Raw genomic sequence first — 72,089 nt, 5'->3', positions numbered from 1 at the left:
TCGCCACTTTTGGGGTATGTGCCAAACATGTTGTGGAGTTTACGCAACCTTCTAGTTTTAATCCCTAACAAAAGAAAACAAAATACCCATGTAAATACTATATTTGTTAAGTTGATTATGCCTCTGAGCTAAAAATTAAACCTAGTTGAAACAGCTAGAAAGTTAGGTCATCCATGAAAGAGAACATTTATACTATACAATTCAAACAGTTTCTAAAAAGGAATTGTATATATAATTATATATGTTAGTGCAAAGTGCAAACCTATTCCACATTTCAATGTGAGACAAATGCTACTTCTAAACCTTCCCAACTCTAATTTTCAATTCAAATAGGTCTACTTTGAGAATGAATTTCTCATTCATCCATTATTTGTTTTGAGCATATTGACGATACAATATGTCAATTTCTTATTCTCACTACAAAGAACTTGAATCTACTTGGATCTGACGCAAATTAGAAGTGAACCCACATATATTTATACTACAAAATAGCTACTTAAAATGTCATTTTTACTAAAAAAATTACCAACAAATTATATGCGGCCTAGCTATGGCATTGTAAACGTTACCTCCAAGTGTTTAGCAATTTGGTAGTAATGTTGGTCAACAGGTACCCAGAAAATGTGTTCCCTCTCCTCTGGGTTCCCAGTAACAGGGAAGACTTCTTCAGGCTGGTACCAAACATTGTTGAGGAGATTGTCATGTTTCTTGCAGCTAGACACCTTTGTGGAATACTCTGAAAATTTAAGATAACCAATTTTTCTAGTGTAGTCTCCATTCACTTCGAGTGACAGTTCATTTTCTGGACCATCTCCAAACCTCTGCACAACAAAAGGCACACATGTTGTATCAACAAGTTCTCGTGATTTACATTATCTCACAAATTCTATCGCGTCCGGGTGTGGACATTAAAAATTTTACATTTTGAGAGAAGTAAAAATAAACTTTTTTGAGTTGTGTTTATTTCAATTTTCCAACATTACATTTTTATTTCCAATTTAAAGAAATATATAAGGGTCTTTAAATTTATTTTTCTAAATTTTCATTTCTCAAAAATAAATAAATTAAGAATTTGTAACTTAATAAATGCATCCTAAGTCACTCCATGTTTCCATGGTTCCTCTTAAACTACAGACCAGAAGATGAGTATATTTGGCAGATTATATTTTACCTAATAAAGATGGCAAGCTTTTTTTTTTTTTTTTTTTTTTTTTTGTAAGATGGCAATTTATTTATATCTGCAGTTATAATGATAAATGACTTCATTAATTAATACAATCCATCGTAACTAATATCTTAATAAAAAAATCTATAAAATATTTATCCTTATTTCCTTTTTGAGTACTATCGACTCTATTACAATTTAGCATCTGTTTAATATACTTCTCTATCAATTATAGTCCAAAGAGTCAATACCCACCACTCAGTCGTTATATTGTGGACCATGATCCACAATGCATTGTGGACCATGGGTCATGGCTGATACTGCAGTTGTTTTGAACTGATACTATAGTTGTGTTGAAAGGGAATTGCAGTTGCGCGGAACAGAGACCATTTCATCCGTCTGAAACTGCAGTTGTGTTGAACTGATACTGCAGTTGTGTTCAACTGATACTGCAGTTGTGTTGAATGGATGAACAGCCTCTGTTCCGCGCAACTGCAGTTTCTTTTCAACACAACTACAGTATTTTTTTCAACATAACTATAATATGCCATGGTCCACAATATAATTTGCGCCCACCACTAGGTTCCATCTATATAAATATAGGCATGAGAAATACTTCTGACATGCTAATATTTCTAACATATTTATCTAATTGCCCCTAGCCGACCATAGTAATTAAGCCAAAAACTGTTATGCCAAATGAGGACAAATTAAATATATAGAATAAAAAACGTGTTGTGTTCTAACTATATCATTAATTTTTTTAATTAACAATAAAAATTACGAGTAATAAAATTACTCGCATTGATGAATTTATAACTTTGTTGTTATCAAATCAATGACTAACTTGAGTATGGATATCTCCATATCATTAACTTTTTAATTAGTAAGAAACCATCAATCATTTAATCAACATCAAAGCAAACTAAAAGCTTTGGATTTGAATCTCCATACTACCCAACAATAAAAATATTTCTACATTTTAATTTGACGAACGAAAAATTTTCATCCCATACACATAAGAAAGTGTAACGTCCTAAATGAATACAAAATAATAAATGTGTCGGCTTATATTATCGGTCTATTGCTACAAAAGCTAAACTGAAAGGAGAGAAATGAATATAAATGCTACTGTATTTTAAAAAATAAAAAATAAATAAATAAATGCTACTGTATAAAACATTTCAATGGTGACCTAGTTCAATAAAAGAAATGCCACTTTTTTCTCCCATCTTAGAACAATGACTGCACATTTGTGATTTTTTGAGGGGTTTCAAAGGAAAAAAAAAATTAAAGATGAGTTTTTTAAAATAAATGGGGAAGGTGGTTTTTTTTTTTGAAGTTTTTATTACTGTAAAATCATGTTTATTTGTGGGTTACATCTATCCTTGTACAACCTAATGGGCAAAGCACACGTTTGAGGCACTGTTGCGCCCAACACGGCGCTTGCAGTGCACACGCCATTTTAGCCTCATAAGCGGACCTATTTTTTTTTTTTTTAATTTTTGTTAGAATTACTTTTTTTCTCCCATTTTCTCTTTCTCTCCTCTCTCCTCTCTCCTCTCTCCTCTCTCCTAATTGGCATGACAAATTAAAGATCCAGAGGTTGCTCTTACTAGCTTTACCAACAATTTTTTGTTTTTAAAAAAACTAAAACAACATAAAGTACAATAATATATACCATTGAATTATAGAGTAATTAATAAATTAAACAAGAGTTTATTCAAGAAAAGAAGTAAAATAAAATAAACCTGCCAATTCCAAAGAGCGGTATGTGACCAATACTGGGGAATAGCAACATCTCCAATATTAAGAGATGGGTTAGCATTTCCAGCTATTCCATAATGCACAACCCCATTCACATTGAACAAGCTCAACAGTAGCTGTGTGGTTATGCCTGCATTTAGCTGAGTGGGAAATATAATCACACACCAAAAATAATCATCTCTTCTTGTTTAATTTTTCTTGAAAAGATGAAAAATAATCATTTTACCACTTTGATTCTCGACTTCCAAACTTGCTCAATTTCATCCTTAAATATGCAATTTTTCCTTAAAATAGTTCTTTGTCCAAATCAAAATTAGGACCATTTTAATTAACAATTGCATAATTGGGAATGAAATTGAGCAAGTTTACAAGTCGAAGACTAAAGTGGTAAAATCTTAATAGTCAAGGACTAAATCGGATTTTCTCTGAAAAAATATATATTTAAGTTCCAAGATTTAAATACCATGGCCAGTCCAGTCATAACCAAGATCACAGGCTTCTTCTCGATGGTTCCAAACCGGAATCTCCTCCCTTAATCACCCAAATAAAAAGATGAATACATGAAATGTTATGGGGTGTTTGGTTCAAATATTGGAATCATAATTATAATTAGAATCAAATACTTGATATTGATAATAGGTTTAAGTAGGAGTCATTTTGTTTGGTAGTAAATAGAAATAAGAATCAAATAAATAAATAATTAATTAAAATAAAAATAAATAAATATATAATTATGTGTGAATATTAAAATTCCATGTTTTTTTTGAATACAACTGACCCTATTACATTGTAGTATCTGCTCATCTATACTTTTCTCAACCTGTTGAAGCACAAAGAGGCACAAAGAGTCACTGAGACTCGAACTCATGACCTTTCATTTGAGGGAGGCCACTACATGCCATTTGAGCACAAGGTGCTTGGCTAAAAAAAATTCCATGTTTAATACACGGACAATGGCCTTTTATTTTTTTTCTCCCTTATTTTTAATTCCAATGTTAAAAAGAAGAGGAGTAAAAAAGTAATAGATTTTGTAATTACTAAAAGTTTTGAATACAATAGTAGGATAACAACAAACATGGTAATGTGTATATAAACCTATTGTGGAGAGCAAAAGTCTCTAACTGAACACCACCCTAATTTGAGCCACCTAGCATCCATGCTTATTACCCATTTTATAAACCATAAAAACAGTTTAGTCATAGTAGGCAATCCCTTGTGCATATTGGCATTTGGCCCTGACTATTGAGCTACTGAGTTACCATGATTTACCTCCTTCCACATACTCTGTTGGGTCGAGGTGTGGAGAGCTTTTAGGGTTCGGGATTCAACCTTTTTGGGAGAAAGAAGAAAAAGAGTTTGTATTCAAAAAAAAAGAAAAAGAAAAAGAGTTTAGTTATAAATATGTTTTTAATGATAATAGTAATAAGAACAGTTATACCAGCATAGTCAATGGTAAGATTTGAAGGAACAAAACTTGGGTGTTGGAGAAGAGGGTTCATCTCAAATAGGTTCGGAATGACCAACCCAATGTAAGGGCCTTTCTTGTTAGCCATGTTGATCAACTTTCTTGTTTTTCCATGCACTTCTCCATTTGCTTCTTCTACGGACGTTGCAAGAATCACAAGACCTAAAATCACAAGGGCTTTGAAAATGGCCATTTTCTTCCACTTTCTTTTGGAAAATTAAACAAAGCTAAGATGGGGTTCGAAGTCTAAGAGGGGAGTGTGAAGATTGAGGCTAGCTATATGGGGAGAAAAAATACATAGAAAATAAGCCAATTGCCACGTGATGAATTTTTTTTTAATTTTTTTATTTTAAATAGAATCATGAAGGGAGACAAGAAAATCCATTAAAGAAAATTTGAAGAATATAAAATCAAGGTAGGTGTATAGGGTGAGGTGGAGGTTAATAATTACGGATTAACAAATTCATGCTACGTACATGTGTAGTGTGGGAGGTTATTGGGTTCCGATAAAAGAAGAATTAATATAACAAACAACAATTATTAAAATCTGAATGTATTTATTAATTATTTAAACTTTAATAATTTTACCAATAAATTATTATGATTCATAATGGCGTAGTTCAGAATTTTTTTGGTGGGGTCAATTTGTTGCGTGCTACACTACTATAATATAATTTCAGAATTGAACATTCTTGTGGAAATAATTTGGTTTGAATAATTTGTTTCAAATTAAGAAATAACTTGACAGAAAAAAAAAAGGCGTGAAAATGATGAGTAGATACGATGAGAACTATTGTGTTGTATTCAATTACTCAATTCAATATATATTGTACAGGTTACATGTATATATACATATAAGAGAGATACAACACAGTAGAACTAAAACTCATAATGTGACTCAACTATGTATAGTCCTAATACTCCCCCTCAAGCGGAGGGTATGTCAATAGCCTGCAGCTTGTCTCGCAAGAAAGAACATCTAGGACCTGCCAGGGGTTTAGTGAAGATGTCTGCAATCTAATCTTTTGTAGAAATAAAGTTCACTTGGATGTCTCCTGCAGCAACTCTGTCCCTTACAAAGTAATAATCAATTTCCACATGCTTTGTACGGGCATGGAAGATCGGATTAGCACACATATACGTGGCACCAAGGTTGTCACACCAAAGCTTAGGCAGCGGAATGGTAGGAGCTCCTATCTCATGTAGCAGAGAGATTATCCATAGCACCTCAGCATAGACATCAGCTAGAGCCTTGTATTCAGCCTCACTGGAAGATCTAGCAACTGTCTTTTGCTTCTTGCACACCCAGGACACTAGATTTGTCCCAAGAAAGACAGCATAACCACTGGTGGACTTTCTGTCTTCAGGACATCCAGCCCAGTCAGAATAAGAAAACACATGCAACCTACATGAATTGGACTTCCTCAGACGCAGGCCCTTCCTCAGATGCAGGCCCATAGAGAGAGTGCCCTTAACATACCTCAGCACCCGCTTTAGGTGCTCCCAATGTGTAGTGGTAGGAACATGCATGTGTTGGCAAAGAAGGTTAACTGCAAAGGATAAGTCAAGCCTCGTGACAGTCAAGTACTGCAACGCACCTACTAATAAGTTTATGTACTTCGTGGGATCATCAAATAGATCTGTACTGATAGAGGCAGGCCTCGAGGCAGAAATGGGGGTAGTAAGAGGCTTGCAATCTGTCATAGACTCATACCAGCACGTTTAAGTATGTCTGTCATATATCTATGCTGTGAGAGAATAATACCATCTGCACATTTGATTGTTTCGATCCCAAGGAAAAAACCAAGCTCTCCAAGATCTCTAATTTTGAACGTATTAGATAGCTTAGAGAGTAAAGTATCCAGCCTGATCATTGCCCATAACTAAAATATCATCCACATAAACTAGTAAGTAAACAGTAGCAGAGCCTTGAGAAAAATAAAACAATGAGACATCAGTTTTGGAGGCTTTAAAACCAATAGTTAATAGAAAGGTGTGCAGACGAGTGAACCAAGCCCTTGGGGCTTGCTTTAAACCATATAGAAACCTCTTTAGCAAACAGACATTATGAGGGAATTGAGGATCAATATAACCTGGAGGTTGGCGCATATAAACACTTTCACTCAAGGTGCCATTTAAGAAAGCATTATGAACATCCAGTTGCCACACAAACTAGCCATTAGAGAGAGCAAGAGATAAGAGTAACCTGACCGTAGTGGGTTTAACCACTGGACTGAACGTATCAAAGAAGTCCTGTCCAAGAACCTGATTAAAGCCCTTAGTTACTAACCTGGCATTGTGCCTTTCAATAGAGTCATCAGTTTTCCTCTTGGTGTGGAAAACTCATTTACAACCAATGACATTCATAGCAGCCTCGGGAGGAACCATACACCATGTTTGATTGTGCAAGAGGACATTGAACTCCTAATCCATTGCTTCTTTCCATTCAGGGTGCTTAACTGCCTGTGTATAACATGTGGGATTAGAAGAGGAAACCTGCGCAGTTAAGCCTGTAGCGGGGGCAACAGAACGGCTCCTAGTGGCCATAGCATGAGACCGCTCCGTAGGACGCATGGAGCGACCATGAGGGTGGCCACGTGGTCATTTTTTAGCAGCTACGGCAGGGTTAAAGGGAGCCACCACAGGCGGACCAACAGAGGGCAAAGCAGGGTGCAAAACAGTCTCGGCCTAAGGAAGTGAGACATGATTCGAAGGAGCCTACAAAACAGTCTTAGCAGCCAAGGGAAAAATTTCCTCATCAAAACGAACATGACGACACACAAATATCTTATTAGTGTGCAAGTCCATGCACCTATAGCCCCGAAAAGATTGAGAATATCCTAGGAAAACACATGGAGAGGACCTATAAGACAACTTATGACGATTATAAGGATGCAGATGGGAGTAACACAAACAGCCAAACACATGAAGAAAAGAATAAGATGGAGGGGACTTGTGCAACAGAAAATGAGGACTAGAATTCTGAAGAGTAGAGGAAGGCATTTTGTTAATAAGAAAAACAGCAGATTCAAAAGCAAAATGCCTGAAACGAGATGGCACAGAAGCCCATGACATGAGGGCAAGACCAGTTTCAACTACGTGCCTGTGTTTTCTTCCCACACGACTATTCTGTTCGTGCGTGTAAGCACAAGATTGCTCGTGGTTAATACCAAGTTGCACAAAAACAGAGTGTAGTTTCTTATACTCAGCACCTAAATCAGATTGAACAACCTTAATCTTATGATTGAAAGAACGCTCAACTAAGCAACAAAATCGATCAAAGATAGAGTATATATCAAACTTCAACTTCATAGGATAATACCAAGTAAAACGAGAATAGACATCCACAAACAATACAAAATAACGATAACCATCAAAGGAAAGCATAGGAGCTGGGCCCCAAATGTCAGTATAGACTAAATCAAGTACATTCGAACTAACAGACTCAACACGTGGCAATGGAAACGCGCAGATTTACCCATTTGACACGCAGAACACAAACTAGAAATATTCTTATTTGACTCACTAACCGAATAGGACTTTAAAACACGACTGAGAACACGCTGGTGTGGATGACCCCAAACGATCGTGCCACGTAGAGACCAAAACACGCGCAGACAGAAACGCTAAAGGAGAGACATCAGGAACCGGTAAGGTATAGAGCCCACCAGAACTATTGTCCCGCAGAAGGATTTCCCTAGTCTTAATATCCTTCACAACAAAAAACGAGGGGTGAAACTCAAAAAAGACGTTATTATCTGACGCAAAACGCTGAACAGATAATAATGAAGCAAACAATTTAGGAACATGTAAAATATTAGATAAAGAAAGAGACTGAGAGGGGGAAGATAGAGTATCATACCCAACATTACTAATAGATAAATGCGTACCATCACCGACACGGAGAGTGTTAGTACCAAGTACCAACATATTCCTCTGAACTAGAAAGAGTCGTTATAGCTAGTGTTGCGTGATGAGTCGCACCCGTGTTAGGAAACCAAGTATGGGAATTGACATTAGGCAATGAAGAATCCCCATGAGAAATAAAATTGGCTTACGGATTAAACCCATAAGGAAGGCGATAACAAGAGAGAGAAGAATGTCCATAATTCCCACAAATCTGACACTTAATCTGCCTTGATTAGAGCCTCTACCATGTGCCCTGCCTCCCCCACACTACTGCCTGCCAGAACCACCACGCCAAGAACCGCCACCGTGTTGCTATTGCTGTCCAGAACCAGAGCGACCAGTACTTGAGCTGCCGAGCACGTGACTGCTGCCACGACCACGCTGATGACCTCACTGAGCACAAAACGTCGCGGCCGGTGAGTGACCAACCTCCACAAAAGAAACCCAAGCAACTGATACCAGATGAGAACTATTATGCTGTATTCAATTACTCAATTCAATATTGTACAGGTTACAGGTATATATACATATAAGAGAGTTACAAACACAGTAGAACTAAGACTCATAATGTGACTCAACTATGTAGAGTCCTAATAGATACTTTAAAATGGTTTGAGAGAAATGAATCTTATAACTACAACATTGACAAATGGGATAAAGTACAAATAAGCCACTGAACTATTTGGAAAACAACAATTAAGCCAACGAACTCAAATGATCCAAACATAAGTCATTAAACTCAAAAAAAAAAAGAGTAATTAACATTTTTAACAAGTTAACTCCAGATTTTTGTTAACTGGATTGCAAAATGTTTACGTTTTATTATTATTATTACTATTATTATTATTACTATTATTATTATTATTATTATTATTATCATTATTATTATCATTATCATTATCATTATCATTATCATTATCATTATCATTATCATCATCCACTTGGATAGTATTATATTTTAAACTAATTATAATCAAAATAGTTTTGTCTTGTCAATATTTGATTTATTTATTTATGACTATTATTCACTAGATCTTCTATTTAAAAAATAATAATAAAAAAATAAATTAGATTTAGACAATACAAAACTATTTACTTTATCCCTTGATAAATTGATGGTGTAATTACGTTCTGATGTCCCAAATACCCACGAACTATGGGTCGGGTCGTATTCAAGTTCTGTTAAAGTTTGTTTGTTGGTTTAAGTCTCAAGCTCGAGTTAAGACATGAGGTTAGAGGGTCTAGAGCTATATCGTAGTAGGTAAAAAATCCCAAAAGTCCCCCTTCTAGCATTAAATGCAGTATTTATAGCAGAGAAAAGGAGACACATGTCTGGCTCTTGACATGACTGACACGTGTCATACATGCAGCTGGTGGGTGATACACATGATTTTATACCTTTATTTGCCCCACGATTCAGGAGTTTTGTTGCTTATTTCCTTTACAATGATACATTTAAGGCTCGTTTGTGTGTTATATTTGATCAATCTTAGTTTATTAACAAATGAGGAACAAATGAAAGATTTTCGGTCATCTTGGACTAGTTTTCGAGACATAAGGAATCTACCCCGGGACGGAAAGGACCTACGGAGCACGAAAGGAGTCAGAAGAGGACTAGGATGCCGCCCCACGGCCGTGATGGCGGCCGTGACCTCCACCACGGACAGCAATGGGCCACGCCACATCACGGCCCCGATCCCGGCCGTGATGGTGGCCGTGACCCGACTGCTGTCCAGTATTTATTTTGCGTTTTTCTGATATTTGGGACATTTCGAGCCCTAGTTTAGTTTAGTGCAATTTTTCCTTCTTTAGAGTTTTCCATAGCATAGAATAGAGGAGATTTACAGCATTGAATTCGGTTACAAGCTTGGAATCATTGTTTGGATTGGAATTGCTCTCAAGAATTGTTAGTAAAGTTTTCCCTTTTATTCCTTAAATTTGCAGCTATGATTTCAGTCTTTAATTCTTGCTTTGCTTTGTTTACTTCAATCATGCGTGAGTAATTCGCTTATGGGTTTGGATTAGGGTGTTATTGTTAATCTTGATGTTCAATTTGTGATTATTGCATAAAGGGATTGAATCTTTTACCTAGGGTTTATGTTGATTTGGGGATTGCTTTCTACTTGTTATTGATTGATGGCCATAATTAATTGCTAGTCTAGGAGAGGGATTCATTACAACGAAAGTTGGATGGAGACCTCGAGCCTTACCAATTTCAACCTAATTTTCCTACTATTAGAATATGGGTAATTTTGGGGGCTTACAATGCTTAGGTGTTTAAGGTTATGATTGATGCATCACGACAGTGGGGCAATTATAGCCTAATTCTGTTTATTGATTACGAAAGTAGCTAAATTGAATTCTTATGTGCATTGCCCATAAATCCCTAGGTTAATTATTCTTTCCCTAATTATGAGTTTGTTAGAACATCAAGATTACAATTCCCCTAAGCTGACACATTCCCTTATCATACAGTTAATTCCTTAGTCAATTTATTCCCTTTAATTTCCATCATTCAGTTATCAGTTGCTTGGATTCTAGTTGATTCACATACTCTAGTGTCTAGTATTATTAATTAATACAATTACGTGCCATAACCCCAATCCTCAGCGGAACGACAATTCACACCAATATTTTCACTCATCATTATACCCATCACATTTTGGCGCCGTTGCCGGGGATTGGTTTATTTGGTTTTAATTGTGTGGTTATTTTCCTACTAGCATTAGAGTTAGTGAATTTTAGGAGATCAACCTTTTATTATATTCATTGTTCCAAAAACAAAAAAAAAAGTGTTATTTATTTGCACTAACCCATAACCAATTTCTCCCAAGAGTGTTTGTGGTTGTTTTTGACATTAGGTTTCCCTCCTCTTATTCAAACTAGATCGAAAGGGAGCACGAGTCTTCGTCCCTATGATCCAGATCTTGAGAGGAAGTTAAGGAGGGAGAAGAAGGTGTTACGTGATTGGCTTCGAGAGTTCCAGGACTTCGAAGTAGACATGGATACCGGGACAGTAGCAATACCGAGCAGCTAGCCCATGATGGTGTCAACACAAAGCAGCACCTGAGGCAGAGAGAGGTTGTTGGGGAAAACCATGGAGTTCGTGTCGATCCTCCAGTGCCAAATGTTCAGAATCAGGCACAGAATTTCATGGCCAATCCAAACCCGAATGTCTATGTTGGGTGAGGATTGGGAGCTCCCTTCATGCAGCAGCAGCCTGCATATCAACAGCCGCCTATGGGGTTGGGATGCAAAATCTTCTCTATCAGATGAATCCCAACCTGTTTCGGCAGTTTGCCTAGCAGTTCCCACAGGCAAATCCCATGGCAGCCCACTTAGCTCCTGAGTTTACAGAAGAAGATTGCATTGTGTATCCAGGAGTAGAGGCGAACAATTTTGAGTTGAAGACTGCTCTCATTTAGATGGTTCAGAATAATTAGTTTGGAGGAGCTCGGGTCAAGGACCCGAAAGCCGATGTTGTGCATTTTGACCGAATCTGCCAGACCATCAAGATGAATGGCATTCCTAGTGGTGCCATCAAGCTGAGGCTGTTTCCCTTTTCCCTGAGAGATCAAGCACTGAGTTGGTTGAATTCCTTTTCAGCCAACCATTTCATTACCTGGGAGCAGCTCTACAAAGCTTTCATGCAGGAGTACTGTCCTCCTTCAAAGGCTGCCAAGCTAAAGAAACAGATTCAGAATTTCAAACAGTTTGGCAATGAAGATCTTCCTGAGGCTTGGAAGCGGTTTAAGGAGTTGAGGAGGTAGTGCCCAAAGAATTTGATGACTTCAGGTGATTTTATTTCATCATTCTATGAGGGGTTGGCTAATCGGTCGAAGGTTATTCTAGATACCTCATCCTTTGGGGGTATTTTTATTGGTATGGGCCCGGAGGCTGGAGAGCAGTTGATTGAGAGGATCACCTCTAACAACACTTACTGGTACACTGAGGGGGATGATATACCCAAGAAAGGGAGGCCAGCTGTGATGTTTGAAGTTGAAGAGAAGATGGCAATGCAGGCTCAGTTGGATTCCATACAGCACATGCTAAAGCAGATAGTACAGGCTCCTACTCAGAGTGTCCAGGCTGTTGCTCAGCCTCCACTGGTTCCATAGAATTCTTATGTTCCAAATCCTTATTCTATGCCACAGGTTCCTCTTGTAGCCTGTTGTGCAATTTGTGGTGACAATCATGCCTCTCAGACATGTTATCTGTTAGACTCCGGTGGCCAAGTCCCTCAGCCTAATGTGGAGCAAGTTGATCTCATTGGTTATTCTAAACCACAGGGCCAGGGGCAAGGTTATGGGAACTATCAGCAGCAAGGGAGAAATCAGTTTGTTCCCTCTTGGAACAATCAAGGCAATCAAGTGAGGAATCATCCACCAGGTTTTCAAGGTAATCAAGGGAACAAAGGTGACAACCAAGGAACTCAGTGGAGAAATAATCATAATAATCATAATCCAAATCAAGGGCAGTTCCAGCATGGGAATCAGAATTTTAGGAACATTCAAGGTCAAGGTTTCTCTAGACCGTCTCAGGATGTTGATATGCAGACTCTCATGAACACCATGATGGCTCAGATGAGCAAGTTACATGCAACCGTAGAGTCTCAACAAGCATTGATAGAGAGTCTCAGGGCTCAACAGCAAGGAGGTGGTAATCAGTCTTCTAATCAAGCCTCATCTTCGAATGGTAGACTGCAAACAAGCATAGAAAATCCAAAGAATCAGGTGAATGCAGTGACCACAAGAAGTGGGTTAGCTTTGAAGGATCCTCCCTTTCCCTCCAATGATCCAGTGCCTGAGAAAACTGATAAGAAGGATGAGGGCATTCAGGTTGAGGATGTTCCCGATGAGAGTGAGGAGGAGCCTGTATTACAGAGAGATAGTGCTAAGATGAGAGTGCTCCGAGCAAGAAGCCTGAGAAGAAAGATAAGCAGAATGGTGGTTCAGTTGTTCCTTGCAATCTCCTGCCATTTCCACAGAGATTGTGGAGATCCAAGGAAACTGAGAGAGAGAATAAGTTCAAGATGATGCTGGATAAGCTGGAGATATCTATGCCCTTTGTTGATGCAGTGACTCAGTTCCTTCATACAAGAAATTCTTGAAGGATATCCTGAGTAACAAGAAGAAGCTAGATAAGAGTGCTGTGGTGGATCTCAGTGAGAGGGCATTGACATGTGCAGTTCTTCAACAGAAATTGCCTCCCAAGCTGAAGGATCCAGGTAGCTTTACCATTCCCTGCATCATTGGGGGATTTGTAGTGGGCAGTGCCTTATGTGATCTGGGTGCCAGTGTTAGCCTGATGCCATATTCTCTTTGTAAGAGGCTTAACCTGGGCAGCACAAAGCCTGCCACCATGACTCTCCAGATGGCTGACAGATCCATTAAGCGCTTAGTGGGAGTTATTGAGGACATCCCGGTGATGGTTGATCAGTACTTCATACCAGGAGATTTCGTGATTCTGGATATGGAAGAGGATACCAAGGTTCCCATTATCCTTGGTAGGCCTTTTCTAGCTACTGCTGGGGCTCTCATAGATGTAAAGAGGGGAAAGCTTGTGATGGAGGTGGCTGGCCACAAAATTGAATTCGATATCTTTAAGATGGCCAAACACCAACTCTCTTACATCGATGAGTGTCAAGTGATTGAAGTGTTGGAGCAGTGCAGTGCAGAGGTGGAGGAAGAGGATGATGAGGACTCCTCTGAACCAGTTGCTGAGGAGTTGGAGGATTCACTAGAAATAGTGGTTTCTCTTGCTCCATTCAAAGAGGAGCAAGCCCCGAAGGTAGAATTGAAACCTTTGCCTTCTAGTTTGAGGTATGCATTTCTTGGCTCTAATTCCACTTATCCTGTGATCATCAGTTCCTCTCTGAAGGAGGAACAAGTTGAGGAACTGTTGACTGTGCTCAGAAAGCACAAGAGGGCTATTGGGTATTCGATTGGGGATTTAGTTGGCATTGATCCTAAGTATTGCATGCACATAATTTATTTAGAGGATGATACCAAGGCCAGTGTGGAGCCCCTCAGGAGGCTAAACCCCAATCTGAAAGATGTTGTTAAGAAGGAAATTTTCAAATTTCTTGATAATGATATTATCTACCCTATTTCGGATAGCAAGAGGGTTAGTCCTATTCATGTTGTTCCGAAAAAAGGGCGGTATTACTGTTGTTAAGAATGAGAATAATGAACTGATCCCTACAAGACTTGTCACTGGACATCGTATGTGCATTGATTATAGAAGGTTGAACAAGTCTACTAGGAAAGATCACTTCCCCCTTCCCTTCATTGACCAGTTGCTGGAGAGAATGTCCTGCAACGAATATTTCTGTATTCTAGATGGTTTTTCAGCTTACTTTTAGATTTCTGTCCATCAGGATGATCAGGAGATTACTACGTTCACATGTCAATATGGCACTTATGCTTTCAAGTGTATGCCATTTGGCTTGTGTAACGCACCAGCTACATTCCAGAGATGCATGATGTCCATTATTTAAGAATAAACATTAAAATGTACTCAAATACCTGATAGGCCTTGTGACAACCCTGATGCGCTCTCTGAAATTTCTTCTCACAAACACTCTCACGGGCGTGACTCAATGCGTTATAACAGAAGCCGTGCTTTGGAGTTGATCTCACGAAACTCCTCACGTACGTGGTAGCTGAAATGGTGTTATGAAGTTGGTCTCATGTCATGCTTTACGTGTGCGACAGCTCTTGTGACGATTTCATCTGGCTTTCATCATATTTTGTCCATTTTAAGTCTAATTTGCCCTTAATTTAGCTCTTTTTGCCTTCAAACCGTGATATGTTTCAAATTTGCTCATTCCTACACAATTTATCATAGAATTTGCCAATTTAAATAATAGTAAAGCTATTTTTATCCAAAATTGACCAAAATATGCATCATAAAATATCACAATTGAACATCTATCAATGATATGCCGAGATATTCCCATATTTTCAAGCTCTTTTGATCTAAGCACCTATGTGTTATTAGGGTTAGTGGCGACTTCATCAATCACCAGAGAGGAAGAGTTGCTTACAATGATGTACCAAATACCACCTTTCATCGCAATGAAAGTAGAGACCTTTAGATCCCTGGTGGTTGTACTTGATTTAGGACAGTTGCCGCTCGAGTGGAAAGAAGACGCTATACATCCTTGCAGAGTTGTGCGGCATGCTAAAAAAGCTTAGAATGGTATACAAAATGGCTACTATCTGAACTCATTATAGCAATTACAGGGAACGAAGTTCCTGGTCACACAAAACCGCCTAAAATAGGGAAATACAGTGAGTCATTAGCCACTCCCAAATATGTAGCAGCCATAACCAGACCTCATGGAGGACATATTTGGCGTTGTAAAAAAGATCTGGCCAAATTCATAGAAATATTCAAGTCTGGTGGGTGTTAGTTTTTGATATCGATATTAGCCATTCGTCGAAGCTGACAGTGTACGTAGAGGTCGACTTCTTGGTCTTGTTGGATATTAGCCGTGTGCGTGAGTATGGATTGGAAGGCATCGTTAAATTACTCAATGTGACGTTACCCCAAAGGGCAGTCCAAATTGCAAAAAACACTGTTGTTTGAAACGTTGTCAAGTCATGTCGAGTTCTTCCAATTATAGTAGAAAATGCCACATTTGAGCTACCACATCAAGTATAAAGTTGTCGTTTTCACGTAATAATTAACCAGAGTGTTTTGGGTCTTGAAAAATTATTCACAATGATGAAGCCAACCAATTGGGTCCTCTTTGCCGTCATACAATGGGAATTCAAGTCATGTATACTTTGGAATATTTGCTTGAGAACCCGATATCGGGTTCCAGGTTAGAAGGGTGTGGCTGCTAAATGCTTCTACGCCCTCCTTACCAACCATATCGTGTTGTATCAATTCCTTATGGGTTCGATCCTTGCTTTGCACGCTAAACTACATTTGACTCGTGCACTTGAAGGAATATTATAAAATTGTCCATCACTAGGTTGATTAATTAGAATCCCTTCTAGATAAAAATCTTCCTAAGGATTGGATTAGCGATTTGTGTATTCTACTGAATGATTTGACTTGAACACAGAGGATTAATGTCACCCTACCTCTAGGGTTGCATTTCACTCCTACCAATTGTGTTAAATCTACATTAACTAAGGATGTCTCTATCGCAAAATTCATGCATCAATCAAGAATCTAATAAGCCGACAATTATTGACTCAAAAAAAGTAAAGAAACAAAATCTTGGAATGTGTAGACTTGGAAGATTAATATCTTTATAGGAAGCGATATTTTCTTGAAACAACCATGAACATTAGGCCTTCAAGGCCAATAATGGTTGTACTATATTTCATTTGATTGAATGTTAATACAATTTTCTCAATTAAAGGTTTTTTAATGAGACAATTAGTGTAACACATGAATACACAAAAATCATGTAATATGATCTTTTCATAAACTAGGATTTTCCTATGGGATTTCTCTAGTGATATTTTTAACAAGGTAGGTGTATAATATAGTAATGACCAAGGGAGAGGTGTAAATAAATAAATTAATATGGTCATTACTAGATGGTTTTTTTATTATAATAATATCTCTACATCTTATTTTATAGATTTAGAGATTTACTAGAACTCTTTATATCATGTATATATTAGATTAAAGGATGAATAGCAAGATTGATGGTTCTTTCTCTTTGTATCTCTTGTCTTCTCTCTTACTATTATATCTATTGCATTTCTGAGATGAGAACGATACAATAATTCACACAATGAACATCTTAACTTACAACAATTTTTAAATATTTATTGATGTTAGTTTCACCCTAAACCTAGAAATTAAAGTTATACCAATTGTCTTTGGTAAACTAGAAAGATTTAAAGAAATGTGGCAACTTGTTATCTGTATTGAATTAATTTATTAATGTAACTAATAAATTAATTTCTATTGGGTAAGTTTGGACTTGAAAAAATCTAGTACCTTTAGACACAAAATTAGTTGTATATAACATTTATCCATTTCTTTACTCGGTCTAAGAATTCACATAAAAGTTTTCAGATTCTGTGTATTCTCTTTTATGACTAGAAAATGAGCATTTGACTCGTTCATGGGATCATTCCTTCAAACATAAATTTAAACGGTGATCCACACCTCATCTGGTGAACTTACACCACATTCGATTCCGACTTGATGAGGGGGATTTTTGGAGTCACTTTGATAAGATCGAACCCTTCATCGTTGAATCGACGTTAGGGCACGGACTAGGGGCTACTTGATAGGAAATATTCCTCGAGTATACCTCCATCTACGTACTATATAACTGTTCAGTATTCGGTCAAGTCACCGAGAGGAATCATTTATGACCTTGACCGACCATTAGCTTGATGTTCCCGACCTAAATGCTACGACTGAGCTAAATCATGGTTGCTGTAGTACTTCATTATTATGTTGTCTTGGGACTAACCCCAACTTGTTTAGATCGGGACGGTCATCCCGAGAGGGGTTATTTAAGGATTTGAACCTAGGCTCCTAACTTTAACCCTGCCACATCCCCCAATGGGTGGTCAGGAATATCAAGACACGTGGCTATCATGGCATTGTTTCGAGCCCACTGATGGGTATAATGATTAGTGAAAATATGGGTGTGAATTGTCGTTCCGCTGAGGATTGGGGTTATGCCACGTAATTGTATGAATTAAGAATACTAGACACTAGAGTATGTGAATCAACTAGAAACCAAGCAACTGATAACTGAATGATGGAAATTAAAGGGAATAAATTGACTAAGGAATTAACTGTATGATAAGAGAATAGGTCAGATTAGGGGAATTGTAATCTTGATGTTCTAACAAACTCAGAATTAGGGAAAGAATAATTAACCTAGGGATTTATGGGTAATGCACATAAGAATTCAATTTAGCTACTTTCGTAATCAATAAACAGAATTAGGCTACAATTGCCCTACTGTCGTGATGCATCAATCATAACCTTAAACACCTAAACATTGTAAGCCCCCAAAATTACCCCTATTCTCATAGTAGGAAAATTAGGTTGAAATTGGTAAGGCTCGAGGTCTCCATCCAACTTTCGTTGTAATGAATCCCTCTCCTAGACTAGCAATTAATTGTGGCCATCAATCAATAACAAGTAGAAAGCAATCCCCAAATCAACATAAACCCTAGGTAAAAGATTCAATCCCTTTATGCAATAATCACAAATTGAACATCAAGATTAACAATAACACCCTAATCCAAACCCATAAGCGAATTACTCACGCATGATTGAAGTAAACAAAGCAAAGCAAGAATTAAAGACTGAAATCATAGCTACAAAATTAAGGAATAAAAGGGAAAACTTTACTAACAATTCTTGAGAGCAATTCCAATCCAAACAATGATTCCAAGCTTGTAACCGAATTCAATGCTGTAAATCTCCTCTATTCTATGCTATGGAAAACTCTAAAGAAGGGAAAAATTGCACTACACTAAACTAGGGCTCGGAATGTCTCAAATATCAGAAAAACGCAAAATAAATACTGGACAGCAGCCGGGTAACGGCCACCATCACGGCCGGGATCGAGGCCGTGATGTGGCGTGGCCCACTACTGTCCGCGGTGGAGGTCACAGCTGCCATCACGGCCGTGAGGCGGCCTCCTGGTCCTCTTCTGACTTCTTTCGTGCTCCGTTGCTCCTTTTCGTCCCGGGGTAGATTCCTTATGTCTCGAAAACTAGTCCGAGATGACCGAAAATCCTTCTTTTATTCCTCATTTGTGAATAAGCTAAGATTGATCAAATGTAACACACAAACGAGCCTTAAATGTATCAAGGTAAAGGAAATAAGCAACAAAACTCCTGAATCGTGGGGCAAATAAAGGTATAAAATCATGTGTATCAACTCCCCCACACTAGAACTTTTGCTTTTCCTCAAGCAATTACCTAGGATAATCCACCCTCCAGGCACTGCAACTGATCACACTTCCTTCCTGCTCAACCAATCATTCCACCAACCAACTTGTACAACCTACCCTGCTTCAAGAATCATCTCAGAATCACAAGCGAGTTCCCCTCTCAGGCCAATAATCGGGCACCTGAAATTAGGTAGATTAGAACCCTGTATGCACATGTACTCAGTTGAGATTATGCAAGACTTGGCTTAAGATGAACTCCCATAGACATGCCCTTCATACTCACATAGATCACTCTAAAACTGCATGCTAAGATCAAATAGGTCTTTATTTGGCTTGTAATGGGGCTAGGGGTAAGTGGCTAAACAAAGAAAGGGTATGGAAAAATGCACAAAAGAGAGAGAGTTTCACACCTATTCACAACTAAACCTAGAGGAGATATTGAAACTATGAACAAGAGAGCAAAACATCATTGAAAACACAAGAGTATTCTAAAATAGTGGGGGTGAAGGCAATTATTCTAGCAACCTGACTTGTACTTTTATTCATCCATCTTTTCCTTTCTCAAACCTTTTCTTCACTTTCAACCTTCTTTTTTCAAACTTTCCTTTAACAACAATTTCTCACTGTTTTTTTTATTTTCAATTTTCTTCTTTTTTTTTTCTTTTCAACCAACATCCACTTTCTTTCCTTCAATTCAAACCAACTAATCAATTCCTTCACCGCACCCCCACACTAGAACAAAGATAACAGGAATAACTCTATCAAAAATAAGCTCAAAGGGGAAATCTCCTCTAAATTAAAGAACAAATGCTACATTCTCTCTAAGGGTGAATGGAAAATATATGTCTTAGGGCTAAGGGTTAAATGATAGGGCTAAACAAGAAAAACAATATAAAGAACAGGGTTAAGTGCTTTTGCACTTATTAAACAAAAACAAGGCTCAAAGGTGACAACTAGGGAAAATAATTGTAACACAGGGTAGGTTTAAAGGCTTGGGCTAACAACAATGACCTAAATCACTTCAAAGCATGCAGATTCTAGACTTCACTATGAGAGCACTGAGACAAGCTATGACAGAACAGGTATCACCAGAATCCCACATAAGCCTTCACTAGCAATGCATAACACACAGGGGAAACATTTAGGTTAGAGGTTAACCCAATTATTGGCAAGAGACTGAATTAAACACAAGCTCAACCTTGAATCATCCTTGACAAGCTAGGCTGCACAAGTACCACCAAACAAACCACAAACCAGCAGAAAGGAAAATGGTCATAGCCACAACACAAGGAAAGCATACTACCCTAAGCTGCAAATTGAATCCTTCAAGCAAAGTTCATCAAAAATTTCATTTTTTCACCATTTTATCAGAAATAGCACCCCCCCCCCCACACTTAGTCTGGACATCGTCCCTGATGGACAACCAAAGCCCCACGAACTAAAACAAAAGAAAACGAACTAGAAAGCAGGTAAACAAACAGAAAGCAGGAAATATGATAACAGAATTCAAGTTTTAAACATCATACAATTCAAAGACGAACTAAAAGCAAAAATAACAGAAAAATAAAAGAGTAGAGTCGTAGGAAGTTCACTAAGCACATCATCCCATCGAAGATGGATCATAAGGTGGGAATGGAGGGCTCCCTTGTGGTGGGTAATGCCCACGCATCCACTCATAGTAAGCCTGGGCCTCAGCGCGGCTCTGAGCATTCACCGCCGCCATCTCATCCAGCCTGGTGTCAATATGATCAAATCTCATGTGCATGGCCGCCAACTGGGCCAGAACCTACTGTTGGAAATCACTAGAAGATGAACCCTCGCCTGCCCCAGCATGGGCAGGATCAACAGCATCAGGATTGGCCTCATAGGCCTCCTCCTCCCTCCTTGCATCAGCCACATCAGCCATCTCTACAGTACGGGCTCTCTTCGGCCCGATCTTGTCTCGCATCCTCGCCACAACCTCCGCTGTGAGAGGTTGCATGCCTGGAGCCCTAGGCTCAGCCAATATAATCCGCTGCGTAGCACGGAGGATCCGAGTGAGATAAGGGCCAAGATACAACGCCACTCCACGAAGGTAGTACTGGTTCTTCATTAAGTTCCAAATCACCACTCCCATATGTAGCCTGACACGCTTGACCATGCCATACAGACATAACAGGCCAGCGTGGTTAACAGAACTTGTGGCATCGAACCGGCCGGTGACTGAGTGGCCCAGCAGATATTGCATGAATTTGTGCTCTTTCTTGATGAATGCAGAGGAGCGGCTGTGGGAGCTCCTATAGATCGTGGTGCCATCTGTGAGCTCTTCCCAGAACCGCTGAATGTTGGGCAGATTGGCAACGCGGTCGAGTTTTTCCTCTTCTGTGAGTTGCTGGATTGGGCCGAAACCCATCAAATCACTCAGATCATCCGGGCTGAACCGGAATATCGTATGGCCTATATGGAACTGTACACACACGCTGCTAGTGAGGCCATCAAATTTGGTAAGCTTCATTATGGTCATGACCTCGACTAGCACCGCTTTATGTGTGTCCTCTTCGAACTCCATCAACAAATATCTCCACTCCGGGAGATCTACCATAGCCGCCACCTCATCCCGGATACCAAACTCATCCGCAACGTCCAAAGAGAGGACGTACGGCCGGAATATCTGCTCTTTCGGAGAAAAACTTGAAACGTTCAAAGTTCTTCGAGTCATGAAAAGGGGTGTCAAGAGGCTGTTCAGCCTGGGCTGGCCTTTGTGCCACTGATTTCTTTTTCTGACGTGGAGGCATCTGCAAATAGCTTACACCAAATATATCCATGGGGTGAGGGTTAGGCAAATTGAAAGCACAATGGATTGCAGGATTGTGGAGTAGAATGTATGACTACCTAAAATGAAATTAAGACTCTAAAATTCTGCATTCAATTTTTTTTTTTCAAAACCTAACCTAGATTGTTGCTCAAACATCGCAAATTGCTGAAGAATCATCGCCAAACTATTAACAATTACTCCACAATCCTAAAAATAGCAAGAAGTCCATCCAAAATCAACATTCAATTCAAATTGAAGTGGGTATTCAAAGTTTCACCCAAATCATCAATGTGAACACCATTAAAGCACTAAGCAAGCTCTATGAACATGGAATCATCAATACTAACCCTAAACATGCTTAAAGTAACAACATTCAACCATTGAAGCAAAGATTCAAGTAACCCCATGAACATGAACAAGAAATTCGAAAATTGCAAGGAAAATTAAAATTTTGAATCCAAACCTTGATTAGATGAAGAAGATGATGATATGGAGTAGCAAAGTGCAAGCAATCACAAGCAAGGGAGGCAAATATGGTGTAGGAAAGTTGGGGATGGAGAGAAATTGGGAGAAGAAGAGTTAGGGTTGCAAATTGGGGAAAAGGGAATGGGGAAACGCGGACTAGGTTTTAATGACCCAGTCCGCGTCACGGGCGGGATCGGGGCCGTGACCCTGAGCCCTTTTTTTTTTTTTTTTTAATTTTGAACTTTTCATATGGCTTCCCATCACGGCCTAGGTCACGGCCGGGATGCGGATCGTGACCCAGAGGCCTCTATAGTGCTCTCAGCACTGGAATTGTCTTGGAACCATCACGGCCTTGGTCACAGCCGGGATGTGGCCCGTGACCCAGAGCCTTCTATAACGCTCTCGGTACTGGAATTTGTTGAAGCACGTCACGGGCAGGGTCACGGTCGGGATACGAGCCGTGACCTAGAGCCCTCTATAAGCCTGTCAGTACTGGAATTTTCTGGGCGGGATCACGGGCTGAGTCACGGCCGGGATGTGGCCCGTGACCTAGAGCTGTCTATTGCTTTGTTCTGATGGAAAACGACGCCTAGGCGCCACGACCGTGAGCATGGCCGTGATCCTGGTCCCTCCTTTTGCAGTTCTGTTCGTTTCGCGCCCAAGCTCGGTTTCACCTGCAAGTTAGTCCAAAATATACCCCAAAACACTTCTAAGTCTTTTCAAAGCATAACCACTTCAATTCTAACTATTCCCCACTCTCTCAAAAGTAAAACAGTGCAAACTCACACAAAAAATAACCCAAGTGACACCCCGTAAACAAAGAAAAAACTCCTAACTCTACTTCGAACTAAAATAAAAAGAAAAATGCAGTAAAATAAAGTGCAAAAAGTAAAGGATAACATGGGGTGCCTCCCATGAGGCGCTGAGTTTACTGTCATCAGCTCGACTCAACCATGTGATCATCAAGTGTAGAAGGGAATAAAGAGATCCCAAACTACTTTAGCCACCTCTTCCCTAGGTTCTGGAACATTGAAAAACTTCAACCTTTGACCATTGACCACAAATGGATCGCCAGTAGTGCCAACAATAGTAACCGCACCATATGGAGATTGCTCAACCACCTTAAACTGTCCTGACCATCTAGACTTGAGCTTCTAAGGAAACAGTTTCAAACGGGAGTTGTATAACAACACTTGATCCCCCGGTTCAAAACTTCTTCTTAGGATCCTCTTATCATGAAAGTATTTGGTTCTCTCTTTGTAAATCTTGGCATTCTCATAAGCATCCATTCTGAACTCCTCCAACTCATTCAATGACAACAACCTCTTCTCTCTAGACAAATTCTCATCCAAATTCAACTTTGAAACTGCCCAATATGCCTTGTGCTCATACTCAACTGGTAAATGGCATGATTTCCCAAAAACAAATTTGAACGGGGACACACCAATTGGGGTCTTGAGTGCAGTCCGGAGAGCCCATAAAGCATTAACAAAAAGCTTCTCCAACAACTTATAGCAAAAATGAGTCTCATTATTAGTGATAAAGGACATAGGCATACCAAACCGGGAGAAAATATTCTTATTCACAAACTTGACCACAGTCTTAGCATCATTCCTTGGAGTTGCTATTGCTTCCACCCACTTAGACACATAATCCACTGCCACCAGAATGTACTCATTACCAAAAGAAGGGGGAAACGGACCCATGAAGTCCATTCCCCAGACATCAAATAGCTCAACCTCTAAGATTCCTCTCTGTGGCATCTCATGCCTCCTACCAATAGTGCCAGTCCGCTGGCAGCTATCACACCTGCTCACAAAGTCTTTAGCAATAGCAAACAAAGTAGGCCAAAACAAACCTGACTGCAATACCTTCAAAGCAGTACGATCAGCACTCATGTGTCCCCCATAAGGTGAAGCATGACAATGATGTAGAACACTGTCAAACTCCTCCTCAGGAATGCATCTCCTCACAATACCATCTGGACATCTCTTAAAAAGCAGTGACTCATCCCAAAAATAATCTCTCACATCATGAACAAATCTCTTTTTCTTATTGTAATCAAAATCTTTCGGAATGTAACCACTCACCAGGAAATTCACTATGTCTGCAAACCATGGTACGGAGGCATTCAAAGCTAACAATGTCTCACCTTTGAAAGTATCATCAATGGGCAACTCATCCTTCTTTCAGCCCTCAAGCCTGGACAAATGATCAGCAACAACATTCTATGTGCCCTTCTTGATGAGACCGGAATGCAACAAATAAATGATCCATTAAAAGTCTCGAGTGGCCCGGTAACAAGATCTAAGTCAAGGAAGATTCAAGAGGCTTTTAACACTTTTGTGCAAACAGATTGGAGTCCAACATCTTTTTGTGAAGAAGAAGATCAATCTGGAAAAATAATTCTATTCAATTGTCTTCACATAAAAACTTTTGAAGACAATTCAGACTTCAGTATCATATCAAATTTCCCGGTATGAAATTATTTGCAAGGTGTATTTTTTTTAGGTGGGAAACTACTTTGCAAGAATTGTATTTTTTTTTTTTTTTGGTGGAAATTACTTTTGCAAAATGTTGTATTTTTAATTTTGGGTGGGAATTACTTTTACAAAGTTGTAATTTTTTATTTTGGGTGGGATTAGTGACCTAGAATATTTAATACCTTATTTTCCCCTATAAATACCCCATAAACCCAATGGTTTGAGGAACACCTTGTAAGAATTCAATTTGAGTGAAATTTCTCTCTTTTCTTTGCATGAGAAGTGCATTGAAGTTTAGGTTGTTTGTGAGAAGCATTCAATCTTGGTAGGCTAGTGAGAAGCTAGTTTATCCCCTTATCTTGTTCTTTATATTCACACACATATCCAAAAACCCAAAAAGAATACTATTACTCATATTATATAGCTAATTTTATTTTTGTATCTTAATTCTAGTGCTAGATTCCTAATACTCTAATTCTTAGCCTTGCTTAATAATCTAAGGGTTGAGAGTATTATTTGTTAGTTTGGTGAGACATTTGTAGAGTTGGGATCTCAAAATCCAAGAGTCTACAAGGTAAGATCCTCTTTTGGACACGAAAGGTTCTTGAGTGATTCCTTGAGTGTGCACTTATTGCGGGAAGCAATCCGTGTACGCATCACTTCTTGTCTCTTATCTCCAGATCAAACTCTTGTAACAAGAGGATCCATCTAATTAACTGTGGCTTAGCATCCTTTTTCTGAAATAAATATCTCAAAGCTGCATGGTCAGTATGAACAATTACCTTACTCCCCATCAAAAAGGATCTGAACTTATCAACAGCAAACACTACTGCCAAAAGTTCCTTCTCAGTTATTGCATAGTTCACCTGTGCATCATCAAGCGTATGACTAGCATAATGAATCACAGGGTAACTCTTATATTTCTTCTGGCACAACACAGCCCCCACTGCAAAAACACTAGCATCACACATCAATTCAAAGGGTAAAGACCAATCGGGGGGTTGTATAATGGGAGCATGGCAAAGAGCAGTTTTCAATTTTTCAAAAGCCACTAAACAACAATCATGAAAATCAAAGGGGACATCTTTAGCAAGCAAATGAGTGAGGGGCTTAGCAAGCCCAGAGAAATCTTTAATGAACCTTCTGTAGAACCTAGCATGACCTAAAAAAACTCCTCACTCCCTTCACAGAATTAGGGGGTGGCAACTTATCAATCACTTCAACTTTCGTTGGGTCTACCTCAATTCCCCTTGCAGACACCCTGTGCCCAAGAACAATGCCTTCTGAAGCTATAAAGTGAGACTTCTCCCAGTTGAGCACAAGATTCACTTCCTTAGAAATGGAGCAAACCGACCTGGAAAGACGGAGCAAGGAGGATTCAAGCAAACCTGGCCCCAAGGTAGAGCCCCGTGCTCAACCCGAGTGGCCTAGGGCGAGCCCATGTTTGGGTCTTGGTCCACCAGGCCGCAAGCCTTGGCTGGGGTGCCGAGGGGGTGCTCAACTAGGGTGTCGAGGGGTGCTCAACTAGGGTGTCGAGGGGTGCTCGTCCGGGCGCGGTCCAAGTTTGTTGCAACCAACTCCCCCTTTTTAGGGGGGCAGTTAGGAGGTTTGATAGTATAAAAATTAGGATGATTTTCCCATTAAGACATCATATCCTATCTTGTCTAGATCATGTAACTATTGTTAGAGCATTACAACACATTAATACAAGATTGTCTCTGTGATACACACATTGTCTTTTCTATCGTATTATTATCCATTTATTATTTCATTTCTTTATTGGGTTTATTAATTTGGACCCCTGTGTTAATTAAATCCATCATTGGTGCTTTCATTAAGAGCTCGATGTTATGCTCGAGCGTGCTATTTCTTACTAGCTATGATAAGGTTGATATCCAACTATCATAACACGGACGGTTCTCGTGACACCTCACCCCGAACAACCTCAATGGGACCGTTGGCCATTAACAAACTATCTCCATGAGGTCGCTAGGGACTTGACGGGTCGTCTCACCAACCATCGCAATGGCGGGTTAGCTCCCACCCCCCCCCTCTCTGGACCTAGCCTTCCCGGAGGGTTGACCGCCATTCAACATGTCGTTGTGATACTAATTCGCCTCGTAGAGTAGCTCCAAGGAGATGTTCAAACCCCACCCGCTCGGCCCCGTGACCTCCCAAGGGGCACTAACCCCACCTCCAGCCACCTTGAGTGAGCATGGTGGGCTGAGCACCCGAACACCTAGACTCAAACCAAAGGGGAGGTCAACTCTCCCCGACCGTCAGATAGGCAATGAAGGGCTGGCACAAGTCGAGATCAACATAGAGACGCTAGTAAAGGAGGGCCAACCCAAGCCAGGTCCACCCTGGAGTGGTTGGGCACCCGCATGACAACCCGAGATAGACTATGGCTAATGCCAACCGCAAAAGGACCCCCGATGGAGGAGTCATACTCACGAAGGTCACCGAGCTGTGGGCCCCGATCCCAGCCGCGGCGAGAGTAGACCTCCCGGGTCGAGCGTTCAGGAGAAACTAGTGATCGAGCCCCAAGCTCTAGCCTTGATGAGGTCGAGTAACTTCGGAAGAGAGTGGACGAGCTCTAGGAAGGGGTGGTCGCGCTCCAACAAGCTACCACCTTGTTAACCCACCTCGTTGAGGGGCTCCAAAGAGGTGTTCGAGCCCCCCCAACTCAACCCAAAGGCCTCTCGATGAGCGCCTAAACTTACCCATGCCTGACATCACGTACCAACCCCGATGGAAGAACCTAATGGCCCTGTTTCTAAGGACTCAGGTCGAAGGGCTATCACCCTAAGGGGGCATGAGGCCTGACCTCGCGTACCAATCTCGAAGGAAGAGCCTAACGGCCTGGTGTCTAAGGTCGGATCAAAGGGCTATCACCCTAAGGGGGCACGAGGCCCGACCTCGCGTACCAACCCCGACGGAAGAGCCTAATAGCCCGGTGTCTAAGGACTCGGGTCGAAGAGCTATCACCCTAAGGGGGCAAGAGGCCCGACCTCATTCGCCACCCGACGGGGCCATGGCCCGACCAACCCCGATGGAAGAACCTAATGGCCCTGTTTTATAACTACATGCTAAGTATAAATAAATAAATAACTAAACTATAAGCTAGTCCATGGCACGGGGTCCAACCCCCAAGTAGAGCTCAAACCCTGAGCTTGATATCAATAAGCGAAGTCATCAAGTGGGGGCGCGAAGATGGAGTGGCACTTATCTAGGGCCCGGCCCTAGCCAAGATCCGGACTGAGCTCAACCTCGACATCAGCATTGAGCCGAGCCCTCGCACCGACCCCTCGGTCGATGTGGTAGGCCTAACAGGTGTACGGGGGAGGTCGAATTTGGTTATGCCACCCCTTCCCAACCAAGCACAAGTTTAGCCAAAGAGAAGGGATGCGTGGGAGTAATGAAACAAGATATGGGCGATACAAATCAAAGCAAGAAGTTTGAAATTTTCAAGGCGCGACTTGGAGTATGCGAGTTGGAATTGTCAAGGTGCGGGTCGGTGACTTATGAGGCGTAGGTCATTAATTCACAAGGCACGGCTCAGAGTATCTACTCTCCTTCATTGATGACTTCTCGCAGCTCAGAGAGTGTGTGACTGGTGATGGATATATTAGAAATGGAGCAAACCGACTTGGGAAAACGGAGCAAGAAGGACTCAAGTGGATCTGGGGCCATAGGGTAGAGCCCTATGCTCAACCCAGGTGGCCCAAGTCGAGCCCATGTTTGGGCCACGACCCAGCACCTCGGTTGGGGTGCCCTGGCTAGCTTAGCTGAGGTGCCCGGGGTCACTCGGCTGGGGTGCTGAGTGGGTGCTCGGCTAGGGGTGCTTTGGAGCGCTCGGCTGGGTATATTATTTGGGTATATTAATTCGGACCCCATGTTAATTAAATCCATCACGAAAATATGAACAATGTACCACAATTGAAGAGAAAAGAAATTAAGAAAGAATGTTGTCAATTCTTTATTTTGTAGATAAATACCAAAACGGTAAAAGTTATAAAGAATAAAGGTAATAAAATTTTAAAATACTAATGTATTAATTTTAATAGAGTTTATTAGTTTTGTTTTGATTAAAAGTATAACTTTTTTAAAAGTTAAAAGAAGAATATTACAAGTTTGTAGCTATACAAAGTTAGGGAATGGGTTGGACAAAATTAAATGTTGGCGCCGCTGTCCAAAAGGAGGAGGAAAAAATGGGTTTTGGTTTTATTCTTAGAGATGCTAATGGTGACTTTGTTGCAGCAAAGAGTGTGCCTTGGAGGGGAATTTTCAAAAGTGAAGCTGAAGCCATGGCAATCCGTGAAGCTTTGAGTTTGCTAAAGGAAAGAAATGAGGATTTTATAGAAGTTGAAGCTGATTGCCAATAGCTCGTTCAAGCTATTAACATGTGTTGGTCCCAAGGGGATGGGGTACAAGTCTAGAGGGGGGGGGGNTGTACTGGATCACTGATCCCAGTACCTTCGATCTCTCGAACCTCCTCTCGAGGCTCGACAGCATACTCATCAGTACCCTCGGCATCAGCATAAAGATTTACAGATAAAGCTTCTGACAGAGACCTGGTAGGGGGCACTCTCTCAACCTCAGTGGCTAGTATAGCCTGAGGTTCCCCCTGGGCTTGTGCCCTGTCCTCGAAGGATACTTGTATTATTGATGGTGTCACCTCTCGAACCTGGGTGACAGCAATATTTTTGGCCCTTTTGGCCCTCAAAGCAACTCTCTGAATCAGAGTCTCCAAAGGCTCATCATCAGAGTCCTTCTCCTTGGCTGGGGCTTTCCTTTTGCCCCTTCCTTTTGGCTGTGAGGGAGAAGGTGCAGCCTTAACACCTTTAGCCTTGGGGATTTGAGATTTCGTCCTACCCATATAGGTATTCCGATGAATCTCTCGCCCTTCCCTCAGTTCAAATCCCTTTAAGTGTAAGAGAAATTGAACAACAAAACCGAAACCAACCTTTTTACTGATCGACAGGTTGGCGTTGGAGACTGAGCTTTGCACCTGCTGTTGAAGAGAGTTGAAGATGATATGTGCCCAGTCCATTTTGTTGTTGTTCCAGATGGCGTGGAGGATTTTAAGAAGGTCTAGACTAACCTCGTCAGTTCCAGACACCTTGCCGAGCACAAACTTCATGATTAGGTCGGCAGCGAGAGCAAACCTCTCCTTTAGGTGGTACTTGCGGAGGGCAGAGGATGCTCTGGGTGGTGCAGTCGTTAGTCGGATCTTTTCCCAGAAAGCTTGCTTATCTAACTCATAATCCGACAGGTGCTTGACTGCCTCCTCTGTTGACGCGAAATCAAATGCCGCTCGGAGGTCACCTACGGAGGTCGTGATGGGAAATTCATTGAATCGGCTTTCGATTTTCCCTTTCGTGACCTTGGCATTCGCGAACCATTCTGTGAAGTCGAGGGGGTGAATGGTCCGGTAGTCATGCGTCATGTATTTCATCAGTCCTGCTTTCTCAAACTTCTTCAGGACCTTTTCTGCCATTTTTGGATTTGAAGAGTTCGTGATGAAGCCATCTTTGTCAAGGATGCTTCCTGCCTTGACTTGTTTGATCTGAGAGCGAATGTGTAGCAACTCCCTTTGATATGCGTCGGAAGATGAGGTTGAAGTGGAGGATTCGGACGCCATTGATGAAGGTTAGATGTTTTGGAGGGAATGTGTACAGCGTTTAGGATTTGGGGATTTTGGGTAAACGGTTTTAGCTTGAATCCGGGTAAAGAAGAAAGGTTTGGGTTTTATATCATGTGGATTCGGGTTGGATACACGGGTAGGGTTGAGAACTTGACTCCAAAAGAAAATATCCCGGTTTATTTGAAAAGCATGAAAGATCAGAAATGCCCCTTTTTAACGGTTATATATGTATGGTATGGCAAGGGTATTTTGGTAAGGTATAAGACGGTTTTGGATCACGATAGTGGGATATTGAAGAATGATGTCTATACAAGTATGCTCCCACTAAACAAGATAAAGTCTTTAAGTATGGAAAACCGTCAGTAACCGAAGACCACGTGGCTAGCATTAATGTCCAAAGTTAGCCGTTCCACATATATCCGTTGAGCTTATCAGTTTCAGCTCTCGAAGGTGAACTATTTTCCAGATAAGTTTAAGGATCTTCCCCCTGAGTGATTGATCCTTAAACCTCCTTATTTCTCCGTCTTGATCTGGTTAAGGATCTTCCCTTTGAGTGATTGATCCCTAACCCTCCTTATTCCTCCGTCTTGATCTGGTTAAGGATCTTCCCCCTGAGTAATTGATCCCTAACCCTCCTTATCCCTCCATCTAAAGATACTTAGGGAGTCAGTTTTATATCTCTCGAAGTTACCTCTCGAACTATCCTTATTTGAAACATGACTTATATGAGTAAACTTAGTGTGTATCTCTCGAAGTACCTTTCGAGCACACATGATCTCTCGATTTGTCCTTCTTCGAGACTTAAGCGTTAATAGCGTAGACTGACTCTTGTATCTTTCGATTGACCTTTCGATTTACTTATCGAAAACAGAGTGCAAACAAGTGGCAAGATAGAGAAGATAGATTCAAACAGCAGATATCACTTAGAACCATTTCATTAGTTCATTTAGTGACTTCCAGTTACATTACTTATGAATCTATACAAGTCCTAATTTCCTAGAGACTCTTTTAGTAGCTTCCTTAGCTTTCCTCTAGGGATTTCTTAATGTAGAAGGGAGTGACCATCTTCATCGCTAATCCTCCTCAGGTCTTTGGATTAGGGATAGTCAACCCCTCATATTCTTGTCCACTTTCTTTCGACTGCTGCTGACTTCAGAAAGTCCCATCTGGTCTTCCTCTCCTTTTCCCTTGGTTTCAGAAAGTCCCATCTGGTCTTCCTCTCCTTTTCCCTTGGTTCTCCATTGTCCCATCTGGTCTTCCTCTCCTTTTCCCTTGGTTCTCCATTTGGTTGACTGGTCTTCCTCTCCTTTTCCCTTGGTTCTCCATTTGGTTGAGGAGTCTTCCTCTCCTTTTCCCTTGGTTCTCCATTTGGTTGAGGAAGGCCCTTTTCCTTTTCCCTTGGTTCTCCATTTGGTTGAGGAAGGCCCTTTTCCAGAATGTGCAGCAGTAGGAGTCCCTCTTGTGCAAGACTCTCCTCCCGATTCCAATTTCCCATCGTTGTGGACTCCCTCGTATTTGGGGATCCATTCACCTTGGATGGGAATAGAACACTTGCTTGGATTATCAGGAAGCTTCGCAATCTGTTCACCCTTCGTCAGTTCTGGATAGTTTTCTCCTTGAAAGTCTTTGGACTTGACTGCCGGTTTCTTTCCTCTATAAAAGAATGGAACATCATCTTTTCCTTTCTTTTTCTCCATGGGAAGTTGATGATATAATCTTCTGAAAGAACCCTCTTATTTATAGTCCAACAAGTTGGTACTGTAGAGTCACGGGATGCTGTATGAATGACCATTCAATGCTGTGTAACTCCAAGGCTGCCATAAAGTTGATGAAACCGCTCCTCACATGCGAAACAGTTCATGGCACTTAATACAAGGAGATAAGATTTGACCGTTCATCCCAATTCTATCATTCCCAATTCTAACCTTAGTTGAGAGAATCTATTTTCACATAACGCTTTTGTGAAAATATCTGCAAGTTACTCCTCCGTCGCAACATATTCCAAAGCTATGTCCTTTTTCTCAACATGGTCTCGGATGAAGTGATACTTAATATCAATGTGTTTTGTCCTTGAATGTAACACTGGATTCTGAGTAATAGCTATAGCGCTGGTGTTGTCGCACATAATCTTAACCTCTTTACATTCAACACCGTAATCCAGTAGTTGTTGCTTCATCCATAGAATTTGAGCACAGCAACTTCCAGCTGCTACATATTCTGCCTCAGCGGTGCTTGTAGCTATCGAATGCTGTTTCTTGCTAAACCATGAGACAAGTCTTCCACCTAGAAACTGACATGTCCCTGATGTGCTTTTTCGATCTATTTTACAACCGGCAAAGTCCGCATCTGAATAACCCATAAGTTCGAAAGATCCACCTCTCGAATACCATAGTCCTACACTTTGCGTACCCTTGAGATATCTAAGAATTTTCTTAGATGCATTTAGGTGACATTCCTTAGGACTTGCCTGAAATCTAGCACATACACCTACTGCAAAGGATATATCTGGTCTACTTGCAGTTAAATAAAGAAGAGATCCGATGATACCTCGATAAGTAGTCTGATCGACCTCTCGACCTTCACTTTCGATATCGATACGTAGAGAGGTTCCCATGGGTACTTTGACTGAGGATTTCCCTTCTATGTTGTATTTCCTGAGCAGATCCTTGGTGTATTTCTCCTGATTGATGAAGATACCTTCCTTAAGCTGTCTTACTTGTAAACCAAGGAAGTAGTTGAGTTCTCCCATCATGCTCATCTCGAACTTCCCTTTCATCAATCTGGAGAACTTCTCGCATAAGTCTGGATTGGTGCTTCCAAAGATGATGTCGTCCACATAGATTTGCACCAACAAGATGTGATCCCCATCCTTAATTCTAAACAGCGTTTTGTCCACTAGGCCTTTGGTGAACCCACACTGAAGTAGAAAAGAGGATAAGGTATCGTACCAAGCTCTCGGAGCTTGTTTTAAGCCGTAAAGTGCCTTCTTTAACTTGTATACTTTGTCAGCTCCCACGTCCTTCAAGAAACCCGGAGGTTGTTCAACGTACACCTCTTCTTCGAGAAGTCCGTTCAGAAAAGCGCTCTTGACATCCATTTGATACACTTTGAAGTCTTTGAAGGCGGCATATGCGAGAAAGATGCGTATAGCTTCGAGACGTGCCACTGGAGCGAAGGTTTCATCAAAATCTATTCCTTCCTCCTGACAATAGCCTTTGGCAACAAGTCTGGCCTTGTTCCTAACAATGACTCCATCCTCATTCATCTTGTTTCTGAAAACCCACTTTGTACCAATGACATTCTGATGATGAGGTCTCGGAACTAGTTCCCAAACGTCATTCCTTTCAAACTGATGAAGTTCCTCTTGCATGGCTTGCACCCAATCTGGATCACATAGAGCTTCTTCGATCACCTTAGGCTCTATTTGAGAAAGAAAGCAAGCAAACATGCTTTCTCTGTATGCTGATCTGGTCTGAACTCTGTCGCGAACATCTCCAATTACTTGATCAGCAGGGTGATTTCTCAGCCATCTTAGGTCGGGTTGTGGCTCCTCAGTTGATTCCTCTGTTGTAGGTTGAGATGTGGTTTGAACATCTATGATCTGGGTTGGATCAACAAATTCAGGAGCTTTCTTCTCGATAGGCTCTTCATCATCTGATTCTGACGGGAGTTCTGCTACGTCTCGGACTATCGACTGCTTGTCTTCGAGAGGTAGATTTGATCTCTCGATAGACTCTGGCTGAGCTTCCTCAGCTGCTTCCATTTGCTTTGATGGTTGATCTGTTGATGCTCTATCATCAAAAGAGACATGTATGGATTCTTCAACCACCAAACTCCGCTTGTTGAAGACTCTGAACGCCTTGCTTGTCGATGAGTATCCCAGAAATACTCCATCATCTGCCTTCTCATCAAACGCTCTAAGATGAGTCTTCCCGTTGTTGTGGATGTAACATATGCATCCGAATGTGTGGAAGTGGCTTACATTCGGTTTCCTTCTATTCCACAACTCGTATGGAGTCTTTCCAGCTCCTTTCACGATCAAGGACCGATTTTGGGTGTAGCATGCTGTGTTGATAGCTTCTGCCCAAAATCCTTGAGGTAAGTTGGCTTGTGAAAGCATGGTCCTTGCTGCTTCCTTGAGAGTTCTGTTTCTCCTTTCAGCAACTCCGTTCTGTTGAGGTGTTCGAGCAGCTGACAATTGATGATGAATCCCGTTCTCGTTGCAGTAGCTCTCGATAACTTGATTAACGAATTCTCCACCTTGATCTGACCGCATCTTTAGTATCGAGACATCCTTTTCAACTTGAACCTGCTTCAGAAGGTTCGGTAAGGCAACTTTTGTCTCGCTTTTCTTGGTTAAGAACACGGTCCATGTGAATCTTGTGTAGTCATCTACTACCACAAGAGTATACTTCTTTCCCTTTATGCTGGGTGGATCTACTGGGCCAAATAAGTCCATGTGAAGTAGACTTAATGGTCTAGTGGATGATGTCTCGGCTTTGCTTTTGAAAGAGGATTTGATCTGTTTACAGCGTTGACATGCCTCACAAATCTTATCCTTTCGAAACGTCACTTTGGGCAGTCCTTCCACTAGGTTCCTCTTAGTAAGCTTGTTGATAGTTTTGAAGTTCAGATGACTAAGCTTACTATGCCAATCCCAGCATAAGTTTTCTTTGCTTCTTGCTAGCATACATAGGGATGGTTTTGCAGACTTCCAATCCACTATGTACATATTTCCTTTCCTTGCTGCCTCCAAGACGACTTCGAGAGATTCCTCGCTCATAATCTGGCATTTGCTTTTGGTGAAGACAACCTTGTAGCCTTTGTCACAGAACTGGCTTGTGCTTAGGAGGTTGAACTTGAGTCCTTCAACGTAGGATACCCCCTTGATAACCAGCTCATTCTTTTGAATTTCACCAACAGCTTTTGTGCGTCCTTTCTTCTCGTTGTCGCCAAATGTCACCAAGGGACCTTCAATAGGTTGGATGTTCTCTAGCAGTGTAAGATTTCCCGTCATATGTCTCGAACATCCACTGTCAATGAACCACACGTCCCTGGTGTCCTGCAAGGAATTTAAGCAAGTTTAGGTACCCAAACTTTGGGTCCTGGTGGGTTAGTGAGTTTAGGCATCCATTTATACCTTGTGCCCATTATTCCAGGCCTAGGCGCAATGTAGCCATTGTACGTTTGATAATTATAAGGAATGCTAGCAAAGATTTTGGGCCTCTTTGGTGCATAAATCAACTTAGGTAGAGACTTTTCGACCGGCTTATGCACCATGCCTTTCATACGCTGTTTGGTCATGTGAAATTGCTGAAAGTGAGGTTTCTTCCAGAACTTGTGATTTGATGACCAATTCTCACTAGATGGATAGAGTCTTCCTTTCTCCATCCGTGAGTTCCTAACTATGTGGATCTCAGACCTTCCATATTTGCCTTGAGGCGCATTATATGGAATATAGCTCTTTTTGTACTTGGAATGGCCTTGCGAGAGATAGCAAGATGATCTCTCGATGTTGTTTACCCGGCCATTCTTCGTAGCTTTCCTATACTTTCCATTGCTGGTGTATAGGGACGGTTTAAGAATAGCTACTCTGGTCTTTTCTATTGGTCCTTTATGACCCCTATTCGGTTTGGGTTGAGATCCTCCATTTCTTGAAGTTCCCGAACCGTTGGTCCGCTTATCTTTCGAGAGATTGTTCTGACGAAACCCTAGACCGGTTCTGTCATTTGCTGGTCTATGATCATCCACCATTTTCTCCATAGCTTTGGAGGAATTAGTGTATGATGCTATGACCTTTCGAAGATTAAGCTCTCTAATCTCTCGAGTTTTGCACTCTTCAGTCAGTAGGATTACTTTAGCTTCTAACTCACTTACTTTGAGAGTCAGCTCTGAATTTTCTTTTGAGACATTCTTAAGCATATCTCTTTCAGCGATTAGCTTGCTATTTTCATCCCTGATTTTGGCATGAGTGCTATTAGCGATTTTGAGGTTCCTTCTGATCAGTTCCATAGTCTCGAAGGGATCCTCATCGCTTCTAAACGAAGAACACTGAGAAGTAGAAATGGAGCAGCGAGACGTAGAAGGGGAGGTTACCTCATTATTGATCGCGATCAAGCACTGATCCTCCTCTTCTGTAGTATATAAGCAGATGAGCCCCCTCTCATCCTCTGAGCTGCTGCTGCTATCGCTGGAGCTCGATGTCTCGAACTCCTCGATTGTCCTCTCGAGTTCCTCAGCAACTAGCGCCTTCCTGCGCGGGTGTGTCTTTGTTTCTCCCTTGAAGCCACTTTTGGCTGGCTTCTCTCTGGATTCTTCTTTTCTTCTGGAATCCTTGCCTTGATGTTTGCTTACCGGCGGGTAAGGGCATTCAGCCTTGAAGTGCCCTGGTCTCCTGCAGTTGTAGCATAGACCTTGATTTTCTTCCTCCATTCTTCTGGATGTATATCTTTCATCTTTCCTTCTTGAGGAGGAAGGTGAACTTGTATTGCTTTCCGGTGTTTTCTTCATGAACTTCCTGAATTTTCTCATGAAGAAGGCAAACTGCTCGTCAGATAGAAAATCAGTGGGATTAGGATCTGACCTTGAGGAGGTGGTTGGTTGGTCTGCAACCAGTGCCACATTCCGTCTGTCCACCACGTCCTCATCTCTCGGAAACATCTCAAAGTCGAAGGCTTTGAGATCTCTGAAAAGTTGGTCGGTTGTGGTGTTCTTCAAATCCCTATGATCACGCATTGTGATCACCTTCATTTCCCACTCCTTGGTAAGGCCTCGTAAGACCTTCAGATTTAGCTCCTTTTGTGGAATCTCCTTCTCGAGATCACTAATCTCTATTGATAGCTTCATGAAGCGAGATTCCATGCTGTCGATGCTCTCTCCTGGCTTCATCTTGAAGTCCTCGAACTTCTTCATGGCCACGGTGAGCTTGTTCTCCTTTTCCTGTTCGTCACCTTCACCAACTAACATCAAAGTATCCCATACCTCTTTCGCCGTTTTGCACTTTCTTACTTTTGGGAAGATGGTGTCATCTATAGCTCTGAAAAGAATGTCCTTGGCAATGTTGTCCAGGTTGTTTCTCTTCCTATCATCACTTGTCCATTCTTCCCTCGGTTTTGGGATGTACTTTGGTGTCTCCCTGGTTTGCTCAGCAGCCGTGTTTACCATCATGATCTTGACTGGTCCAGATGTTATAACTTCGGCCATCTCATCATGGAGGGCTGATAGATACGCAAGCATGCGTGTTTTCCAGTCATCGAACCTGCTAAGATCAAAAAGGAGATGTCTCGACAACGTGCTGTCCATTTTAAAATTATCTCGTGCGTTGAAAATATTTTCAAAAGATTTTTCAAAGAAGGATCTCTAGGCAATATAAACGAAGGTTTATATCGATCAGAGAACTTGCTCTGATACCAATTGTTGGTCCCAAGGGGATGGGGTACAAGTCTAGAGGGGGGGGGGATAGACTTGTATAAGATTTTGCAAATCTTTTTCGACCTCTCGTGAGTTTTGAACTTAGGATGTTTAGGTTCGATACCTCACGAGGTGAAGACAAAGTTTTATGCGCAGCGGAAATGTTATCCCCTTTTAGTTAGCACGAGTTTGAGTTAGTTCGAGAAGTGAGTTTATATGCAGTGCAATCGAGAGGTTAGCGAGAGATAAAAACAGAAAGTAAATGCAAGAGAGATTTTTAAGTGGTTCGGCCAACCCGCCTACGTCCACTCTTCTTCCAGAAACTCCCTGGAAGGATTGCACTAAAAACTTCCCTTTTAGTACAATATCGAGCGCTTGAGCTTTGATCACGAAGCCCGCCTCAAGCCTCAAGTGTTTCGCCCCGCTTCTTGTTACTCCACCTATCGAGCACTTGACCTTTGATCACCAAGCCCGCGTCAAGCCTCAGGATCTTCACAAGACAGCTCCCAGGTTACTCCGCCTCTCCAAGGTCTTTCTCCCCGCTTCCAGTTACTCCACCTCTCAAGCACTTGACCTTTGATCACCAAGCCCGCGTCAAGCCTCAGGTTTCTTTCACTCGGACAGCTGCCAGGTTACTCCACCTCTCTTGCTTAGTCCAAAGCAAGGTGTTTTTGGTTGTCACAGTTGAATGTAACAGGCTCCAATCTGACCACAAGCTATCGTTGAGTCAACTTCGATGTAGAGCGGCTTTGGTCACCTTCTAGATGTATAGCAGTTTAGGCTTTGTAACTCTCTCAAACACTAAGATGTGTTTTCTCGCTGTTTTGAATATCAGGATGATATTCCAAGTTAAGCACTTGCACTTGAACGTTTGAATCAGACACCTCTTTAAAATTTTCAATTCTGTAACCCCCCTTTTTTGTGTGTGTCTTCACGTCCCTTTTTATATGAGAGTTGAGGAATAATTCCGTTGGAGGGAAAATTATTCCGTTTGAAATTTGTCTCCCATGATGTGTATGGGACTTGCATCTTTTCAGCATTCTTCATGGAGTGGTGATCTTGTAACTTGAACCTCTTGTCTTGTAGTGAATATTCTATAGTTCACTTTCTTGAGTCCATGCTCCACTTTCGTCTTTCGGTAAAAGTTACTCTTTTTGTATTCCCATTATTCCTTGTTTGTAGGGAATCAGACCACTTCAGTATTGGTGCACCTTTTGACCGTTTGTGGTGGAAGTCTGACGTGGCATCCACTTCCGCTCATTTTGAAATCTCTTGTTCAGCACCTCTACAAAATTTTATCTCCATGATATTCTTCTTCTCCAAACTTAGAATATTTTATTCATACATGTTGTCTGCCATTCAGCCTCTTGGATAAGTACAGATTTATCGAGACCAAGAACGATGTCTCGACTGCTTGATGTTTCGATCCCATGCATCGAGAGGTCTATCTCTCGAACATTTCTTACGTCTCGAACTGGATAGTTATATCGAGAGGTCCTACCTCTCGAACTTTGCTTATGTCTCGAGACTTAGTTGATGTCTCGCAGACCCTTATTCCTCCAGTGTTGTCTCGTGCCTTCTTCTGATCTATCTATTAGCTTACAACACGAAAACTTCTAAGATGTTCGTACAAGTTTACCTCAAGCTTAAATATTTTCCGAGTTGAGCTCAAGTTACCCGGTTGTATTTTCGCTCTTAGTTTACTTGTCGAACTTACATTGATTCGCCTATGTATCGAGACTTGGGGATTTCTACTTAACAGTTGGTATCATCAAAACCTATTACATGATGTTCCTAACAACATGAACAATGGAAATTCTTCTTTTAATCTGCTGGTTTTGGATATTAATGATCTGATGTTGAAGTTTAATCACATCTCCTTAAAAGTTGTTAGACGATTTGCGAATCAGACGGCCCACTACCTAGCCTAAGAGTTTGATTCTTTGTCTGACTGTAAGGAGTGGTGTCTATACCCTTTGTCTTTTATTTGCAATTCTCTGTACTCAGATATAAATTAATGAATCTCTAGTTCAATTTTCAAAAAAAATGTTGATAAATTATCTAGGGAGGTGATTGTTGAAATTCTAGGCATATCTAAAGGATCTTTGTAGGGCAAATATGAAATATCTTGGGTTACCTTCTCTTGTGGGAATGAAGAAATCTGAGATCCTGGGATTCATCAAAGAAAAGGTCATTGGGAGGATCAATGGTTGGAACAATAAATTTCTCTCTTGTGTAGGCCGGGAAATCCTTATTAAAAATGTTCTGCAATCCATTCACACCTACGCAATGAGTATCTTCTTACTCCCGCTGGATATTTGCAATAAGATTGAATTGGCTCTTAATAAGTTTTGGTGGAGGGGTTAGTTGGCAGAAGGTAAAGGCATATCTTGGAAAAAATGGGATAATCTTTGTATGCCCAAGGCAATTGGTGGGATGAGATTTCGCAAAATTTGGGAGTTCAACTTGACACTATTAGGGAAACAAGTTTAGCGCATCACCCATTTAACTGAATCCTTCGTAACTAGGGTGTTTACAGCTAAATATTATCCCAAATCCTCCTTTTGTGAAGCTAGACTAGGTGTGAGTCCCTCCTTTGTTTGGGGGAGTATCCTGGAGGCTCAATCCTTAATTAAATCTATTTGCAGATGGCGTGTTGGCAATGGACAGTCTATTAGAGTGTGGTGGAGGGTAATGGTATGTTGGTGGAGGGTAAGTATAAGTGGAATGGGGGTTATAAGAATATGGTTGGGGTTGAGGATTCCTATAGGATTGTCCTCCATGATGTGGGTAATCATGGGGATTCATTTTAGTACTTATTGGCAAGCTTCAAGAGGTTTGATTAAAGAGAATTTCCTACACAGTAGCTTAGCCAACAACAAATAATTTTCGCAACTAAAAGTAGTTGCAAGTGAGCACAAGATATTCAATATAATAGAAGCTCACTTCTTCAAGCAAAATAACAAAAATAAGAAAACGAAATAAACAAAAAGAAAGCAATTCAAGAACTCTTAAAATTCTACTTCTAAGATGTCAACACTATTCGAAACCGTTTGCCATCCCCGGCAACGGCGCCATTTTGATGTTGTGTGTATAGTGGGAGTGAAGGTGAAGTGGTAAAACGAAGAGTCAAGACTCCCCGAGTGTCGTGTCTCTCAAGGATGACGAATGGGAATTGAATGGGTGTGTTGGCATCTAAGAGGTTGAAGGAAAAGAGTTACTAGAGAGGCTAGGAGTTGGATTCATTGGTAAAGAGGGTAAGGTTGATAAAAGGTTGTGTAAAGTAAAGAAAAGTAAAGTGGAGATTGGGGCTTTAGGCTTTTCCATGTGGTTTATCTTTGGTTGGTTTTGTGAATGCAAGTTGTGGAATAGACTAGGGAGTTAATGGCACACTACCAAGTGGCGTCACACTTTGGACTCCCACATCCTCATTCGGTTGGGGCATTTCATCGAACACTTTGTCTACCACTCCTCTCGGATCTTGTCCTTTCGGACTAAGAGCGGAGATGTGGGTGAGTGAGACTCGTGGGTGGCCGCTATCGCGCGCACACTCACTTCCTTTGGGTTTGCTACCTAATGTGGCCACAAAAGGCACAAAGCTTAAAGAACATCATCCACACAAGTTCAACATCCAACAAGCAAGCAATTCACAAATTAAAGCAATAATATTAAACATCCACATAGATCTACCATGGGGCCACCAATCCCCTATCTAATCTACTCTAGCATACTAAGAAACAATAAAAGGGAAAGGGAATTCAAAGAAACAAGTATTGAATTAGAAATTAAGGAGAATGGTTACCACCCCTTGAAAAAGGGGATCTTACAACCTTGATCTTGAATCTCAATCTTCCTTCTTGCCCTTGATCTATTCTAACTATGAATGGAAGGAATTTTCCCCCAAGAGGGGAGAAAACCCTCTAAATCTAACTATCCTATCCTATCAATTTTCTTATCTAAAACTCTCCTCCCTTAGGTTTTGGGACAAAAGGGATTTATATAGGTGACAAAGAAAAGGAACAATTTTCCCAAAATAACCCTTGGCCCGACCACGCTTGCTCACACGCGTGTGAGTGGCGTGGTGGCTCTCTGGAATAATTCCACGCCCAGCCACACGCGTGTGAGGCTGCGTGGGGCGTAAGTGCATGTCGGCTTGCTTGTCTTTTGCTCCATTTTAGCTTCAAATCCCTCTCCAGCCTGTGAAATACTTCAAAACTCTTTCTGGAAATGTTGTTAGAAGAATTTGATCGCATTTGAGCTGAAATGCACACAATTGTTGTAATTGGATGTCAAAACGATGCGCTTTTAATCTAATAAAGACCCCTTATAAGTGCTATTCTTGGTGCTTATCAAACTTTCCACACTTAAACCTTGCTTGTCCTCAAGCAAGCATACTTTTCTAAGCCCTAATCATGTAAGCACCAATGATAGTTCTTTCTTTCACGGTTAGCCAATCAAGTGACGTGTAGGTGTTCGGAGTTGAGCGGGTAAAATCCCCTACACTATCTACCAAGACTGCTAAACTCGTGCCAATCCAAATGCAAGAAATATGCTAAGGAAGTTAAGTCTCGGGAGATAGATATAACATAAAAAGTTTTATTCACACCTTCAAGCATGCAAGTGACAAAATGGTTTCACCTTGTATTTTCTAGGGGCCTCCAGCCGATCCGATTAGTGGGAACGATGCTCACCCCCTAGCCAATTTCCAACCTAACACCAAAGCCCCTTTACATTAAAATAAGTGAGGGCAGGGACATGGACCGCTCATCGCCATGGCTTGGGCGATCACTCTATTTTCTCACCTCCTAGGATAACGTCATCGGGCTACCCGACTTCACATGGAGATCCATGCCTTTTCGAAGGTCAGTGCAATAGGTGCCCGAATCCTAGCGAGGCGGCTCACCTCCTCTCAATTTTCTCTTCTCCTAGGAACATTTTAAGTGGACAACCGACTCCAGATATAGCATTCGAAGACTATGGTTGAACACTTCCTAGCGAGAAGGCTTCCCTCAATTTTATCTCTGGGAGTGGCCCTTTTTAAAGCCTTTATTCACGTTTCACCATATCAACCCCTCATGCCTTTTTCTAGGGATTAGGGATTGTTTTCACTCAAAGCTCACTTAGGCTCTCCTTTTGCCCCATGTCCTGCTAAGATTAGTTCAATTTCCGGGCTTCGCAATTTTTATCTTTTTAAAACTCAAGGGGTTTACACTCCCACTTCGAGTGATCTTTGACTGAGGTCCAAACAAAATACAAGGTGAAGGCATGCAAGCACAGATAAAAATTTTCAATTTTTGGGTCAATTGTGCAAATTGGTGCAGAGTGTAACTTCCAAAGCATGTTTAAGACATTCGTATTTGGCACAAGGTTAGGAGCCCTCCTAGATAGTACTGGCAATAACACACCCTCTAGGTTCCTATACCTTATCACTTAATCAAATAACTGTTTCAAGAAGCATACACCCTTTCCACACTTAAAAATAAACATCGTCCTCGATGTTTCCATAGGGAACGGAGGAAAAAGGATATATGTTTAAGGGTTCTACACACGCCTTTTTTCCACACTTAAAAGTGTGAACTGGGCTAAACAATTCTAACAAATAGACTATATCCATCACAACAATTTTATGCAGCTCTTCATTTGCGATTCTAGAAAATAAAGCGAACCAAAACAGGGCATTGAATTAGGATAAAAGAAACACTTACAATTTGTATCCTTATCAAAGTTTGCAATTTGAGTTTGCCCCTTTAAACATGGTTAGAGTAAAGGTAAAGAAATAAATTAGGAATTGAAATTATACCTTTCAAGATTGGTCCTTCATGGTTGTTGGTGGAGCAACCTTCTTCTTCTTATTTGTGGGTTGCCTCCCATAAGCGCCACGTTTAACGTCTTTGGCTAGACGAAACGTGCAAGATAAAACATAAACAGAATTGTAAGTAAGAATATAAACAAAAGTAAAGTGATTGTCCACAATCAATTGTTCAGAGTTAACAGATCACAAGTCATCATCATCAAGATTTGTCTTTTTTCTTCTTCAGTTTCTTCTTTCCTTCATGCTCTCTTGATTTCCTTGATCTCTCTCGAAATCTCATCTAGCTTTTGCATTTGCTCCAAGTGCAATTGGTATTGGAAATTTTGGAGGGATCTCCAATCAGTGACTGGGGTGAACCAGCTCGGAATGTTGAAGGTAGAGGAGTTGGGGTTTTGCTCTTCAGGTTGTGGTGGAGGTACAGACGGTCCGGGCTCTCTTTGTGGTGGAGAATACATTGGAGAATCCATCGGCGAATACATTTCCGGGAGAGACGGGGAATTGAATGACATTGGAGAAGGAGTGAATCCTGGGGATGTCATGGGTGTGTTAGCGTGATCATCCGCCATCTCCTCATCTACCCTTGTTCGCGCTAGTTGTCTCAAGTGAAGTTTTGCGACGTCCTCGGGAGATAAAGGAACTATATGTGCTCCTGGAAGCCGATGTTCGAACCAATTCATTTTCATTTGATTGCCCAGGGAGACGCATAGCCTTGTCACCAAGGGGCCTATGAAGATTCCCTGGCTGACTCTTGCTGTTGTGCAACAAGCAAGTTTCTACAAATCGCGCTCATGTTCACCGAGTTCCCGGTGTCCATACTCCAAAGCATAAACAGCTCCGCCTTTGAGACTCGGTCATATGTCTCAGGCCTTCCTTCCCATGAATGAGCGATTACCTTCCATAAAACCTTTAAATCCTCCCTTACAATCTGAGAGACTCTCACTCTTGACCCTTCCCATTCGACTCCTTGTCTTGCTATCATCGACCAATATTTTCTTGGAATGTCCCTGTCTCCAAAGTCATGTCTCAATCTCCTGTACCAGTGCTTCGACTGGTCTTCTTCATTGTAGAACCCAAGGAGAACTCCCAAATGGTTGGCCGATATGTTATGGTCTTGGTTGAAGAGTCTAAACTTAATGGTAGGGTTGTAGAGATCTCCAGCTATTCCGTCAACCTTCAAGCTCGCGATAAACTCATGTACTAGAGGGATAAAAGTATCCTGTCTCCAGCTTAACAAATTGTTCCAGTATGGCTCTGCAATCAACCTCTCCAGTCCATATTTGCATTCATAATCCTCCAACACTCTCAAGTCTACATATCTCCATTGCACAACAGGGTAGTTTAACAACTGCCTGTACCGCCCTAGCATTGTAGCCGTCATTAGTAAAATTTGATTTCCGGTGGACACTTCAAAGTAACGAGTGTTAGTGTCCCTAGCACTATTTTCATCTGCCGAGGCTTTCCCTCTTTGGAGTCTTTGAGCAATCTGTTGTGCAAGGTCATATGGCGAAGACATCTTTCCTATAACACAGGTAATCAAGGCAACACAAGGAAAACCACTTGCCAATCTTAAATATTGATTATGAACAATATTGCACATATCTTAAAGAAAAATCATAAGAATTCAATGCATGCAACCATCATTTTGATATCCATCAACAATTCTATCCTATACATGCAAGAACTAGTTCATACCATTTCATACTCATTTCATAGTCAAAAGGTCAACACATGGTCAACTTCATCTTCTACCTCTAGACTAGCTCAAGGTTGAAAAATGGAAGCATCATGAAAGTTAAAATTGGACCATCTAACTAGTAGAATATAGCAATGTAGTGCCTATAGAGTAGGAAAGTTGCAAACTTTACCCACCATGCTCACTATATCAACAAAGATCTCATCATGACAAGAAAATACCCAAATCAAGCAATTTCAAGATCTAGTCACAAAGAGATGTTTAAACACGAAATTTCTAGTCTATAGAAGCAATGTAGGCTCAATACAAGTCTATCAAGTCATCTCACAACAATATATCTCGAGAGAAATGTCATACAAGAAAAACCCATGGATATATTCTTCAAAATATAACAAGTTCTTCATTAAACAAGTAAATAGCAAAGAAGAGTATGTTCATACCTTAGAAATGACTTAGGATCTTTGAGAAAAGTTGAGAGACTTTGAAGGAAATGCTTAGAAAGTGTATATTTTCAGCTTGGGAGAGTTCTTGCTCGTGGTGGGGAAGAAATGAAGCAAGGAAAGGGTTTTAAACCACTTCGCGCGAAAATCCGCAAAAAATCTAGTGCCCGTCCACGCACGCTACCACGCGTGGTGGTAGGCGTGGGAGCTTTCTGGTTTATTCCCACGCCTGCTCACACGCGTGTGAGCGGCGTGGTGACTCTCTGGAAGTTTTCCACGCCTAGCCACACGCATGGTGGTGGCGTGGAGGCGTGCTGTGCAAAGTTTACCTCGGTTTCCCTTTCTTTCTTTGCTAGCGATGATGTTTGTCAATTGATTGCGGGCAACTTATAACTCTCGGGTGTTTAATCTGTACTTGTTAGCTCAACCGAGATTATAGAAACATTATTGAAATAAAACTAAGTAAAACATATGACATAAACCAAGAGAATTTTAAAGAAAAAGTAAGATAACATTGGGACTGCCTCCCAAGTGCGCCATGGTTTTACGTCTCCTGGCCAAACATAATGTGGCCTATCCTTCAAGGCACACAGACTTTGGGACTCGACCAAGCGTCCCGTGAACCTTAGCTTCAAGGAATGTCCCAAGGTGGGAAACATCCTTGAATACCCACATAAGTAAAGGAAGAACAACATGCATGATTGGAAGAATTTTAGCATCAAACACCCTCCTTAACTCTTCTAGGATGGTGTCTACTTCCTTTTCTTTTTCCTCTCTTTCCCCCCTAAAGATCCTCTCGTTTGTTTCAAACCATATCTCTACACTCCCTTCCTCAATCTCGAGTGTGGTCAACTCTCTCCACTCAACTCTCTCCATAAGATCAAACGTGAAAGACCCATTATTTCCTACCATCCCTTCCTCTCCTTCCCTTCTCTCATCTTCCCAAAAATTACTCTCACTCTCACAAGAGTAGAACGAAGCATCATCCCCCTCACTTATTAACTCACTCTCACCCAAGACAAAGGATTCATCTTCCAAGAAGTTAAAGCAATCATACTCATTAGCAAACAAGATAGAATCCTTATAATCATTAATCAATATATTAAAATTTTTCATTGAATCATCCTCCCGAAATTTAAAGCAATCATAATCACATGTGATGGAAATATTAATGCATAGGGAGTTATCCACACAAGTGTCAAGGGTGTTTTCAACAAGAGCACAAGGATTTTCAAGAATATTAATGCAAGAAGGATTAAGAATTTTACCACATTTTGGCTCTTCGTCTTCCCACACTACTTCGATGTCCTCATCCTCACTCTCCATCTCTTCCTCGTTTTGATCCTCCAATTCGAAAATTGGAACTTCTTCAAGCACCGGGGCATAACAATCTACGCTCTCTTCAACATCCATCTCTTTGCTAGCATCTTGCTCTTTATCAACCCCTTGTACAATCCTTGGATGGGCTTCCAAAGTGGGGATGTCATCTATGATGGTGGAGTTGGCTCGGGATCCATTGATTTTCATGAGCTCCTCCATCATGGATAGCATCTTCGTTTCGACCTCTTCTAATGGAAGTCCTTCCTCTCGGAGGGTAGCGAGATAGTCTTTCGAAGTAGGGAATGAATTTGACTCGGGAGTATAGCTTGGGTCGATTGTTCTCATCATTTGTGCAAGCTTACTCTCTATATTTTGAGATATTTCTTTGGAGCTTAATGAGTCAATTTCTTGATTGGAGTATTGTGAAGGGTAATTTTGTTGGAAAGGTTGAGGTGGTGTTTCATATGGATATGGGTGATGATTGGGGTGTACGAAATGGATATGAATATGGAGGTGGTAACTAGTGGTATGGAGATGGGTAAGAGTATAGTGGTGGGTAATGGTATGTTGGTGGAGGGTAAGTATAAGTGGAATGGGGGTAATAAGAATATGGTTGGGGTTGAGGATTCCTATAGGATTGTCCTCCATGATGTGGGTAATCATGGGGATTCATTTTAGTACTTATTGGCAAGCTTCAAGAGGTTTGATTAAAGAGAATTTCCTACACAGTAGCTTAGCCAGCAACAAATAATTTTCGCAACTAAAACTAGTTGCAAGTGAGCACAAGATATTCAATATAATAGAAGCTCACTTCTTCAAGCAAAATAACAAAAATAAGAAAACGAAATAAACAAAAAGAAAGCAATTCAAGAACTCTTAAAATTCTACTTCTAAGATATCAACACTATTTGAAACCGTTTGACATCCCCGGCAGCGGCGCCATTTTGATGTTGTGTGTATAGTGGGAGTGAAGGTGAAGTGGTAAAACGAAGAGTCAAGACTCCCCGAGTGTCGTGTCTATCAAGGATGACGAATGAGAATTGAATGGGTGTGTTGGCATCTAAGAGGTTGAAGGAAAAGAGTTACTAGAGAGGCTAGGAGTTGGATTCATTGGTAAAGAGGGTAAGGTTGATNATAGACTAGGGAGTTAATGGCACACTACCAAGTGGCGTCACACTTTGGACTCCCACATCCTCATTCGGTTGGGGCATTTCATCGAACACTTTGTCTACCACTCCTCTCGGATCTTGTCCTTTCGGACTAAGAGCGGAGATGTGGGTGAGTGAGACTCGTGGGTGGCCGCTATCGCGCGCACACTCACTTCCTTTGGGTTTGCTACCTAATGTGGCCACAAAAGGCACAAAGCTTAAAGAACATCATCCACACAAGTTCAACATCCAACAAGCAAGCAATTCACAAATTAAAGCAATAATATTAAACATCCACATAGATCTACCATGGGGCCACCAATCCCCTATCTAATCTACTCTAGCATACTAAGAAACAATAAAAGGGAAAGGGAATTCAAAGAAACAAGTATTGAATTAGAAATTAAGGAGAATGGTTACCACCCCTTGAAAAAGGGGATCTTACAACCTTGATCTTGAATCCCAATATTCCTTCTTGCCCTTGATATATTCTAACTATGAATGGAAGGAATTTTCCCCCAAGAGGGGAGAAAACCCTCTAAATCTAACTATCCTATCCTATCAATTTTCTTATCTAAAACTCTCCTCCCTTAGGTTTTGGGACAAAAGGGATTTATATAGGTGACAAAGAAAAGGAACAATTTTCCCAAAATAACCCTTGGCCCGACCACCCTTGCTCACACGCGTGTGAGTGGCGTGGTGGCTTTCTAGAATAATTCCACGCCCAGCCACACGCGTGTGAGGCTGCGTGGGGCGTAACTGCATGTCGGCTTGCTTGTCTTTTGCTCCATTTTAGCTTCAAATCCCTCTCCAGCTTGTGAAATACTTCAAAACTCTTTCTGGAAATGTTGTTAGAAGAGTTTGATCGCATTTGAGCTGAAATGCACGCAATTGTTGTAATTGGATGTCAAAACGATGCGCTTTTAATCTAATAAAGACCCCTTATAAGTGCTATTCTTGGTGCTTATCAATCCCCCAAGGTCAAAATTTTTGTGTAGCAAGTCTGCTTAAACATTATTCCAAAATTGCAGACAATTTGGCAATGAAGAAAGTATTCATGGATCGTAGCTGCCCTCTGTGCAAATCCCAACGTGAAACTGCAGGCCATGTATTTTTTGAGTGCTCTTATGTGAAAGTTTGTTGGAGTAAATTGAGGAGTATTCTTCATACATCAAACATGTCTCTGCATGAATGGTTCAAGCATAACATTTTCCTCTCTTGACTTGCTGTCCTCTTGTTCATTCTTGACGTTGTCATGGAGTATTTGGAAGGAAAGAAACAACAGAATATGGAATGACACCAAATCTAATCAGACAACAATTGTGGAGGAAGCTAAGGCTTACTTGGAGGTTTGGCAGATTGTTCACAGGCAAGTTCGTTCCTTCTCCCATGAAGGCACCTGCTCAAATGAAGTGGAAAAAACCCCCCTTTGGACATTATAAATTAAACATGGATATGACTTCCAAGGTTACATCAATTGGATTTATTTTGAGGGACTCTGAACACAAGTTCGTTGCATCTAGATCCCATTCTTGGGAGGGAGTGTTCCAGGTGAAGGTGGCGGAAGTTGTTGCTGTTAGAGACGCGATCAGGTGGGCGAAAAGAAGGAATTCATGCCGATCCAAGTAGAGACAGATTCACAGATGGTCATTCATGGCCTAAAGAGACAGCTTAGCAATACTTCTTTCGATCTTATTCTTGGTGATATTCATGAATTACTTAAAGGAGTTTTTTCCGCTTTTGGTCATATGACTTTAGTGCCTCCGTCAATTTATGTGACACCCCAACTTTTCACAAGCTGAGATAGCTAAACTTAACACAAAAGCTGCCCATCTCAACCATAAAACATAACATAGCGGAAGCGAATTAGAACCTAAGGGGTATCATGCCACATCTAGGTAAGAAAACACGGCCTAGATGCACAGGCTAACCAGAAACTGAAACCAAATAGTATATAAATCCTCAAATATATCCAAAACATCCAAAGTCTAAAACAAGAGTATATAGAATCTCATATTGGCACACAGGCCCGAAACACAAGTCTAAAACATAACAACCTAGTCTAAGCCGCCTCATACGGATATATCTCGATCGCGCTCACGCTTAGACTTATTGCATACCTGGAAAACATACAAGAAACCATTAGCAAAAGACTGCTAAGCAACCACCATTCACACCCGCAAGGAAGTATAGATATACATAAGTTTGTAAATAGGTTTACACACCCATATAGAATATACACCAACGAACTGTTCAAGTTTAAAATCGGATACTCAACAACAACAAGCTGAAAGAATATATAAACCAACACTTCTCATCAATACCAATATCCAACCGAATCACAAACTCAACCGAATACTCATAAGAAACAACCAAACTGCAATATATCCAAGAATAACCAATAATCAACAAGATACAATACAACTCAAGAGTCAACAAAGAATCGAACAGACCTCAACCCAAGGATAAGCACCAAAAACCTCAACTTCCAACCCAAGTACCAATTCTCACACCAATCACCAAGCCCGAAAGTTAGAAGTTAGGTACACAGGGGTCAGAACCCAATCACAGGGGCAAAAACCCAATCACAGGGGTATAAACCCGAACACAGGGATGAAAGCCCAAGCACAGGGACGAGAGTCCAATCACAGGGACAATAGTCCAATCACAGGGACGATAGTCCAATCACAGGGGTAAAACCCAAGGCTAGTTCCACAGTTAGTTCATCCTCCAACAGCCCAAGAGACACCCAAAGATCCACCACTCCATATCCAACCTCAATCTCAACCCAAGCACAAACCACCCCAATGTTCATCTCAGATTATGAACACAACAAACTCCCAGAGAATACAACCAAGGATTCAACCAACCAATAGACTCATATAATGAACCAAGAGATGTGAATAAATACTCCAAAACATGGTAAAATACCCAACAAAATATCCCAACAACATTCAGAAACAAAGGTGAAACAACCAGACCAAAAGATCACAAAACAGTTTCTGGAACTGAAACATCGTTACACCGGCGGAACACCGTAACGGAACTCACCCCTCCGCCACCCCCTTCCGTAAGAAGGAAACGGAGCACACCGGCGGAAGACTACCATCCGCCACTCCTCACCGCCGTCCACTTGCGGAAGCCTCCAGCGGGACACATTATACCGCTGGGGTACTCCGCAAGGGCAACTCCAACCACTCCTAGACCAGATCCGACAGAATACGCAAAGTTCATTCCATAATACAAAAAATAGGATCAGATTGTTCATATTACAACTCCCAAAAGCCAAATAAACATGGAATCCATACCAATAAATATCCATAAACATCAAGATGCAAAGGATCAAGAACACAAGTTCATAAATCCATCAAGACAACTCACAGACAACAAAACATAGGCTAATATCCAAGAAATTTCAGGATTCCAATACACCAAATAATATTCATAGATCAAGAGTGTAAAATAGGTTTTAGTGGACATGATGGTTACCTCTTTGGAGCACACTTCAACCAAGAACCCTCAAAACTCCCTACAAAGCTTCACCTCCTCCTTGATCATCCAAGCCTTATCAATCCTAAAAGAGCAAACTTGAACTTGGATCTTGAAGAAGAAAGTGTAGGATTTACTTAGGGTTCTTTAGAAGTGGAAAGAATAGGATGAAATGTATTTGCAGGAAATGAAAAGGGAATTAGGATTGTGAATACAAGGCTTTTATATTAGTAGGGAAAGATCATTACATATATTATGTATTTATCAACTAGGATAAGATATGAAATAATGGGCCCTTATAGAATGGGTCACACATTATTTATTATACTACTAGTTTGTAAGGAGTAAATCTTCCAAGAAGAAATATATATATAGATTGGGCCATTATATAAATACTCTTACTTATAAGAATTGTAAGGATCCAAATTAGAATAAATCCCTTACAAGGATTAAATCAAGAATTGGGCTTTTGAATAAATAATTAATTCTGGGTTCGAAATATATATATATATATATATATATATATATATATATATATCAATTGGAAAGACTAAGCCCAATTAAATCAAATGAATCATCCGACGGAAACGATTACCGGTCTCAAGGTTTGAACGAATTTACGGGGTGTTACACTCTACCCCCCTTAAAAAGAGCTTCGCCCCCGAAGCTCATAGCTCACGGGAACTTGAAACGGAACGGTTCAAGGAAACAAGGAATCGATCGAAGGTTAAAGGAAAAAGGATTGCTCAACCAACCTATCCTTAAGAACATACTACACTACTACTCTTAAACTTCCTAACTTACCCAACCCAAGTGAAAGAATACACAACCTAAAAAGAACTCTACCTAAAGCTTAAACTTGCCTACCTTGATCACACAACGCTGGAACCGATTTCTCATCACATCCCCCATATCCAAGGTCGCTCCTTCGGCCACGTGGTTGGGTCACACCGCCTTTACGGGCTTCACTGCTTTCCGGTGCGCTTCTCTTGACTGGGTGACCAAAATTCCTGTCGGCTTCTCTTTGTAAATAGAGCATCTTTAACGGTTATAACTTTAAGCAAGGTATCACGAAGTGCGTCATGCACATATTTCTTTAGCAGCAAACGCGAAACGCATCACGCATTTGGTCTAACTTGGTCGGCATATGTCTCCTATCGATCATGGGCGGCTTCCATCCTTTCTTGAGTCAACTCAACTTTTCCGATGACACTTGTAAACACTACGGTCTTAGGGTTACCCAATTACCAAGTCTTCCAAACCGAACGGGCTTCTACACTTCTTTGCTTTCACCTTCTGACAGCTTAGGCGAACTCTCTTTTCTTGAAAGATCCAACTCAGAACCATTCCATAAGGCAAATTTGTATTGGGGACAGAAGGTTAAAACTAGTACGGTAGTACATATGGAGAAAACATTTATAGAACGTATGCTTATTTTGAAAATTTTATCCAATAAGAAAAAAGAGAGTGAAAGGTTTAAGATTCAAGATTCAAGGACAACGTCGACTAAGAATTGAATCAAAGGTTACCAAGGTTACAACTTAGGAAAATAAGGTTGTCACCTTGCACAGAATCGTTTTAGGAGGCAAACAAGAACAACGTTCGAGAGGATGGGGATGACTGCTCAATGTCAAGTTCTTTAAAGAGAAGAGGAGAACTCGGCTTCGAAAGAAAATAAGGACAAGGTTCAAGGAGGCCAAAAGGATTTCTCAATCCAAGGGAATACCAAGTTATTTCAACAAAAGGAAAGAAATGAAAAGAACTTGCCTTCGAGAACAGATAAGGGCGAGATTAAAAACACAGGAGGAGTTTTCCAACGATAGGGTATGCAATTCCTCAAAGGAAAAGAGAAATTCAGTTCCAAGCGAAGATAGCAATGAGGTCTAGAATCAATAGGAGGGATGTTTCAACAAAAGGTATTTGGAGTCTCAAGAAACAAAGAAGAATTTAGTTTCCAAGAAGAAATAGGAATAATGATTAGAACAGATAGAAGGGATTTCTCTATGGAGGGATAATTGGGATTTCAAGGAACAAGGAGGAATTCGGCTTTAAGAAGAATAGGAAGTCTCTCAACTCTAAGCGGTTTCCACAGCTTGACGATTTGATCGCGACACTCTGACTGATTGACATGTTTTAACCTTGCTCTTTACGAAACGCGAATCTGAGGTTCGAATAAGCTCTACATGTAAACTACGGTTCGCACAACCTTATCACTCCAGGAGAGGCCAGAGGCGATGAATCACTGATGACTGATTGGTGCAGAACGAGAGATTTCCGGGGAAGCTTCATGAGAAGGGTAGGATTAACTAGGGAGGTATCGCCTGATCTTGAGAGGAGATTCGCCTACGATTATCGGTGATCTTAGAAACCGAGTTTACTTCCTTGTACTCTGAAACATCGAGGTCCTAAAGCCAACGTAACGCGTGCACCTTCTTTAACATTAAGAATTTTTGCTCTTTTGGTCGTACAAGATCTTACAAGGAGTCCTTTGATTACTCAAGTGGTAGGCACTGATGTAGAACGGTTCAATCGAGTCTTGGTATTCATCTTGGGATCTTTGCAGATTAATAGCGTGAGTATATATCGACTCGTCCTTTCAATCTTCATTAGTTCTTCTTGTTGGTTATCCAGAGTAGTGGAATGCAGCTCTCGACTTTAATCTTTGTGTTTAGCGCGATCAATGGTACCTTCCAAATGCATGGTATAAGCTAAACTTCTCTTAGGATCAACCTCTTGGATTGAGCTAGCCTTTAGGTTTATTTCGGTTAGTCTTGATCTTTTGACGATTCGGTCTTCTACTAGCTTGCTTAGCGACTCCTTATTTCTTTCTTGCCACCGAGGTTCCTCCCTTAAGCTCTTGCACAAGGAGTTACTCCCAAGGTGCGCCGAATAGATTACACGAGGTCCTTATTTCGCAATTCACTTCTTAGTCCCTTCGCACTTCATGCGATCGGACAACTTGATAATGGCGTTTCTTCTTATCTTTAGGGGTCTTAAGCGTCCAAGTTTTCCTTCCTACTTGACTTAGTCTTCTTTGCTTTGAAGGTTGCAACCTCTAGCTTGTTCCTTTGTAGCTGCTTCAGAGGTACGTGGGACTATCTTAAGGTCTGCGAATCACGACCTCGAATTCTACTTCTTAAGGCTTCATCATTATCACGCTTAACTTGCACGAGGTTCTTCATTATCGATCCAGAAGCTTTTACTTGGCGTGCTTTAGCTCTTTCTTGGCGTGTGAACCTCCGTTATTGCCGTTCCCTCAAGGCCAAGGGTCTTCGGATATTCAGTCTTCGAACTCCTTTCGTTTTCTTCGCCTTGCAACGAACTTAAGCTGCACGAACTTGTTCTTCTAGTCTTGAGGTTAGCGAGAATCTTGCAGACGATGCTACACGCGCGAAGACGCCAATCCCGAAGAACGTAGATTGCTACCGTTGACTCCAAGCCGCGAGTGGATTAGTCTTCTTCAACGAGCCGCCCGATCTTCTGATTGCTTAGACGCATACGGTGCTATCCATCGTTTCGCATTAACTAACTACTTATTCCTAATCTAAGGCAGGCTCTTAGGAAATTCTAAAACGAAGCAACTTAACTAAAAGCGATTAAAACTTACCGGGGAGACGTGCCCGCAAGCTGCAAACAACAAGGTTAACAAGGCACAAATAATATAAACAAATAAGGCGTGTCCTCACCGCGATTCCTAGAATTCATACATCCTAGGATTCTCAAACACCTTAATTCCTACTAATCAAGTCCTAGAGTCTCAAAAGTTCAACCCTAGGATCTCTACTTAGACCTCAACACAGGCTCTGATACCAACTGTGACACCCCAACTTTTCACAAGCTGAGATAGCTAAACTTAACACAAAAGCTGCCCATCTCAACCATAAAACATAACATAGCGGAAGCGAATTAGAACCTAAGGGGTATCATGTCACATCTAGGTAAGAAAACACGGCCTAGATGCATAGGCTAACCAGAAACTGAAACCAAATAGTATATAAATCCTCAAATATATCCAAAACATCCAAAGTCTAAAACAAGAGTATATAGAATCTCATATTGGCACACAGGCCCGAAACACAAGTCTAAAACATAACAACCTAGTCTAAGCCGCCTCATACGGATATATCTCTATCGCGCTCACGCTTAGACTTATTGCATACCTGGAAAACATACAAGAAACCATTAGCAAAAGACTGCTAAGCAACCACCATTCACACCCGCAAGGAAGTATAGATATACATAAGTTTGTAAATAGGTTTACACACCCATATAGAATATACACCAACGAACTGTTCAAGTTTAAAATCGGATACTCAACAACAACAAGCTGAAAGAATATATAAACCAACACTTCTCATCAATACCAATATCCAACCGAATCACAAACTCAACCGAATACTCATAAGAAACAACCAAACTGCAATATATCCAAGAATAACCAATAATCAACAAGATACAATACAACTCAAGAGTCAACAAAGAATCGAACAGACCTCAACCCAAGGATAAGCACCAAAAACCTCAACTTCCAACCCAAGTACCAATTCTCACACCAATCACCAAGCCCGAAAGTTAGAAGTTAGGTACACAGGGGTCAGAACCCAATCACAGGGGCAAAAACCCAATCACAGGGGTATAAACCCGAACACAGGGATGAAAGCCCAAGCACAGGGACGAGAGTCCAATCACAGGGACAATAGTCCAATCACAGGGACGATAGTCCAATCACAGGGGTAAAACCCAAGGCTAGTTCCACAGTTAGTTCATCCTCCAACAGCCCAAGAGACACCCAAAGATCCACCACTCCATATCCAACCTCAATCTCAACCCAAGCACAAACCACCCCAATGTTCATCTCAGATTATGAACACAACAAACTCCCAGAGAATACAACCAAGGATTCAACCAACCAATAGACTCATATAATGAACCAAGAGATGTGAATAAATACTCCAAAACATGGTAAAATACCCAACAAAATATCCCAACAACATTCAGAAACAAAGGTGAAACAACCAGACCAAAAGATCACAAAACAGTTTCTGGAACTGAAACATCGTTACACCGGCGGAACACCGTAACGGAACTCACCCCTCCGCCACCCCCTTTCGTAAGAAGGAAACGGAGCACACCGGCGGAAGACTACCATCCGCCACTCCTCACCGCCGTCCACTTGCGGAAGCCTCCAGCGGGACACATTATACCGCTGGGGTACTCCGCAAGGGCAACTCCAACCACTCCTAGACCAGATCAGACAGAATACGCAAAGTTCATTCCAGAATACAAAAAATAGGATCAGATTGTTCATATTATAACTCCCAGAAGCCAAATAAACATGGAATCCATACCAATAAATATCCATAAACATTAAGATGCAAAGGATCAAGAACACAAGTTCATAAATCCATTAAGACAACTCACAGACAACAAAACATAGGCTAATATCCAAGAAATTTCAGGATTCCAATACACCAAATAATATTCATAGATCAAGAGTGTAAAATAGGTTTTAGTGGACATGATGATTACCTCTTTGGAGCACACTTCAACCAAGAACCCTCAAAACTCCCTACAAAGCTTCACCTCCTCCTTGATCATCCAAGCCTTATCAATCCTAAAAGAGCAAACTTGATCTTGGATCTTGAAGAAGAAAGTGTAGGATTTACTTAGGGTTCTTTAGAAGTGGAAAGAATAGGATGAAATGTATTTGCAGGAAATGAAAAGGGAATTAGGATTGTGAATACAAGGCTTTTATATTAGTAGGGAAAGATCATTACATATATTATGTATTTATCAACTAGGGTAAGATATGAAATAATGGGCCCTTATAGAATGGGTCACACATTATTTATTATACTACTAGTTTGTAAGGAGTAAATCTTCCAAGAAGAAATATATATATAGATTGGGCCATTATATAAATACTCTTACTTATAAGAATTGTAAGGATCCAAATTAGAATAAATCCCTTACAAGGATTAAATCAAGAATTGGGCTTTTGAATAAATAATTAATTCTGGGTTTGAGAAATATATATATATATATATATATATATATATATATATATATATATATATCAATTGGAAAGACTAAGCCCAATTAAATCAAATGAATCATCCGGCAGAAACGATTACCGGTCTCAAGGTTTGAACGAATTTACGGGGTGTTACAATTTAGGTACACAACTTTCATTCCCGATATAAGTAGTGCTTGACTTTGATTTTTTTTTCCCACTTTTAATCTTTGACTTTGATTTTTTTTTTCCACTTTTAGTCATTTTGACAATCTGAGTGACAACTTTTAATCGGAATCAACAAATTATTTTTCCATTAAAGGTAAAAGTTTCTTTTGATAAAGCCCTAAATATATTTATAAATAAAATCAGAGAAAAAATAGAAAAAAAAAACATTATTTGCTTGTTATGCTTCGCATTTAAGCGACAACTTTTAATCAGAATCAACAAATTGTTGTGCCATTAAGGGCAAAAGTGTCTTTTGATAGAGCCCTAAATACATTAAACGTTATTTATTCTTAATGGCACAACAGTTTGTTGATTCCAATTAAAAGTTGTAAGCTTATAAGTGAAGCATAACAAGCAAATAATGTTTCTTTTTCTACTTCGCAGGGAGTGGTTTTTTGCCCACTCTAATTGTATTCTGGACGTTCTTCTGGCTGAGGCCATGGTTTAATTGAAATGCAGTTTGGTTTTTTTTAAAATGACTACTAGAATTAAAATTGCAATTTTCCCTCAACTCTTATGTCAGGTACAACATTTCATTTCAATCATTACCGTCGGATCATCCAATGCCCCTGATCGCGCCGTAATTTGTTACACAAAATTTAATTTCAAACGTAAAGAGAGAGAACAGTCAGTCGGAAAGCTCTCTGCCTGTCTCTTTATCTCTTCTTCTCTCTGAGTGGATGTCGAGACATCAAATTCCGACGAGCTTTCATCCATTTTACTATGAGTGGCATCATATTCCGGCAACTGAATAATTTCGAGAAATTAATTTCAATGTTCATTTTCTGAGTGAATTTATAAGTTGAAGAGGAGAAGTTGTGTCATGAAGCAGAGTGACGTGACGGCATTTTCGAAGACAGAGGCGAGCGAGCTTCCGCCGAAGAAGCTAGGGAGGCAGTTTGATTTCACGGTGATGTGTAAATCCTCGGCGAATGAGATATTGTCGGAGCATCCGCAAGCGCTTTTGCAATCAAAGTTGCTCGCACTCGCTAAGAGGCAAGCAATGATGTTTGCTACACAATCACCACCACCGCCTCCGTCGACGGCGCAGGTTAAGACAATACTACCGTCAACGACACGGTTAAAGTCGCCGCGGCCAACGAAGGCAGTGGCACGAGTATTTAGGACTCGTCCGGTACAATCACTGCCTCGAGTAATGCAGCAAGTCGTGTAAGTATTGAAATATGTGTATTTTCTAAGCTGTAGAAAAGTTTTATTTCGTCTTATTTTTGCTAGAAAAGGATTTTCTAGAGTTGTTTCGTTTCACTAATGTATGTGATTTACCAGAAAGCTAAATCTTGAGGTTTTGATTAGGTGAAAAATGCATAGAGCGCTGTGATAATGTTGTTACTAAATGAAACACTTGTTACGAAGAAGAGACTACATAGATTTTTTCTTCTGGGAAGAAAAAATCTATGTAGTCTCTTCTTCGTAACAAGTGTTTCATTTTTTAATTAGAGTGTTCAGCTTTATAAAACTGCTTAGTTCATTTAATACTTTAATTAATACGTCTAAAATTGAGCTTTAATGGGAGTTTCTAAGGTGTTGTACTCTAAAAAAAAAAAAATTATGCTAGCAAAAACTAATATGGGAGAGATGTACAACTTCAAGTAGGGACTAGGGAGTTCTCCCAAAAGAAAATTCCAACCTTTAATTTATGCAGACTATCAAGTTAGTAATAATTTTGTAAATTAATCGTTATGTTGGATATCATTCTTGAACTGTTTGACTTTTACTTGTGCTGTGGCTTCCAAGAGGATATAGACATAAGGTCAGTTGCTTACTTGAACTGTCCATTTTATCTTGTACTTGGTAGCTTAGTCTAACTAAATTTTGGAGTTCTTATCATTATTTGGCACTTATGGATGAATGTCTCTTGTTAGCAAGACAGAGCCTCCTAACTCGCAATACAATTCCACTATGAGACAGAAGAATGGTACTCCCAAGAAGCAAAAGGAATGCAATTGTAAAAATTCTCGATGTTTAAAATTGTAAGTATGTTATGTTGGAACTTGCAGTGAAACTCACTTATTTATTGAAATTTAAACAAGAGAACTTTTTCATTATTTCACTTACTTTATATCATGATCGTAGAGTCCTTCATTTGCTAATTTTAGAGACATCTGAGTTAAATGCTGTTTGCATGGGAGCAGTTGATGGTCAAAGTCTTAACCATTGTTTCTAACAGAGGAGTTTGCGTGGGAGCAGTGGAATAAAAAATGTGTTAACTGTTTTACTTGTCTTTTGATCTCTATAGGTGTAAAAGTGAAGTTTCCAAGAAATTTAGTATTTACAAACTTTTCAATTCAGTGAATAACGCTAAACATTTTACTCATAAAAATTTTTATATTTGTTTATGGAAATAAACAGGGTGTAAGAATTACTATGAAATGCTTTATACTTTCAATAAGCATGTTTGTTTTTCTCCATATATTGGGTGTAGATGGTGTTAATTTCAGTATTTACCAGGTATTGTGAATGCTTTGCCTCTGGAACTTTTTGTGATGGATGTAACTGTCAAAACTGTCAAAACAACATAGTGCATGAAGTCAATAGGAAGATTGCACTCAATGCAATCTTGGAACGGAATCCAAATGCCTTCAGACCAAAGATCACTAGCAGCCCTCAGGGACTAAAGAATGGTGTGGTATGTAATACGAGATCTCAATTATCTTAACAAACTTGTGTAAACCTTATGTCAATGTTAAACTAAATCTTTAAGTATTTTAATGGTGTCTGTCACCCATTGTTTTCTTTTCTTCTTTTTACATGTTCCTTTTCTGTTTTTTATTGCTTTAATGTCAATAATGTGGAGTAGGTGAGTGTTGGCTGTGCTACTTTCATTTTAGTGTTGAAGTACTTAAGTTGTCTTTTATGAAAATTCAACGAGAATTTAGGTGGATGAACCAGAAATGTTAAGTAGCATATAATTGCCTGCTAGTTTTGTATAAACAAATAGGTGTAAATGTAAATTCTGCTTCTTGCAAATGAAGGGATGCTCATGAAGTTATATAACACGTGACAGAAAGAAATAGACTTATGTAATGTTTGAACAGGCAGATAGTAATAATCTTATGATATGCTTTCACAATTTTGGATGGTTTGGTTTTTAGATAATTTCATTTTGCTGTTTTTTTTAAGTAACACAAAGTTGCTGAAATAATTACTCTGTGAAGAACAAAAGAAAAGATGTAGGAACTAGATGCCATTTTTAATGAATTTAGACTTTTTTTTTTCTTCTCATGAATGCTTAATTAGGTCATTGAAGGAACACTCTTTAATTGTTTAATATTAGATTGCTATTAATACAGTAATATCATTTTACCCTAAAAATGTTGCCAAACATGATCTTGTGATTGTGTTCTTTGAATAGCAAGAACTAGAGTCTCTTTTCTATATTATTTGAATTTGAAGATTTAAGCATTCTATTTAATGGAAGGTTGAATTGTAGTGGCCAAATGCTCAACGTTTCGTTTCTTGACTTCTTTGAGGAATTCAGGTGGAAGTTGGTGAAGATTCGCCTTCAGGAAAACACAATAGAGGATGCAATTGCAAGAAATCTGGATGTCTCAAGAAGTACTGTGAGTGTTTCCAGGCTAATATTCTTTGCTCTGAAAACTGTAAATGTGCAGATTGTAAGAATTTTGATGGAAGCAACGGGAAAAGCTCTCTTTTCCATTGGGCTCATACAAATCTAGCTGCATTCATCCAAGCCCATGCAACTATAAATGGAGCTATTAGTAATTCTTGGTTTGTTCCTACACCACCTACAAAGAAAAGAAAGAATGGGGAAATGCCCTCAGGAGACAATTCTACTGATAAATCCAATAAGTTTTCACAATCCCAACAGGTAACATGTAAATCTAACACTAGCATGTTCTGAAATGCTTAATTTGACATATCTCTCCACCCGTTGGCCTCATCCACCTTCACCAAGTGTACCCTTTTCAGTGTTTAACATGGATGTGGTTTCTTGTTTTAACTGATATCTGGCTGCTTAAGTAACTTACATGTAGCTTTTATATGCCTATTTATTTTTAAGTGAGGAAGAAAAGCTATTGATATCTTAGTCTTCAAGCACCATTGTGAATTTGATTAAAGTTTATAAATAAAGGGTTTATATTCGTATCTCCTATTGTATCACTTCCACAAAGCATACATTTTGTCTTGGTATCACATGATTCTTATTTTAATCATTCCTACATAGAATTGATCTATCATATCCCTCTCTAATGGAGTTTGTTTTATCCATAGTGTAATTCTATGTCAAAATATAAAATTAGTACATAATCATATTGTGCAATAGACTAGTTGGTAAAACATCCAGAAACAGGACTGCGGTGTAATTCTATGTCAAAATATAAAATTAGTAAATAATCATATTGTGCAATAGACTAGTTGGTAAAACATCCAGAAACAAGACTGTGTTGTCTGCTTTGACCTAGCTAGTATGTAATTTTGTGCAGAATGATGTGCATTTGAGAATATCATAGTATTCTGATTTAACTCATCTTTACTTTCATGGTCCCACAACTTCTTCCATAATTCAAGGTTATGTTGAATCCAAAATTCTAATTTTCCGTTATCAGGATGCCTCTTCTGGTCCACTGTGTGCTGCACCATATGACTTTGCAATTCGATCAGTTCCAGAGTCATCTAACTGCAAATACAGGTGGCATTCACAAAATAAATGTTCTTATTGGCTGAGACTACTGAGAGAAGGTGGTTCTACTTGGTCAGACACTAGTGACAATTTTCTATTATTGATTTTGATTGAAGGTCTTTGTTAGCTAGCATCATCCAATTGCAAAACGTTGCGGAACTTTGCTCACTCTTGGTCACGGTATCCAAAGAAGCTGCAAAGATGCTAACAGGTCAAGGAAAAACTTCTTATAGTCATAATTAAGTCTTCCAAGGGAAATTAATAGTTAAGATTGGTACCCAAGTCTATGCCTGTGTATGTATACAATTGGGAATGAAACACATAGATAACTGCAACACTGAGGCACATCCCCTCTCCTCAAAAAACCCAAGGGCATGGGCATGAGGGGCCCTTAAGTTTGGGGTTCAAATTTATGTATACAATTGGGAATAAAACACATTTTGGAGTCTGATTCAAAACCCTCTGCGTCCCACCCAATCTCTTAAATTTTCCAATGGAAGATAATCGTCCCTCTACTATTTTGGGTACATCCTATGATATCATTTCCTTTGCCTAATATTTCACTCTGATATATCCTGTTATATGCTGGACAAGAGATCTGAAGTAGTTTATATTCACTTTTTAAATGCGAGTCAAACTTGTATTAACCAATCTGTTATTCAAATTGGTATTTTATAAAAATACTTAGTTGATAACACTTGTATCAGCCAAAGGTCAATGTTTAGTATTCTAAAATTTACATTTTCTTACATCGAAATAATATGTAATTCTAATGTATCTTTGGCTTTTCCAGAAAAGAAACAAGCGAGGAATGATGATGTGGGAATAGATCAGAATAAAATTCAAGTTGCTGCTGCACAAAAGAGTAAGGACTTTTGTCATGCTCAAAAGTTCCATGAAAACAAAGCTAAGAGAATTCAATCTAGCACATCTGGATGCAATGGAGATGATTTTCAAAATGGAAGAGCAGTGTCTTCTGGGACACCGGCATTGATGTGTGACAACAGTCATGACTTGGTCCCAGCAGCTGAGTTTGCAACTGGGATTTTGGGTTGCAATGCAAGGATAAGTGTAAATTCATCTTCCGGGGATCACTTCAGCACTTTATATGCAGAACAAGAAAAGATCATCTTGACTACATTCTGTAGTTTTCTTAACGAACTTGTCACTTATGCAAGCATAAAAGGTTAGTTAATTCATTCTGTGACCTTTAGTTCTGTAGTTGCAACATGTCAACATATATGACATTATACCCAGACAGAAGATGAACATATTAGGATTTCAAATGCTAATGCCCTTTAATGGCTTAAAGGAAAATTATGCTATGACAAACACAGCAAGCCTTGCAGCAAATGTTCATCACAATTTCCATATCTATTATCATTATTGACCTTATTACTTTTGAAGTAAATGTCATCATTGTAATGTTCATTGCCACTGGTGTGAATGCCCAACTGCCCATCATAGTTTTGAATTATTTTCATTGTGGATGAGATATCTATGTGATATGGGGTTCACAATATACCAGTTGTGGTTTAAAGAATGTCTAGAATCTCACTATCTGATGAAAGATGCAAAACCATCTTTATTGCAGAAACAACTTTCTCACCACCGTCAAACGAAAAATCAGGAAGTTGGCAACTTCCAATGGAAAATGGTCAATGTCCTGGCTAGGTTTGAGTGATCTCTAGGTGGTTTCTTGCAGATCGTTGATTGCTTTATGCATCAAGGTGGCTGTAGTGGCATGTTGTAAATACAAAGCTAAATGGATCCATTAACACAGCAATCTTGCCATGCCTGTAGAATATTACTGGTTGTGGTTCAGTAATACCTGTGCTCCAGTTTGCAGTCTTTTGAAGAATCAGTTCTCAGAAAAGGCCATTGTACGTATGACTTTTTCATTTGCATTTTTTGGTTTATATCTTTTTTCACCACATTTCATAGTGCTTGAGGTTATGCTTTGCAGAATAGAAAGGTGAATCACTGAAAATGGAATGTACATTTAATTGAGAAGAATAGAATCAAATTTCTGTTTGCAAAGGATATCTTAGGTTTGATCTACTAACAAATAACAATTCAATCTGTTTTTTTGGATGCATATGAGAAGGTGGGGAGCGAGCTATCTGCTAGTAGTTGGCTTGTCACACCATAAACTTTGTGGCTCATGCAACTAGTTTACACTTTACAGGAACCATCATGACCTTCCTTTTGTACAATTGCTTTCAGCCACAATAGGACAATCCTTAACTTGCTTTCATGATTTGCATATATCCCTGGATGTCCATATTATGGAAGTTTCATTTTTCTGGATTTTTGTTAGGAAATGACTAATATGTCTGAGGGTAGCTTCCTTTTACCTTCACCGTCCCTGGATGTCATATACTCGTACTATGAAGTTTCATTTTTCTGGATTTCTATTCGGAAATGACTAATAAGTCTGAGGGTAGCTTCCTTCCAGCCTAGCAGTCGTCATTTTGTATTCCAGTTAAGAATGAGTTCAGAAAACCATTAATTATTACTTCATCTACCATGTCAATCATGATTCTATCTGGTTTTAAAGTTCTAGTGTATAATTTAATGGGAAATACTACTTGTACTTCCAAATTCTATCCTCAATTTTTACTTCCTCTCACAAAATGTTGATGTTGACATTTTCCTTGAGACCTACAGGATGAAGATAATTATTGCCACACTAGGAGTAAAAATGAGAGCTAGAAAAATAGAGTACATGTAGTAGAGGTATAATTTAATACTCCCTCCGTCCCATTTTGGTTGTCTGGTTCGTTTAACGAGGCTTGATTGAAGTTATTTTTAATCCAATTTTTCATAATATTAAGTTTAGTATTAATATATAAAATTTATATATTTAGAAACTACATCAAAAGTACTATTAAACACAAAAAATTAAATTTTAAAATAATAAAAAATTACTAACGAAAATAAGCAATGAAAAAAGAGTTGGTTTGACTAATGAATAGTAAATATGATAGGTAAAATGGGACAGAGGGAGTAGTACAATTTTCTTTCATTTTAAACATTTAAATTTTACTTTTCTTTAACCCATCAAATATATTCAAAAGATGATTGATATGTTGTTCCAGGTAAAATTCACAGGTTGATTAATTCAAAATACATTAATAGCGTAATATTTCCAGGGTTCTAAAGTTATCTTTATCACTGCATTGATATATTTGATTAAAGATGGATGAGTTACTTCCACTCAATCGCACCCCCAAGTTATATATGTATATATATATATAATAAGTTCTTAAACTTTACATGAAATATTAATAAAGTTCTTAAACTTTAAAAATGTATAAATAAACACTTAAACTTGTCAAAATTTGTCAAACAAGTCCTATTTAATGGTAGTTATTTGTAAAATTACAATGACATGGCATGTCGGAGGCCGTTGACCACCGCTAACTGCTGTCGTCAAAAATTAAATCGCCATAGTTCAAAAAAAAAAAAAAAAGAAAAAAAAAAAGGACCCCTAATCACCTTCGCTAGAGAAAGCGACCAAATTGATCGTCTTATCTACTAATATTATTGTAATAGATATAAATTCATATTATTACATAAACCTATAATATGGTAAATCTAAGATATAAGTTATTATCAATTTAAACAAATGAGAAAATGAGGTGTATTCATTACTTGCCCAGAAGGTGTATTTATTTCAAATTTTATTATACATCCCATTGACCCATTCTTACCCTATAACTTTTTTTTTTTTTTCTTACATATCAAGCTATAGTAAGATAATTTTATAATGTGAATTTTATCAAAAGTGTTTACATAAAAAGTATGAGTGAGAAAGGAGAAGTTAGAAGCATAATTTGAGAATAGTTACATCTTTTTCATTCATTACTTGGTCTAAGGAATAGTAGCTAGGTTGTATTAATGTCGGTATAGAGGGAGCTCAAACCAAAAAGGCAAATACCGAAAAGTTCCTTAATTGTAATGGTAGAAAAGAATAAATATGACTGATGGGTGATCTAATTTTTCTTTATTACTATTCATTAATCATAATTGTACCTATACAACTAAGCTAGATTTGACATGTGTTACAAAGATTCACTTTTTTCTTTATTACTATTTATTAATCATAAATGTACCTACCCAAGATTTGACATGTGTTACAAGACACATTTTTTCATAAAAGATTTAATTAAAATAATGCGGAGTAAAATATTTTTTAGGCAAAAGATAATACGGAGTAGTATTGAATAATACTATGTATGTACATACACTACTATAATTATAAAATTTTACATCAATTATTCTTTTATTTATTTATGGGAGTTATTAAAGAGACTTAGCCTATGTTACAAAGTCAACCTGGCCCATGCCTCCACCGAAAATATGAATTGTTGTATAGTTTGCGAAATTTCGATTTTTCGGTTATTGACCGAAACCGACCGAAAATCGACAGTCGGTTATAGTATTACTTTCGGTCGGTTATGGTGGCCAAAAATCACGGTCGGTTATGTAACCGACCGAGCGTTTGCTCACCCCTACATGGATCGCACACCAATTCACACCCGCAAAACACTCTATTTAACATTTTCTCTACCTAGCCAGTTGTGCCCTTTCCCCTCTCCAAAGTAGACGAGTACCCACAATCATCCACGATGTTGCTAAAACCTTGTAAAAGACCCTCGGGATGCAACCGAAGTCCCTCTTCTCTAATTGGAAGGCCAGGTTGTTTAAGTCCCCATTCACCACCCAAGGTACCATCGAACGCATCTTCAAAGCTTGCAGAAAATCCCACACCCCCTCCTCCTGTTCCTCTTTGGATATCCGTAATAACAAGTCAAACGCTAGGGTTGTATGTCCAGAATTGAAATCTCTAGATCAATATCGTTCCTAGCCATGTTATTTACCTTCCAGAACAGAGCTAATCCCCTGCCAATTCCCACACTATCCACATAAAATAAACCCCCGTATCCCAGTTTCATTCGGAGCCTTTCTAGATGAACATGATTCACTTTTGTTTCCATCAAGCACACTAAATCAGGCTTCTTAGTGTACACTAAGTCCTATATCTCACGAATTATTTGTGGATTGCCTAAGCCACGATACTTACATCTCAACGTACTCATTAGGATGGGCAGGATTGAAAGCTAAAGCCCACCATAAACAAGTTTATTTGACCCTTCACCCATCTCAACATCCTCATCCCCTACTTTTCTGTCTCTTCTCCTTTTAGGTAGTGCAAGCACACCGTCCCGCACGACACCTTCGCTTCTGATCACCCTACTGCCTATAGCCTCCACTGCTCCCATTCCCCTTCCCCACATATCACCCTTCCTCGTTCTTCAAACCCCCACAACCGTCCCTCTTAACATTGATTCCCTCCCCACTGTAAGATCATTCACTAGTTACGAGCTCCTATTGCTTGAGATCCTCTTTACACATATGCCCCATCCACCGTCGTACGGATACTCCTCTAGGGGTACACCCGCCTATCTGGCTTTTAGACATAATCGGTCTATGTGCCCTAACAACTTGCAAAAATAAGCAAAATTTTTGAAGTTTCTTGAATTTAAACGTGATCTATGTGATACACTATGCTTATTTCTCAGTGGGTCACTCATCTTGTGACTGCTGTAAGTCAAGCACATTTAACCACAGAGTTTTTTTAACTATCTGGTTGTCATATCCTACTTAAAACCAACACCCGCATTGCATTGCATCTGGGACTGGACTCGACTTTCACCTCACTATCAATTCGAACCCGTGACCTCGACTCTGATACCAATTGTTGGATCTCAGCACCGCACTATGCTTACTTCCCAATGTGTCACCCATCCTTTGACTACTGTAAGTGAAGCTCGCTTAACCACAAAGTTATTTGGCTATCTGGTTGTCATATCCTACTTAAAACCAACTGGTGATGAATAGGTAAACAATAACCATTTAACAACATTCCTTCATGGTAAGCCACAGCGTCACATCTCAAATCGAGCAGAGGCTAAACTCGGCCAACCCAGGCAACGCCCAACACCATGTCCACGTATTGTTCCTCATATAATGCTTTATACGCCTTTTCAATGGCATGGTAACATCCATCCCTACCCTATCCGAATAGTAGCTTCTCCATGATCCACCAAACCCAAAGTCGTCATAGGATGCAAAAGTATCCAGGTAATTCTTTACTTGCTCTAGGATTGGGTTTCTTATATAACCGTGGTGGGAGGTCATAGACCTAGACCTAAAAATCCAGTCGATCACTAGAGTCACCATTGCCGGGACCTCTTCTAATTTCAGAACTTTGCACATGTATCATGGAACTATTCTTGAATGACCACGATTCCTCCTCGATCGAGAACTCGGCGAACATAACATCCGCCTCATCAAAGAATTCAAACAAAAATATGTTATATTGTACATTTGTATCTCTGACACTTGAGCTCCTAGTAGGGGACGCAAGACAGATGTTAAGACATTACACATAACCTCGAACTTAATGGCTTTATCAGTTAAAAATCTCCCTACAATTATCTAGGATCCTTGCGGTGCCCATCTTCTGCTAGCACAGACCATAACCCCTCCTCCCATCTTCAAGGGATATGTTCGCCCATCTATTTGATAGATCATCCATGACAATCAATCATAGGCCAAATTGTTGAGAACCTTGACAAAATTCTGCACTCAAGCCTAATCGAAATAGCAAGAAACCCTTATGCCACCGAGGGGAGGAACAAAGCTCTAAAAAATAGAGAAAATCATTGAATTTTTGCAATGTGTATGAACAGTATTTGAAGTACAATGTATGTCTTTATTAGTACTGAGCTTAAGTGAATTAGTGTACAATTAACTTACCAATTGTTTCAAATTATTAGGTCACAACTTTGAAAAAAAAAATCTCATCTTTAAGTATGATGATATGCTAAAAGAAACAGCCATGGTCCATCCTCTACAAAAATTATTACGACTAACCTTCATCCCAACGGTCAGCACACTAAGTGGTAAGGGACTGACTAAATGGTTTGCTCCAAAAAGAGGTGTTAAACCACCACGCCAACCATGTTGATTTTTTTTTATTAAGCAGACTCTTTATAAACTTATGATTAGGTTCATCAATTTAGATACTTCTAATAAAAATAGAGCTTAATTGAATTAGTGTACAATTAACTTACCAATTGTTTCAAATTATTAGGTTACAACTTTGAAAAAAAAAATCTCATCTTTAAGTATGATGATATGCTAAAAGAAAGAGCCATGATCCATCCTCTACAAAAATTATTACGACTAACCTCCATCCCAATGGTCAGCACACTAAGTGGTAAGGGACTGACTAAATAGTTTGCTCCAAAAAGAGATGTTAAACCACCACGCCAACGTAACCATGCTGATTTTTTTTTTATTAAGCAGACTCTTTATAAACTTATGATTAGGTTCATCAATTTAGATACTTCTAATAAAAATAAAGAAGTTTTTCAATCAATGCCATGTAAGATAATAAAGATTAGCGAATAGGATCGAATTGATTGAATGAATTACAAGGAGAGAGAGAGTCCCTTTTATCCAAACCTATTAGGACTCTCCTATTCTACAGGTTATTGTTAATGACTCAGTAGGAGCTACTTAAACTTATACTATAAAATATAAAATAACAGATAAAAATAATTACATATAATAACTCAATTCACACACCCCCTCAAGCACAGGGTTGGATCTCTTCAACTTTGAGCTTGCACTGGAGATCCCGAAAACGTGATCCTGGAAGAGGCTTGGTAAAGATATCTGCCAGCTGATCCTGTGTTGAAATGAAATTAACAATGAATTCACCTGTTGCTACCTTGTCCCGAACGAAATGATAGTCGATCTTCACGTGTTTGGTCCTAGCATGAAAAACCGGGTTTGCAGCAAAATAAATAGCGCCCAGATTATCACACCATAACTGAGCCGGACGCCCAGAGTCCAGCCCTAACTCTCGAAGCAGGGAAACAACCCAAGTGACTTCAGCAGAAACATCGGCCAAACCTTTATACTAGGCTTCAGTCGAAGAACGCGCAACGGTGCGTTGTTTGCGAGAGAGCCATGAAATTAGATTGTCCCCAATGAAAACTGCATAACCGCTAGTGGACTTCCGATCCACCGGACAACCGGCCCAATCTGAATCGGAGTAGGCATGCAATTCTGTGGACGAGGAGCAAGATAACCGAAGACCGTAATTTTGAGTCCCCTTAACATACCGCAGTACTCGTTTCAGTAGACCCTAATGATCCGCAGTCGGTGAATGCATAAACTGACAAAGTTTATTGACCGAGAAAGAGAGGTCAGGTCGGGTGATGTAAGATACTGTAAAGCTCCAACAATACGACGATACTGAGTCGGATTGTCAAACGGCTCTAGCGAAGGCGCTACAGGCTGGGTTAGAGCAGCAGGTGTTGAGAGCGCTTTGCAGTCTGTCATACCAGCACGAGACAGGATGTCCTTCATATATCGGCGCTGTGAGAGAAGATAGCCAAATTTATCAGAAATAGTTTCAATGCCAAGAAAAAAACTAGGGGTGCCTAGATCCCGAATCTTGAAAGTACTTGAAAGGCGTTGAAGCAGAGTATCGATTAGTGATGCATCATTGCCGAGGATGATAATAAACCTGAGATGATCCAGCCGTGTAATAGAAGAGTGAGACATCAGTCTTAGATGCAGAAAAACCAGAAGCAGTTAAAAATTCATGTAAACGCTTGAACCAGGCCCGAGGTGCTTGTTTGAGACCATATAAGGAGCGTTGAAGGTGGCAGACATGACTCGGGTGAACAGGATCCTCGTAGTCGGGTGGTTGTTTCATATAAACCGTTTCTAAAAGATGTCCATTTAGAAAAGCGTTGTGAACATCAAGCTGTCGCAAAATCCAGTTGTTAGACACGACCAGTGAAAAGAGCAACCTGACTGAGGTGGTTTTACTATTGGGCTAAATGTGTCAAAGAAATCTTCACCGGCAACTTGATTAAAACCCTTTGCTACTAGACGAGCCTTGTGACGCTCAATCGATCCGTTAGCTTTTCGTTTGGTGCGGAACACCCATTTGCAGCTAATTATGTTCATCCGGGGAGTAGGAGGTACTAGCTTCCAGGTGTTGTTGTGAAGTAAGGCATTGAATTCTTGATCCATGGCGTCCCGCCATTGTGGATGACCAACGGCCTGAGAGTAACAAGTTGGCTCAGTAGTGGCATTGAGGGCATAGAACTGTTCTCTAGTGCCTCGAGTTTTGCGACGGGTTCGCATTGCATGTCCGTCATTGTGAGTTTGACTTGTATCAGCCTGAG

General features: G+C 40.0%; 2 protein-coding genes across 3 annotated transcripts in view; one reads left to right on the top strand and one right to left on the bottom strand.

The window, feature by feature from the left end:
• The window catches only part of LOC116023343 (bark storage protein A-like), a 4,862-nt gene extending 272 nt beyond the window's left edge, over nt 1-4,590 (bottom strand). Inside the window, exons 1-5 of the mRNA XM_031264338.1 lie at nt 4,371-4,590; nt 3,396-3,463; nt 2,917-3,072; nt 570-821; nt 1-64 (exon numbers count right to left, since the gene is read on the bottom strand). The exon at nt 1-64 is cut by the window's left edge and continues 272 nt beyond it. Coding sequence (XP_031120198.1) covers nt 1-64; nt 570-821; nt 2,917-3,072; nt 3,396-3,463; nt 4,371-4,590 — 760 coding nt within the window. The remainder of the gene's footprint in view (nt 65-569; nt 822-2,916; nt 3,073-3,395; nt 3,464-4,370) is intronic.
• A 54,190-nt stretch (nt 4,591-58,780) lies between these two features.
• On the top strand, nt 58,781-64,848 carry LOC116022160 (protein tesmin/TSO1-like CXC 5). Of its 2 annotated transcripts, none has more exons than XM_031262753.1 (8): nt 58,781-59,315; nt 60,029-60,136; nt 60,615-60,792; nt 61,645-61,995; nt 62,735-62,817; nt 62,925-63,019; nt 63,602-63,994; nt 64,514-64,848. In XM_031262753.1, the coding sequence occupies exons 1-8, from the start codon at nt 58,969-58,971 to the stop codon at nt 64,519-64,521; spliced, it is 1,563 nt and encodes a 520-aa protein (XP_031118613.1). In that variant the 5' UTR covers nt 58,781-58,968; the 3' UTR covers nt 64,522-64,848. The 2 variants fall into 2 exon arrangements, with proteins under 2 accessions (XP_031118613.1, XP_031118612.1); XM_031262752.1 differs by having other exon boundaries at nt 64,403-64,848.
• The last annotated feature ends 7,241 nt before the right edge of the window (nt 64,849-72,089 follow it).

Source organism: Ipomoea triloba, chromosome 6 (genome assembly GCF_003576645.1).
Source record: "Ipomoea triloba cultivar NCNSP0323 chromosome 6, ASM357664v1".
In the NCBI taxonomy this organism is placed as follows: Eukaryota; Viridiplantae; Streptophyta; class Magnoliopsida; order Solanales; family Convolvulaceae; genus Ipomoea; species Ipomoea triloba.
The sequence above is the reverse complement of the archived record's forward strand: the minus strand, read 5'-3'. Positions and strand labels throughout refer to the sequence as shown.

Excerpts from the sequence above, each read along its gene's own strand:
- LOC116022160 (XM_031262752.1), top strand. The coding sequence starts at position 58,969 with ATGAAGCAGAGTGACGTGACGGCATTTTCGAAGACAGAGGCGAGCGAG. Across the intron at positions 60,137-60,614 it reads AATTCTCGATGTTTAAAATT|GTATTGTGAATGCTTTGCCT; the intron begins GTAAGTATGTTA and ends AGTATTTACCAG. Across the intron at positions 61,996-62,734 it reads AGTTTTCACAATCCCAACAG|GATGCCTCTTCTGGTCCACT; the intron begins GTAACATGTAAA and ends TTCCGTTATCAG.